Raw genomic sequence first — 66,395 nt, forward strand, 5'->3', positions numbered from 1 at the left:
GCAGCCCGCTTGCCCACAGTGCTGGCTGCTGCCTGCCTTCCAGTGCGCTGCCCCTGGCAGAGGGCAGCTCCCATGGCCAGCCCAGTGCATGCATCTCGTGCGTGCTCTGACGTGGCAGAGCCCCGTGGCCTGAGAGCCGTGGCCTGCCCGGAGAGCGAGCTGCCGGGCTGGGCCACGGGCAGGTTACCGGGGAGAGGGCGGCGTCCAGGCCGCTACAGGCTGGTCCTTAGAACTGGCCAGCAGGGAGCGGCCTTGCAGGGTTTCCCCACCACTGGGCTGGGGCTCCTTCCCACCCTGTTCAGAGAACCGAGCGCCCCTGTGGTGGACCGGGCCGTGTCTGGGCACAGCTTAGGGCGTCCGCTCAGGGCGAATTGCTCAAATCCGGGGCTCTTTACAGTCCCCCTGACTGGCGACCTCTCCAAACAGGTCACAAACCAGTCTCACAGAGCGCTTCAGCAACCTGCCTGAAGCCTCCCGAGCAAAACCCCTCCGACACCCCAGCAATATCCGTGCCCCAGATGGCCCCGGGCCTATACACAGGTGGGGGGTCCTAGCACCCAATCCCACCTACCCCGAACAAGTTCTGTCCGGTTCCAAGAAACCAGCCACAGATCCCTGGTCAATTTACCCTCTGGACCTTACCCACAAATCACGCTGGGCCAATCCTTTAGAATCTATATCTAAAGGTTTATTATTACAGGAAAGAAAAGCCTGAGAGTAAGGTTATTAAAGTACAGTACGTTACATGCACCGAATCTCCCAGTTCTCGATGCAGGCTCTAGCAGAGGTGTTGCAGCTGCTGGTTTAAAAGTTCTTATTGCACATCCTACGATCAGGATGGGTTCACAGGTCTTCCGGGCTCTTCAATCCCTGCAGTGCTGCCTCTGGGATGAAGTGCTGAGCTGAGAACAAAATGGCATCGACTACATGGCCTCTTTATACTCCTTCCTGGCCTCTTCTAGTCTGCAGCAAGTCACCTGGTCAGAGGCCAATCTCTGCTGGCAGCCCTTGGGTCTCCGCCCTCCTGCTTTAGGTGTGTCTTTGGGCCATCAAGGGCCATTGTTCCACAGGGCTTTGCTACCCAGCCTGTCCATAGCAATGCTCAACCACATTCACAGAAATATTCAGCTTCCACACATATTACAGATTCCTACCTACACACATAGACATTATACATTCACATAAATAGCGTACATAAGATCAACAAACAATTCAATCCCCATTCAATCCCCCCATACCAATTTCTGGGGCCAACACCCCCACCCAGGGGTGCAGCAGCGATCTGGCTGCTTCCCTCCAATTCAGCAACGTGACACCCCCAACGCAAAATTGATGCAGGAAGTGATGCCAGTAACATCACTGAGGGCATCACAGGCCTCCCCCAACAAAATGGTGGTGTGCCTCAGTTTCCCTTCTTACACAGGACCTTCTGGCTGGAACCCTTTTTGTACTGTAAGAAGTTCCAAGCCCAGTTACGAGTGTTAACCACGAAATAGCAACATCACAATGTCCCCTTACATACCGTCTGTCGTTTGGTACATCTCCAGACAGATTACATGGTATTTCCATAAGCTCATGCACACTGTATACCGTTACAATTCTCTGCAACAATAATACAGTGGTTACAAGAATTAACATCAGTAACAAGAACAATCCTACATCAGGTGTATACTGAAATTCTCCGTCAGGCCCCTTCTCTGGCCCCACACCATTGCAATTTTGGCCCTTCAGGTTTAAACTGCAAATCTTCTTGGCCAAAACAAGTCCTGCCCCTCCCCCTTGTCCTCTGGGCTCCAGGCCTGAAACCTCTGGCCTGCCCAAGACAAAGGGCTGGCTGGGCGTGACTCCCTGGCTCACAATGGCCCTGGAATTCTCCCCCTTCCCCCACTCAGTGGGGTAACAGCAGTGAGCTGTAGACTCCCAAGTCTCTCCTCTGTCCCTCTCTAACCTCTGTTTCCACATGGAACCAGATATCAACCTCCCTGATTGATTATGAGTGTCCACCGTGTCCAGAGATGGGAGCTTAATTGCCATCTCCTGCATCCTAGGGAGAGTGACCACACAGCCGTTCTGCTCTGCATACTTAGCTACCCAGCCCTTCTCCTGAATCTGAGACACAAACTTCCCACTCTCCTCATTCACCTGGGAACAATCCTGTTCCACACACACTGACTTCCCAGCAAGCTGGTCACCCACAGTCACTGGGTTAGCAGCCTGCTCCAGTTCTCTGGATGTTCCTGCCTCATCTGGAACAACCCTCAGTCCCTCCGAGACTTCTCCACCACCATCCACCCTGGGTTTCCCTAAACCCAAGTCAGTGGAGTCACTGTTAACAGACCAGTTCTGTCTGTCAGGCACCAAAACAAGTGCCTCACACAAGAAGCTGCTGCCGTTTACAGGCAGAGCTTTCTCCTGAATGCCTTCTCCAAGCCAGGCATCGTCACCTCTCTCAGTTACTGCAAACTGCTTGCTACAAGCACTGCCAGGACTCTCCTCCCTATGAGCTTCCTTAAGCAGCAGTTCACCCTTCCCGGACTCTGCAGTAGCATTGCCCTGCTGAGCCCCAACCAATTCCTCCTGCACTTCCCTTACTCCCTGGGTTATCTCTGGCCCCTCAGGTGGATTCACAGATAATCCCCTCTCAGGCACACAGACAGACCCACAAGAGACAGGGTCAGAGGCATCTTCACTCCCTGTGCAGCTCTCTAGATGGCTGTAAACGTCCACACCATCATTAGGCACCAGAGTTAACACACCCTCATTCTCTCCTTGTGCCCGGGCTAAGGGGTCTCCCTGCTCCCACCGAGCAGCTCCCCCCTCTGCCAGCAACACAGCAGCATCAGGCACAATATCAGGGTCACCACTGTCTGGTCTCTGGGGTTCTGGTAAAACACTGACTGACTCTACCTGAGTCACCTCATCCCTCTCCCCAGCAGACACAAACCTTGGGCCACCCCCTTCCTGGGCCTTAGCCATATCCAGACCCAACTCTGGGACAACCACACTGCTCTCAGCCTTCACAGGCTGTGGGGCACCTTCCGCAGACACAGGAAGAAACTCTTCCCCACACACAGCCAGACAACCAGAGACAGCTTCTCCCTTGTCCCAACACCCCTGGCTAATCTCAGTCATACAGCTAGCCACTGGGACAGCTTCCTTTACTGCCCCACTGCTACTTCCACCAGCCAAATTGCCAGCTTGCACACACTGTGCTTCTTCACACAAATCACTTTCAGCTTGTGCAGGTTCAATTCCACAAACCTCACCAGCCACCTCCTCAACTAAAACTTCACTCTGGCCAGCCACTCTAGGCTGCCCCAGAGAAACATTTCCCTGACTTCTGGGCTCTTCCTGCCCTGGTTCTGATTCCAGCCTCACCTCTGAGGCATCAGACGGGCCCTCACCCACAGGCTCACTGCCCCCCTGCACAGACACACAGGCATCTGCCACAGGCACACATGTAGAAACACTTTCCCCTTGGTTACAGGGAGACTGACCAGCTCCAGGAAACTTTCCATACCCACATGCACCCCCTTCCCAAACCTCCCTGTTAGCTACAGGTAACACAAAAGGTTTGCATTCACCCATGCTTTGGGGTTGGGTCATCACATCAGCTGGGTAAAATACATCTGCCATATCATAAGCACACCGCATACCCACAGAGTTATACATTGAACCTCCAGGAGAATACAGTCTCTCTTGTTCTTTTAGTCTCTTAAGCTGGAGGTCAAGTCTAGCATTTTCCTCCTTGGCTAGGGCCATCTTCTTTGCATGCTCTGCCATTCTCTCTGCATGTTCTGCTTTTCTCATCTCAAGTTCCAGATCCATCTCCTGCTTTCTCTTAGCAATTTCTTCATCTGCCTTCCGCCTTCTTTCAGCAGCCTCCTTGGCTTGCTTCTGCTCCTTTTCATCCACATCTCTGGTTAATAACAGCACTACCAGATCTAGTTTAGAGGCCCTTTTCCTAAAGGCAATGCCTCTCCCCAAGCACAAATCCTTCAGAGCACTTTTGCTCAGACTCTCATATAATTCCGGGATCATCGCAGCGACTCTTTAATCAACCAAACTCTCAACACCAAAAATCAAATTTAGACAGCGTGGGGTCCTGATCCCAAAGCTCAATTGACCAAGATCTGTGGATCCTGCCGACTACGCCACTGTGGTGGACCGGGCCGTGTCTGGGCACAGCTTAGGGCGTCCGCTCAGGGCGAATTGCTCAAATCCGGGGCTCTTTACAGTCCCCCTGACTGGCGACCTCTCCAAACAGGCCACAAACCAGTCTCACAGAGCGCTTCAGCTGCCTGCCTGAAGCCTCCCGAGCAAAACCCCTCCGACACCCCAGCAATATCCGTGCCCCAGATGGCCCCGGGCCTATACACAGGTGGGGGGTCCTAGCACCCAATCCCACCTACCCCGAACAAGTTCTGTCCGGTTCCAAGAAACCAGCCACAGATCCCTGGTCAATTTACCCTCTGGACCTTACCCACAAATCACGCTGGGCCAATCCTTTAGAATCTATATCTAAAGGTTTATTATTACAGGAAAGAAAAGCATGAGAGTAAGGTTATTAAAGTACAGTACGTTACATGCACCGAATCTCCCAGTTCTCGATGCAGGCTCTAGCAGAGGTGTTGCAGCTGCTGGTTTAAAAGTCCTTATTGCACATCCTACGATCAGGATGGGTTCACAGGTCTTCCGGGCTCTTCAATCCCTGCAGTGCTGCCTCTGGGATGAAGTGCTGAGCTGAGAACAAAATGGCATCGACCGCATGGCCTCTTTATACTCCTTCCTGGCCTCTTCTAGTCTGCAGCAAGTCACCTGGTCAGAGGCCAATCTCTGCTGGCAGCCCTTGGGTCTCCGCCCTCCTGCTTTAGGTGTGTCTTTGGGCCATCAAGGGCCATTGTTCCACAGGGCTTTGCTACCCAGCCTGTCCATAGCAATGCTCAACCACATTCACAGAAATATTCAGCTTCCACACATATTACAGATTCCTACCTACACACATAGACATTATACACTCACATAAATAGCGTACATAAGATCAACAAACAATTCAATCCCCATTCAATCCCCCCACACCAATTTCTGGGGCCAACACCCCCACCCAGGGGTGCAGCAGCGATCTGGCTGCTTCCCTCCAATTCAGCAACGTGACAGCCCCCCCCCCCAGGCCCTTGGGTGAGTCCGGCGCTGGCCCGTGGGGAGGGTGCAAACCGGTCTCCATCAGAGCCCCTGGCCCATGTCCACATAGTCACCTGGCGCCTAGGAGCCCCGCCCGGACCAGGCCCCTCCCAGGGGGTGAACCCCTCGCGCTGGGTGGCCGTGGTCCCCGCTGGCTGGGGCAGAGGCCCGTTGGCCGGACTGGGCAGGGAGTTTGTGGCCGTCCGTGCTGCAGCTGCGATCGGGGGGAGGGCGGCAGAGTCTCTGGGTACCCAGCGACATCCGTGGCTTCAGGAGACGGCCCCGTGAGACCAAAGGGCCCCTTGCCAGCAGGCCCCCGCTGGGGCTGAGGCCGGGCTCTGACCCCTGCGTCTGCTGCAGGGTTGTGGAACCTCCACACGCAGGTGGCTCTGTGACATGACGACAGGCCAAACGGGACTGGGCAAACCCCTCGTCCCGCTGTGCCCCCTGCGGCCGCCTCCAGCTTGTCGGGCTGGGCTCCCCCGGGACACTCATCCACGGGCCGGATGGCTTGTTCCAGCCACGGGCACGTCCACGCCTCCCCTGCTGGCCGTATCTCTGCAGAAAGGGTCTGCAAGCTCCAGAGGGAGCCCCTCTGGCCACCAGTGTATCAGCCACTAGCCCAGTCTCCCCAGTGTGGATTGCCCCTGCCCAGCCGGGGTGAACCCCTCCTCCTGCTTGCCCCTTCCCTGACGGGTGGGGCTGGCCCCACAGCGGGGAGGGGCCGGGCTGGGAAAGGAGAGGGGGAGGGTCCTACCAGTGCAGGCGAGCAAACCCTCCCAGCAAAGCGCACTTGCTGCGGACTGGGCTAGGCCCCGCACTCCACGGAGAGAGGGGCCCGCAAGCTGAGCAGGAGTCGGCTCCGTGCCCCCACCGCACGGAAAGCAAACCTGCTTCTGGCCGCGTTCACGGGCGCGTGGGGAGCTTCTCCCGCTGCGCTCTGCGCCGACACGGCCTCAGCCGGAGACGCGTGTCCAGGTCTGGGCCCCGCCCTTCAGGAACCGTGGGGAACTGGAGAAGCAGCCACAGAACGGGTGAAGGGCCTAGAAGACAGGAGCTAGGAGGGGAGGCTGAAAGAACCGGGCTTAGTTTGGAAAAGAGCAGCCTGAGCGGGGACAGGAGCGCGGCTTTCAAGCACCTAAAAGGGGGTCACGAGGGGGAGGGAGAGAAATTGTTCCCCTTGGCCTCTGAGGACAGGACAAGCAGCAATGGGCTTAAACTGCAGCAAGGGAGGTGCAGGTTGGACATTAGGAAAAAGTTCCCAACTGTCAGGATAGTGATAGAAATGTAGGTGGTGAAACACTGGAATAAGTTGCCGAGGGAGGTTGTGGAATCTCCATCGCTGGGGATATTCAAGAGCAGGTTGGACAGACGCCTGTCAGGGAGGGTCTAGATGGTGCTTGGTCCTGCCGTGAGGGCAGGGGACTGGACTCGATGACCCCGCGAGGTTCCTTCCCGTTCTAGGGGTCTGTGGTTGGTAGCTAGGGAGGTGGTGGCAGCCAAGGCCCCCCAGGAGCCACCCCTGGCTGGAGCGGGAGGGAATGAGGCCGTGAGGCTCAGTTTACAGATGGCACCTGGTCAGCCCAGAGAGCCTGCGGGAGCGCTTAATGAACACTGCCAGGATTGCATGAAACACCCCTGCAATGCAGCCAGCTCTGGGGTGCAACCAGGCCCAGCAGCATGACCCAGCCTGAGCACAGTCCTTGATGGCTGGAAGGGAGGCCTGTGGCATGGGATGTCCAGATAGAGATTTGCAGGCCCCCTCTTCACCGGACGTGCCCCGAGCTCTTGATTCCGTCCTCAGGCCAGGCCTCAGTTTCCATCAGACCCAGAGGCTGGTGCGTTTGCAGTTTGGAAAACCAACCACGCGATTTTTACGGGAAACCAGCTCTCTGCCCCGCAGCCAGGCAGCTTGTGCCCCGGAAAGGCCAGGCGAGCGCGACCCCACAGCCCTGCCGCCGCCCTCTCAGCCTGATGCCAGCGCCGCAAAGGGCCACGGCGCCCGAAGAGACGCCCTTAGCATAGCGCCGCTGCAAATTCATCCTCCTCTGCTGCCTCCGGCCATTCGGGTGCCAGGCATCCCCGCCCGCCTCCTGCCTGACGGGATCTGCAGAGGACCAGCCCCTGCCTCCCGCAGGAAAACGCATCTGCCTACGTTTATTTCGGAGTCTGGGACCACCTGGCACGTCTGGATTCTGGCCGGTCTGGATTCCTCCAAGCCGTCGACGGAAGTCTGGGAGTGACTTACGGCATCTTTCCATTCCTCTTCCCCACGTGGCCCAGACGCTGGCAGGGGAGGCTCAGAGAAAGGCGCCAGGAAGTGAACGTGCTGCACTTGTGCTGACGTCGCCTTATAAAAGTCTGGCAGGGTGCTGGGCTGAGAACTGGGAATGAAGCTTCGGAGCCCTGCGAGAGCGAGAGACACACACGCTGTCCCCTCTCCCCACCCGTGCTGGCCCCTGCTCTCCCGGCAGGACGGGCTATGCTGTAAACTTGCTCCAGATTCTTACTCCTTTTACTAGCCCCTAAATTGTGTCCACACTGTAAGCTGCTGCCAGACTGTTACACCGTTTTTCAGCCCAACCCCCTCTCTGCCCCCGCCAGTCTCCACGCACAAACCTTCTCCGGGCTGGGAGCGGAGAGCTCCCGCTGGCTGGGCAAGCCCAGGTAAGTGCGCCAAAGCACAGGTGGGTCTCTTTAAAGGGCATCTGCACTGCGGCGATCTTATCATGGCGCATGGGGTACGTACGCGGCACCCTTCCCCGGCGCGGGCATCGAGAGCCGTGCAGAGGGGGCGTGGCTTAGGTGGGCAGAGGGGAGATGCGCCTGAACCCCGTGGGTGCGACCCGGCACGGATCTCTGGGGGCCAAGCAGCGCCTGCCCCAGATGCTGCCGGTTTGGCAGCGTCGCGCCCCTCAACCTCCCGGTGCAGCATGGACAGGACCTGTGCGCACGTCCCCTGCGGGCTGCCCCCAGCGCTGTGCGGGGAGAACGGCGGCACCACGCCCAGGCGCTTCCACAGAGCCACGCGGGGTGCCCAGCGCCAACCATGCCCGCTTGCTGGATAGACACAGGTCACGCACCCGGCTCCCCTACGACTGACACACACACACACACACCAACCACACACTGTGCTACCAGAGGGCAGGTCACACACCCAGCTCTCCTGTGGCTGGCAGACACACACACACACACACACACACACACACTGTGCCACCAGAAGGCAGGTCACACACCCAGCTCCCCTGTGGCTGGCAGACACACACACACACTATGTGCCACCAAAGGTCAGGTCACACAACCAGCTCCCCTGTGGCTGGCAGACACACACACACCATGTGCCACCAGAAGGCAGGTCACACACCCAGCTCCCCTGTGACTGGCAGACACACACACACACACACACACACACACCATGTGCCACCAGAAGGCAGGTCACACACCCAGCTCCCCTGTGACTGGCAGACATGCACACACACACACACACACCATGTGCCACCAGAAGGCAGGTCACACACCCAGCTCCCCTGTGACTGGCAGACACACACACACACACACACACACACACTGTGCCACCAGAGGGCGACTGAGCCCAGCAAAGCCCAGCCCAGCTGCGTGTGCGCTCCTGTGTCGACAGCGCGTGTGCTGCGGTTGTTGTGTACAGTTGAACGATCTCCAGGGGACCCGGCGAGATCCTGCAGGCGGCACTGCCCAGTCAGCTGGCGAGAGGCAGCCGGGGCCTCTCTGCCCCCCGCCCCTTTGTGGCTCTGCAGCCTCCAGGGGGGCAGAGAGGACAACAGGCTCTGAGCCCCTGGATGAGACGGGGCACCCCCGGCTGGAGCCTCCCTCCCTGGGAGGATTAGCCCGTTGTTTAGGAAACAGCTGATGCCAGTGCCAGGGCGGAGGAGGGGGAGCTCCTGAGAGCCATGCCTGGGGCCGCTGCTGGCCCTCCCCGCTAGCCCCTCTGTGCACCTGCCGGGACCATGAAGGAGGCGAGGGAGCCCAGAGACCAGCAACTGACTGTAAGTTCTTCTTTGGGGCGAGGGGGGACTGGCAGGGACTCGCTGCCAAGTGCCCAGTGGCGCCTGCCTCCCTGCCTAGCGGGTTCATGATGCCGGTGCCCGGTGTGAATGGGGGCAGACGCCGGAGTTGGGACGTCGGCCCGGGAGACGGGGGTCGGGGAGGTGGGTGCCCGTCGCGTCGCGGCCCTTGCTCCCTGCTCAGCCCGGACATGCCCCGGATCCGTTGGCTCACGTCCCTGGCCGTGTCGGGAGCTGCATGTGGGCAGAGGGACGGGGCTGCAGCCGGGCTCTGGCCCCACGCTTGGTGCAAGCAGCTGGGCAAATTCTCTGCAAACTGTACACGTCGTGGCTTGACTGGTGTGGCACGCAGCGACTACCTGGGGCGAGGGGGAGGGGTGCCAGCCCCGGGCGCGTGGCATATGGGCAGCCCCACCCCTGGGCGCGCGCGGCACAGGAGCGGCGCCAGCCCCAGGAGTGTGGTGCATGGGTGGCGCCGGCACCGGGCATGTGGTGTATGGGTGGTTCCACCCCTGGGCGCATGAGTGGCCCCTCCCCCAGGCACCCAGCAGCTCCAAACGGTTGGGGACCACTGTATTAGTGTGTGCATCAAAGTCCCTGCCAAAGCCTCCTCGGGGTGGATTTTGCAGCCTTTTTCCTCCTGCAGTTTGCTCTCAGGACTTGCAGCTACATCTCTCACACACAGCCCAGAGGAGGCCAGTACTTTTAAAGGAGCCGCTTGCAGGAGAGCAGTCCGACTGTCGCCTGCAAAACCCCCAGATTTCCTGCAGGCGGAGAAAGATTCTGCAGGGCATAGAACAGCAGCAGGCCAGGCAGGGCCCGATCCTGGACAACACAGCGTGTCCTCACTTTCTTTTATGGGATCGGAGGCTGAGCAGTGCCCCCGGGTGTGCGAGCGTGAGCGTGCGGAGGGTGGGTGTGCGGCATGTACCCGGGCACACCGCAGAGTGTATTCTCCCAAAGTGCCTCCTCTCTGTGCTGCTCAGCTTGGCTGACATGGTGCCCCCAGTCCTTCTGTGGGGAGAGGCAGGCCCCCGGGGGCACAGACTCAGCTGAGTGAGCGGGAGGGGTCAGGGTCAGCGACCCTTGGGTCCCTGTGCATGGGGGGGTCATGCTGTGGCCACCCCACAGGGCCCGGGTGATGCCCCACACGCTAGTCCCCCCCGTGCCCATGGGCGATAGTGGCTGGACCGATTCGCTAGCCGCTCACGCAAGAGACGCTGGCCAGCGAGGTGGCCCCCGCCTCCTGCTCATTAATGCTGGACAGTTTGTAAGTGCCCAGCTCAGCTCGGCCTTGGCTGGGAAGGCGGATGCGGGTAACGCTCAGAGGTGAGAGGCAGCGGGGACACCGCAGGCTGCCGCTCCAGCAAGAGCGGGCTGAGCCACGGCAAAAGCCGGCAGGGAGCTCGTTCAAGAGCTGGCAGGCGTGCCAAGGGTGGGTGCAACAGGCCAGTGCCCAAAAGAAATGTTAAGTGACATGTCTCTGGGGCTGCAGTGTTTGCTCCGCATGAGTCCAAAGACCTTGGTTTCAGCTCTGGCTACTCACCAGGCTTCCGCCGAGGGTTGGGTTCTGCCGGGTTTTACAGCACGGTGCCTACAGGGTGCAGGTGAGGATCGGAGACTAACTCAGCCACAGTGCGGAGGAGACTGGGAAACGGGACGTCTCAGGGGGTCGCTGTGTGAGTCTGTTTCCACAAAACAGCGGGTCCATCTGGGGCATTGAGCGATGAGGGGAGGCTGAAAGAACTGGGCTTGTTTAGTTTGGAAAGGAGAAGACCGAGAGGGGTCCTGCAAGTGGTTTTCAGGAATCTAAAAGGGTGTCAGGGTGGGGGGGAGGAAATTGTGCTCCTTGGCCTCTGAGGATAGGCCAAGAAGCGATGGGCTTACATTGCAGTGAGGGAGGTTTCGGTTGGACATTAGAAAAAACTTTCTAACTGCCAGGGTGGTGAAACACTGGAATAAATTGCCCAGGGAGGTTGTGGAATCTCCATCCCTGGAGATATTGACGAGCAGGTTGGACAGACACCTGTCAGGGATGGGCTAGTTGGTGCTTGGTCCTGCCATGAGGGCAGGGGGCTGGACTCGATGACCCCGCGAGGTCCCTTCCCGTTCTCGTGCTCCAGGATTCTGTGATTGTAGTTGTTCCTGTGGGAGAATTAAAGATAAGCTGGAGGCCGAGTGCTACGGGAAGGGATGCATGAGCCAGGCTGCCTGCGGGCTGGGTTCCTGGCCTACGAGTTGGTTCCAGCGAGGTCTTTAACCAGGGGGGCTGAGGATTGTGAATTTGGTTCGGATGCGTCGGTCCTGGCAGCGTGGGAAGGACGTGGGGGAAGATGTGCGTCTAAATGGCGCGCGGGGGAGGGAGCCAAGATGGCGGCGGTGGGACAGGAACGATGTCTCAGGACAGATGAATCGTAATTTGCGTTATCGTAGATGCGCATGAGAGGCTATTTCCTCAGCGAGTGGACACCCAGCGGTGGCGTCCCGTGATCATTTTTCTTTTAAACCCTGTTATAGTCCTAGCCTTCGCAGCCTCCTCAGGCAAGGAGTTCCACAGATTAACTATGCGCTGTGTGAAGAAGAACTTCCTTTTATTTGTTTTAAACCTGCGGTCCATTCATTTCATTTGGTGTCCTCTAGTTCTTATATTATGAATAAGGAAAAGTTATTTACTTATTCCCACTTTCTCCACACCACTCATGATTTTATAGACCTCGATCCTATCCCCCCTTCATCTCCTCTTTTCCATGCTGAAAAGTCCCAGTCTCTTTAATTTCTCCTCAAAAGCATCCTCCCAGCCATGCCCAGCACCCCGCTCAGCTGTGAAATACGCCCTAGGGATGTTAAATTGCAAGTAATTGACTAATCGAACAGTCGATAGGGCACCTCTGTCTTTGACGTGTAGCCATTGCTACACTTTAAAGACAAAAGCTCCGCGGGGAGCCCGGGGTGAGCTGGGGACTGATCCTGAGCTCCATGCTGCACTGCCTCTTTGAAACGCCGCAGGGAGTCCCCAGCGGATCCTGGGCTCCACACGACACTGCCACTTTGAAACACCATGTGCAGCCTGGGCACACCCCAGCTGGCTCCAGGCTGCATGCGGCATTTCAAAGCGGCAGCACCACATGGAGCCCAGGGTCTGGCCCCAAGCTCCACCTGGCACTGCCGCGTTGAAGTACCCTGATAGAGGCAGCAGGTTGGGGGGAGGCGGCACGTCGACTACCCTGTCGACTCACCGATAGGCATTTGCTTATCCGATAGTCGACTAGTCCTTCCCATCCCTGATGAGTGAGGCACAGGAAGGCACCGATGTCTGGGGAGTTGTGGGGGGCACGGCTGGATTGCTTGGCTGCACCGGGAATCACAAGCCATCAGCACCCTTGCGGTCACAGCCCAAACCTTTCTGCACACCCCACGTGCACTGGGGGGTCCAAACCGCGGGTGGGGGCTTCACTAATTGCTGGGTTTGAGAAGCTTTCTGCAGCCCAGACCCTCCGGCAGCTGGCCGGGAGGTGAAGCGCTCAGGGATAGAGGCATGGGCAAGCCCGTTTGCGGGCAGACTGGCTGGAGCTGTCCCTTTAAACTCTGCGACAGGGCTGGCGTGTGCAGCCCGAGCTGCTCCCAGCGGTGTTTTCTTTCTTCCAGGAAAAAGCCGCAATTGGTGCGTGCGTGTCCATCGGGGAGGGCGTGTCAGGGCTGCCTCGCTGGAGAGGCGATGCCTCCGGCGAGGCTGGGGTGGGGAATGGCCGTCGGCAGCAAAGTCGCTGCACCAGGTGGGCAGCCCTCGCCCTCCGCCACCTTCCCAAGGGCCAGGAACTTTCGGAGACTCCCTGTGCCTGGCGGGCACCATGGCTCACATGCAGGTGCCGAGTTCCCTTCCCGTCTGCCGTCGCTCCGCCGGCTCGGCTCCGTTCCCGCCGCCCGCGTCGCTCACCCTCTTCGCTCTCTTCCAGGTGGCCCTTCGCATCCGGCCGATCAGCATGGCGGAGCTGGAGGAAGGAGCGACTCTCATTGCTCATAAGGTGGATGACCAGGTACGGCCGGAGGGTTCGGGGCAGGCGGGCGAGCGGGGGGCTGGCTGGGCCCCGTGTGCCAGGGAAATCCACCCTCTGCCCCAGCCTCATGTCAGAGCAGTGACTGATTTTGGGGGTGCGCCCGGTGGCCGGAGGAAAGAGAAAGGAACGTGCCAGGGGGTCCGGCGGGGCAGGGGGGCGGCGGCGCAGGGTTATGGGGCTCTGACAGAGCTGCGTGCAGAGAGCACAGGGCTGGGCTAGCCCGGAGGGGCCTGCACGCTACGATCGGGAAGCCTTGGCAGAGCGGTGCCCGGAGGAAGCACACGCTGCCCTTTCCCACGTTAAGGAGGGAAAACACTCGGCTGCGTCTCCAAACCCTCCAGCCGACGGCTGCCCTTTGGTGCTCGTCTCGCGTGGAGTCGCCTGCTTCCCAAGGGGCTGGGGGAGTCCAGGCAGAAGTGTACCCCGTGGCCCACAAGGAGAGCAGCTGGGTGTGGATCCGGCTGAGCTGCCCAGCCCGCCTGCCGTGGCCCCCAAAGGGGCCACGGGCTTTCATTGGGGGCTAGTCTGGCGTTCCTTCCAAATCCAAGCCCACCAGCTGCCCAAGAATAAGCATTTTTCAGGGCACACCTGGGCCCCTCCTCCCGGCTTCAGGGCCGGGCGTGTCCGTGCCATGCCCCACAGGGTGGGTCCGTGACCTCAGGTTCAGGCTGGGGGTCACACCCGGGGGAAAAAGGCTGCAAGCGGTACCGGGGAATGTTCCAGGCTCGGTTCGGCGAGGAGTCGTCTCCCGAACCTGGCCGAGCCAGTTACATGCTAACGAGCAGCCCGTCGCTCGCCCTGACCGGCCGCAATTCGGAGCAGCCTCCTGCCCTTGTGTAAACCCCTAGGAGGAGGAGAACCAGAACCAGAACCAGAACCTCGCGTCAGTGGGTACGAGCGGGTTAACTGTGGCCTAGTGTTCCCCGTGTCCTGAGCCAATAGCCCTGGGCAGCCCCCGGGACACCAGGTGTTCTCTGGTTTGTTGCTGTAGGGTTCGCCATAAACACCAGGCTGCCCCTCAGGCCTACCCACGCGGGCGTGTAAATGGCAGGTTGAAGCAGCTGTTCAGAATGAGAACAAAGGCCCGTGGCAGAGGGTCTGAGCCTCACAACCGTTCCCGTGTCCCCGGGCGCTGCCTGACCCTGGCCCCCCTCTCCCGGCCGCGTTATCGACCCGGCTCTGTTCGCCACTCCGGAGCTCTGGGCCCGGTTACCACTCGCCAGCCCCAGGGCGGCCGCCCGTCAGGAGGAAATTCAGCTGTGTTTATTAGCAGGATATTTTTACTCCCCTCAAGCAATTACGGGAAGAGCAGGCGGCCGGGTGCGCCTCTGCCATCTGTGTTTACCTGGGCCGAGCGCGGCGCCAGGGGACTCGCCAGTCAGATGATAGCTGGCTGAGCTAGGAGTTTGCACTCGTGCTCCGGTGTGGTCCCTAGGGCGGCTGGGCAAAGCAGGGTAGCCCCTTCGAGACGGGCCAGGAGTTCACGGGTGGGAGGGGGTGTCGGTCAGAGCCAGCAGGGGACAAGGGAAGTCTGAGTCACAAAGGGTCGGGAAGTTTTGACTTCCGCCTTCATCCTGCAGCAGAGCGACCCCGCTTCGCCCCGCCCCGTTCCGAACGTCGGGAACATCTTCTGGGGTGATGGTCACGCCCAGTCGTTTCAAAGGATAGAACCCTACAAGTCTAGGATGGGAAGGGACCTCGCGAGGTCATCAACTCCAGCCCCCTCCTCTCACGGCAGGGCCCGGCCCCATCTCGAGCTGGGCTGCTCAGCCCGCAGCCTGTTCGCTTGCGGCCCGCGGGGCGGTTTGGGCTGATACGTGGTTTAATAGTTCCATTCCTGGGCTGTCGTGAAGCCAGAACAAAACAGGAGTCAATATGACGGTCTTCTGTTGAGACGGACGGTCGTCGCTCGTTCAGCGTGCCGCCATGTGGGTGGAGATTGGGGCACTATGGCATGTTATTAATCTCAGCAGAACGGACTTAAACGGGGCCTGCGTGTTGTGCCGTCTCGCCTTCATCTTTGTATTCATGCCCGTCCCTGGGAAAGAAGCTGTTTGCATATATTTGCATGTACATTAAGTTGTGGCCCGTGGCGTGGGCTGTATCCTTGTGGCCCCCGGGGCTTCCAAAGTCGAGTCGCCCTGATCTAGATCATCCCTGACAGGCGTCTGTCCAACCTGCTTTTAAATATCTCCAGCGATGGAGATTCCACAACCTCCCTGGGCAACTTATTCCAGTGTTTAACCCCCCCTGGCAGTTGGGAAGTTTTTCCTAATGTCCGAGCTACGCCTCCCTTGCTGCAATTTAACCCCACTGCTGCTTGGCCTATTCTCAGAGGCCACGGAGATTATTTTTTCTCCCCCCTGCCAACTTGGTAGCAGCGTTTGGTTTTGCTTTTGGCTTTAAAAAGACAAAACCCTGTTGCCTTCCCCTTTGTCACGCGCGTTGCATTTCAACTGCGGGACGCCCTGTTCCACAACTCTTGCAGGGCGAGATTTCAGGGGCCTCCCGCCCCTACCCACACGCCTGCTGCCAAATGAAATTCCAGCCAATAGACCTGAGCTCCCAAGCGTTTTTGCTTGCGATGGAGCAGGTCCGGTGGCATCCCCCCTCCGGCTCGGTGGTCTGCGTCTGCGTGCCCAGCACTTGCAGGGCCTGGCAGCTCTCGTGGAGACCGGGGGAAGGGCTGTAACGCAGTTCGGCGAGAGGTCGGCCGGTCTGAGAGGCAATGCCCCGCTGGGGTGCAGGGTCGCCTCCTCTCGAAGCGACTCCCTGCGGGCGTCATCGTGTGGGTTACACCCTGGGCACGTTTTCACAAGCGCGGGCAACTTCCTGGTGCCCTGCTGTGATCACGAGGCTCTGGCAGCTGCCACCCTCGGCCTGCCCCGGGTGTCAGCTGAGACCTGGACACGGGGCAGGTGGCTCGGGGCTGTGCTGGGGGGAGCGTGTTCCCTCTCTCCTGCCCACCTTCCTCTCTAGGATTCAGGTGCCCCCCCCCTTCCCTCCCTTCTTCATGGCACCGGGAGGCAGGAATGCCCCCAAGGCCTCTCCTCCCCCAGCGCCCAGGCAGGGCAGGGTGGCTCCGTATGGCACAAGCTCTCTCATGTAGACAGTCTCCGGCCTGTTCCTCCACACGCGGGCACCAGGCAGGACAGGAGTGGGCACTGCCCTAGGCAGCTCCAGAGCGGGACATGCTGCCTTGGCCAAGCCACGTGGGGGGCCGCTGTGTTAACGGGGGGAACCCAGAGCTAAAGGGGGGGCCAGGCCTGGCGTAGCAGCGGCTGTGTTAACGGGGGGAACCCAGAGCTAAAGGGGGGGCCAGGCCTGGCGTAGCAGCGGCTGTGTTAACGGGGGGAACCCATAAGAACATAAGAACGGCCGTACTGGGTCAGACCAAAGGTCCATCTAGCCCAGTGTCCTGTCTGCCGACAGTGGCCAGCACCAGGTGCCCCAGAGAGGGTGGACCGAAGACAATGATCAAGCGATTTGTCTCCTGCCATCCCTCTCCAGCCTCTGACAAACAGAGGCCAAGGACACCATTTTATCCCCTGGCTAATAGCCTTTTATGGACCTAACCTCCATGAAATTATCTAACTTCTCTTTAAACTCTATTATAGTCCTAGCCTTCACAGCCTCCTCTGGCAAGGAGTTCCACAGGTTGACAACACGCTGTGTGAAGAAGAACTTCCTTTTATTAGTTTTAAACCTGCTACCCATTAATTTCATTTGGTGAAACCCAGAGCTAAAGGGGGGGCCCAGGCCTGGCGTAGCAGCGGCTGTGTTAACGGGGGGAACCCAGAGCTAAAGGGGGGGCCAGGCCTGGCGTAGCAGCGGCTGTGTTAACGGGGGGAACCCAGAGCTAAAGGGGGGCCCAGGCCTGGCGTAGCAGCGGCTGTGTTAACGGGGGGAACCCAGAGCTAAAGGGGGGGCCAGGCCTGGCGTAGCAGCGGCTGTGTTAACGGGGGGAACCCAGAGCTAAAGGGGGGGCCCAGGCCTGGCTAGGAGGGCGCTAAGGCGGGTCGGGGGCCGAGATGCGAGACCAGTCTCGTTCGGGAGGATAAAGGGCTCCGCATGGGTTTCCAAGAAGAGCCGGCCCCTGCTTCTCTGGGGTGCCAGATCCAAAGGGAGCCCCGGGTAAAGCGGCCACGGGAAGCAGCCCCCCGCCCCCCAGGCCTGTGCCCACGGCGGGCGGGGGGGCTGGCCAGGGCTGAGCGCGCGTGTGGCGCTGGCAGGTCAGACGCAAGCGGCTTCCCCGGGTTGTCTGGCTAGGACGGGCACCCTCCCCCGGCGGCCGGCCGGGCCCTGCTCCGGCCAATGGACAATGCTTTCGCAGACGTGCACTGGCATGGTTCATCGGTGCACCTAGTCACCGTGGCAACAATGGGGCCGGCGAGGATGGGGGACGCCGGCGCCGATAACGTCTGCAGACGACAGCGCTGCCACGTCAGGGTGGGGGCAGGGACGCCAGGGCCTGGGGGGCTGGGCAGGGTCTCTCCGGATCCCAGCACTTGGGCACGGGGCCTATGGGGGCTTCCTTGTGGCCTCTCTGGTCCTGCCCCCTCCCTCCCCATTCCCATGGTGACAGGACTCTGCCCTGCCCAGCTCTGGCCTTGCTCATCTTGGGTCCCTCCTGTCTGGGAGCTGGCAAGCGGGGCCCTGTCCCAGCCCTGTGCTCAAGGGGTGGGGGAGCAGGGTTGCTTTTTGAGCTTCATATTTATCATTCAAACATGGATTTTATCTAACAAAAACCAGCGCCAGCAGCCCTGGGAGACCCTACAGTGACAAACCATGCCCTGGGAGCCCTGCCCTTACTCTACCATAACAAACCAGCGTTCGTTCCCCTGTCCTTACGGGAGACCCTACAATAACAAACCATGCCCTGGGAGCTCTGCCCTTACTCTACCATAACAAACCAGCGTTCGTTCCCCTGTCCTTACGGGAGACCCTACAATAACAAACCATGCCCTTGGTGCCCTGCCCTTACTCTACCATAACAAACCAGCATTCGTTCCCCTGTCCTTACGGGAGACCCTACAATAACAAACCATGCCCTTGGTGCCCTGCCCTTACTCTACCATAACAAACCAGCGTTCGTTCCCCTGTCCTTACGGGAGACCCTACAATAACAAACCATGCCCTGGGAGCTCTGCCCTTACTCTACCATAACAAACCAGCGTTCGTTCCCCTGTCCTTACGGGAGACCCTACAATAACAAACCATGCCCTGGGAGCTCTGCCCTTACTCTACCATAACAAACCAGCGTTCGTTCCCCTGTCCTTATGGGAGACCCTACAATAACAAACCATGCCCTGGTAGCCCTGCCCTTACTCTACCATAACAAACCAGCGTTCGTAACCCTGCCCTTACGGGAGACCCTACAATAACAAACCATGCCCTGGGAGCTCTGCCCTTACTCTACCATAACAAACCAGCGTTCGTTCCCCTGTCCTTATGGGAGACCCTACAATAACAAACCATGCCCTGGGAGCTCTGCCCTTACTCTACCATAACAAACCAGCGTTCGTTCCCCTGTCCTTACGGGAGACCCTACAATAACAAACCATGCCCTGGGAGCTCTGCCCTTACTCTACCATAACAAACCAGCGTTCGTAACCCTGCCCTTACGGGAGACCCTACAATAACAAACCATGCCCTGGTAGCCCTGCCCTTACTCTACCATAACAAACCAGCGTTCGTAACCCTGCCCTTACGGGAGACCCTACAATAACAAACCATGCCCTGGTAGCCCTGCCCTTACTCTACCATAACAAACCAGCGTTCGTAACCCTGCCCTTACGGGAGACCCTATGGTTCCAAAGCAGAGCAGGATGCTATGGGACCCCTAGAAGACTTGAGCCAGAGGGAATACCGGGGAATGTTATCCTTGTCTTGTGGGCTGGCACCCCTTTAATTGTCTCGGGCCTGGGGGGTGCCTGCAGCCTGGGGGGGCCTCTCCCTCACCTAGGAGATGCTGATGAGGCTAGAAGTAGGGCAGGTGGGGGTGGAGGGACGCTGCCCGCTCGCCCCCCCCCCCCCCCCCCCCCCCGGGTAGTGTTACACACAGATACCAGCCTGTGAGCCAGGCACTCGGGAAAGGTCAAAATCTGCATTGAAATGGGAGCCGGGGCGAGGCAGGGGAGGTGTTGGATGCGCTGGCTGTACCCCCCCCCCCCATATCCTCACTGGGGGGAAGGGGCTGAGGCAGGACGGGGAAGGGGCAGCTACCGGCTGGGAGTTGAGTGGGGCAGGGGGTGAGCAGCGCCCCCCCCCCCCCCCAACACTCCAGCAAGGGCAGCGAGAGTGCCCCCTGCTGGGCCGCTGCCCACGTTATGAGGGAGCAGCCGTGTGTCCCCCCCCCATGGAGGGCACCTTGGTGGTGCTGCCCGGCACAGAGCCGCTTTTGTGCCTCGCGAGGATGCGATCAAAGGGCCGGATCGGGGCAGTTGAAGTCTCCTGGCACCGCGCACAAAGCGCTCGTTAAGGGCCGGGCCTGGCCCTGGGAACAATGCCCCAATTCAGGAGAGCCGCCAGTTCTGCTGGGCCGCTGTCCCTCGGCTGGCCTGCAAGTGCACCCCGGGAGAAATTTGGCCCAAAGCATTTCATCCTGAGCTGCACTGGTCCTTCCCCCCACACACACTGTATGTACTGCCCCCCTCACCTCCCGAATTCATGGGCTAGATGGGCCTGAGGGCAACGGACTCACCTGAACCCCGTATCTTCTGCTGCCATCGCGTGGTTGCCTTGGCAACAGTCTCCATGTGGATACAGCGAGCCCTTTGTACAAATGAGCCATGGCTGCTTAGAGCCGGGGGTTCACCCAATGGGTTGTATGTCAGGGTTCACTTTGTATGCAGAAGGATGTTAATCTGTGGAACTTGCTGCTGCAGGATTATTTGGAAAGCTGAGGGAGGCTCGAGTGGCTAGAATGTTGAGCTGAGACTTAGGAGACTGGGAGTTCTAGTCCTGCTTTGAGTACCTGCCTGCCAGGTGACCTGGGGCCCGTCCTTGCCTCTCTCTGTGCCTCAGTTTCTATCTGTAAAATGTAATATTGGTCTCCTTTGTAAGGTAGCCAGTGCTAGGTAAGAGCTAGGGAGTGTGTATTTCAGTGGCACATGCCAGGGTGCTGGTGAGGACGCCAGTGCCAGCTTGAGGCATGGACAGAGCAGCCGCCAGGGTCCTAGAGCCGTCCCCGTCCTCTGTGCAGCACGGCTGAGCTGGGGGTGTGATCTGAGATATCCTGCACCAAGACTGGAATGGCGAGGGCGTGAGCTGCCAGGCTGCTGGCCCGTCGGCCGGGCCCCTTCCCTGCAGCGCAGGCACCTCGCTCGGCTGGGTGGGTGGCAGCTGATCGTGTTACGCTGAGTCCTGGCCAGGAGGCGCTGAGGCCGGTCTTGTTCCCTCCTGGCTCTGAAACCCAACCTGAGCCTCCTTCCCACCGGCTCAAAGAGGAACCCGATGCCAGACGGCCGCTCACAGGGCCGGGGGCTGGGCTCGCGGGCACTGCCGCTGGCTGCAGCTCGTCCTGGTGCCCCCCACGCCCCTCTGGCTGGGCTGCCTGGCCTGAGCTGCCCCACAATTCGGGGTCCTGCTGATGATGTGCCAACGAGCTCCCCAGCCCCACTCCCCTCAGCTCGGTGGGCCAAGCACAGCGCTGGGGGTGGGCTGCATTTTGGGACCTGCGGCGGGACCCCCGCAGCTCGCCTGCCCCTGGGCCTCCAGCCTCTCCCAGCTGCCGCCAGCCCTGCCCATGCAAGTGGAGGGACCCTGAGCGACAGCAGGGAGCTACGCCAGGGGATCCCCCTATCCAGAGGAGGATCCCCCATCCCACTGCATTTCCTCCAATTTCTGGTGCTGTAAGAGGCCTGCCTCGTGGCGTTCCCACAGTGCACACGGTCTCAGTCCTCCAAGCCCCTCGTCCCCGGAGCCAGCCTCCCCCCTCCCAGCCTGGCGGAAGCCCAGCTTCTCTCCTCCGGCAAGCAGGCAGGTGCTTGGTGAACGGCCCCACAGCGAGTACGGGCCTGTCCTCCCCACCCCAGCCCTGGGCTGCGCCCGGAGCCGAAGCCGGGAGCAGCAGACAAAGGAAGATAAATGTTCCCGGGCAGGAGCTGGGTGCGGAGCACTGGGGAACGCACGGGGCCTGCCGGCACAGCCACCTGGGCCCGGCTGGCGTCTGCGTGGTGTGATGCGGGCTGTGCCAGCGAGCCCAGCACGGTGCCCCTGGCCCTGCCCGCTCACACCCCTCGCTGGTGCCCCTCCGGCCTGACCTCACACCCTGCCGGGGCCGGGGCTGGGGGTGTACCTGTCATTCAAACCGGTTCACCGTTGATGTGCCGGTGCGGGGCAGCCGGGGCGGGCGTCTCCCGGGGTGTGGGCAGGCCTAGTACGGCCGCTGGACCATGGCCGGGGTCCTACCTGCCCTCCCAGGGCTGCTGCAGCGTGGCCAGAGCCCATTGGCTTACCCGGTTACCTAGTTACCGCCCCGGTAACCCTCGTGCTTTCGGGGTAACCGGGTAACCAGTGAGCTCTTCCCATCCCTCTTCGGCAGCCCCTGGCAAGCCCCACCCTGGCGCGCCCGTGGCCATCTGGAAATCGGAGGGCTGGCTCCCTTTCACCACCCAGCTGGGCGCCTCTCCCCAGCCGACACCTGAGACCCAGCTGGTCTTTAAATAAAGGCCACTCCGGCAAAGCGACTCTCCCCGGAGAGAGCAGCCGGGCTGTTCGCCGCGGGCCCCTCCCCGGCGCGCTGGCCCTGCTCGCCGACGGGCCGGCCGGGAGGTCGCTGGCTCATGTTCCCTGGGGCCTGCGTTTGCCTCTGCGGCTCCCTCTGAGCCACCTTCTCCATTTCTCCAGGGGGCGGGGGGGTGTCAGAGCTCGCTCCCTGCTAGGCAGTCTGCCTGGTACAAGGCTGCAGCCATCTCGCTGCCCGGAGCGCCACCCAGCTCCAGGTTAGCGCTAATTGCCAGCTGAGCCCCCAGGGGCCAGCATCTCGCCCAGCGCTGAGTCAGATCAGCCCCAAACCTTGGGCCCCGGGGGAAGATGAAGGCAAACAAGGAGACTGAGACAGGGAAGGGCAGTAGTCATGCCAGAGCTGGGGCAGGACAGATCCAGGAGCTGTTCCAAGGTGGGGGGCATGATGGAGCTGGGAGTTGTGCCTGGCAGGGGGCATGATAGAGCCATGCCAGGGTGGGAGCCAGGAACCCACAGCCCACGGCAGAGGGCATGATGGAGCCATGATAGGGTGGGAGGCATGATGGATTTGTGCCAGGGTGACAGCCATGATGGAGCCAGGGAGCCATGATGGAGACAGGAACCCACAACCCAGGGCAGAGGGCATGACGGAGCTGTGCTAGGGTAGAGGGCATGATGGAGCCATGCCGGGGTGGGAGCCATGATGGAGCCAGGAACCTACAGCCCAAGGCAGAGGGCATGATGGAGCCATGCCAGGATGGGAGGCATGATAGAGCCGGGTGTCAGATGGCACCGCCCTGAAGTCTGCAGTAAAGCTGGCTGAGAACAGACCAAACCCCTTCCCTCCCCGGAAACATTTTTTGACTAAACTGATTTTTTTTAATCTCACTTCTGGTTCAATGTAAATTTCATTTAGCAAAAAGGGGAGCAGGGGCAGCCAAGCACCGTGCCCCGCCTGGCCAGGGCCGGGACGCGGGGGCCACGGTGGCTTGCAACAGGCCCGGTTCATTTCGGAAGTGGCTTTGGGTTGCGTGTAAACAGAATGAAACGCAAAGCGCCCCAGACGGAAGCCGGCCGGGCCCCCTGGCTGGGGCAGAGCCACTCCCCGGCCACGGAGCTGCCAGCTGGCGCCAAGTGTCCGTGCCCCCCGCGCCTTCCAGGGGTGCTGCCTCGGGGTGTCGCGGCCTTTTGGGGAGCCCCGGGAGGCGCTGGGTCACACGGCCGTGCTTACCCCTCGGAGAGCGGAGCAGCCGCCTGCCCTAGCCGGGCCCCGGGAGATGGCTCATCCCTGCCCGGCCGTCCGGGGGGGGCCTGGGACCGGATGCAGGCGCCCGGCCGTGGCCTCGTGACCCCGGTGTCCCGGCAGGTGGTGGTGCTCATGGACCCCCTGGAAGACCCTGAGGACATCCTGCGAGCCAACCGCTCCCGCGAGAAATCCTACGTGTTCGACGTGGCGTTCGACTTCACGGCAACTCAGGTGAGGCACTCAGCCCCGCGGAGCCTGGGGGCTCCCCCCCCGAAGGGGCCGGATTGGGGGCCCCCTCAGTCGGGAGTGGGGGGGGCTTGCTAGCCCAGCATCCCTGCCCCCGCCCCACCTGCACGACCCAAAGGCAGCTGGACAGCAGGGCTAGGCCAGGCCAGGCCCTGACCCAGTCTCAGTAGCTCCATTTCCAGAGCAGCTGCCCCCATCGAATGCCCCCTCCTGACAGCCAAAACTAGGGGTGGCAGGGGACGGTGGGGGGGGGCACTGGGCATCCCCTCTCCTCCAATGCCCAGAGACCCTCCCTTCAGCCGCTTTCTCAGCCCCTCGATGGCTCCAGGGGAAGGGAGAATGCAACTCAAGCTGCCATCTAATGGATGGAATCAGAGCTGCCCAGGTGTGTCAGCAGCCCTATACTGCTCCCCAGTAGCGGTGATTCTCCTGCACCTTGGGTGGCAGGAATCAGGGCATGGGGCACAGAAGGGTCTGAGCTCTGTCCCTGTGCCCCGAGTGAGCATGGGTCCGTGCCAGCACGCGGGGGCATGTGCCTCTTTGTGGGGCAAGCCGGGAGAATTAGGGCAGTGGCCACGTGCCAGACAAGGTCCATCGTCAATTGGCTGGGGAGGGGTCCAGGGGGAGGCTGGATGGTGCACACGTGTCAGTCGGGGGGGTGACGGGGTGAATCCCAGCATCTGTGGGGAGCTCTGCCCGGCCTCCCCCCCAGGGTGTGACCTCCCGTGCTCTCCGGCTGCAGGAGACGGTCTATCGCGCCACCACCAAGGGGCTGATCGAGGGCGTCATCTCCGGGTACAACGCCACCGTCTTCGCCTACGGCCCCACCGGTGAGGACTGCGTGGTCCTGGGAGCGCTGGATGGGGGGGCAGGGAACCGTGGGGCCCAGCCGCCACCTGCTCCCCTGGCCAGGATGGCGGCACCCGGGGGAGGGCGGAAGGCAGGGACTGGGCGGGACCCAGGGTCTGCAGGCCTGGCACTTCGGGGGAGGCATGGGGCAGGGGTTCACAGATGCCATGTGGCCCAGGCCCCATTCCCTCCACCCCCAGTACAGATCCCTGGGACCCCCTGCCCCACAGAGCCCTGACTGCCTGCCCCCCATGGCCCCCCAGGCTGCGGGAAGACATACACCATGCTGGGCACCGACCACGAACCCGGGATCTACGCACGCACCCTCCACGACCTGTTCCGAGCCATCGAGGAGACCAGCGACGCCATGGAGTACGAGGTGTCCATGTCCTACCTGGAGGTACGGCCGGGCCGGGCACAGCCAGGCAGCCGGATCCACACGGGGTCTGTGGCCGGGAGCAGGGCGCTGTCTGGGGACTGGGCTGACTGTAACTGACACCCCCTCTGCGGCACCCTGCAGCGAGCCGGCCTGGAGGGTCTGACTTTCCTTTTAGACCCCTTTCTGTACCCATAACTGGCATGGCCTGGGGGGGCGGGTAATGGAGGGGCACAGGATGGACAAAGGGTCTAGGGGTGTCCAGGTAGGGGGTGTCTGTATCAGGTGCATTCTTGTGGATGGTATGTTGATGTAGCAGGGTGTGCGGTGTGCAATGGGATGTGAGTACTTGTGTGTGTGTGTGTGTGTGTGTGTGTGTGTGTATACAGGTGGGTGGGGCCCATAGAGGGTGGGTGTGTGTGCGTGAAAGAGAGAGAGGACAGGTGTGGGGGAGAGGCAGGTGTGTTTCTGGTGTGTGTGGTGCCCATGGGGGGCGTGTGTAAGTGCGAGTGCACATGTGCGTACTGACAGTGGGCGGGGATGGTTATGGGCCCCAGAGGGACTTGGCTTCCCCCAGCTCCTGCAGAGCCCCCCCCCCCTCGCCCATCTCGGGTGCCCGACTCTGGTCCAGCGGACCGCTCTGCGCCCAGCGCAGATAATCGCCGTGGTAACGCTCGGGGACGCGCCACCAGCCCGCTGCCTGCTCGGGCTCGTACAATATTGACACACGCAGCCGGGCGCCGCCCCCAGACCGCTTGGGAGCCAGGCAACGGGGCCGGGAGGACACACAGCCGGGGGCGGGCCCAGCCGGCGCCTCGCTCGGAGGGCAGGGGCAGCGGGCTGGCTCCAGGAGCCCCGTGCCGGGGCTGCCATGGGGCAGGGTGGGGAGCAGGCGTGGGGTCGGAGGGAGCTCGCGGGTGCCCAATTCCCGAGTGCGCTCCTGTTCCTTCTCGGCTCCTCAGCCTCACCCCCGGGGTGCTTTGCCCTGGCGCCTCAAACCCATCCTCCGGCAGCACCCAGCGGGCCCGGGCACCGACCCCCAGCCCCCACCAGCCACACACGGGGCCCTGGCCAGACTCTGCCCGGGGTCAGGGCAGGAGCCTGACGCCCAGCGGAGGGGAACTTGGCCCTTCCCAGCAGCTGCCCAGAGCTCTGGGGGGTGCCCTGGCTTGTGGGGAGGGCGGGTCTGTGTCTGGCACTGTCCCACGTTGGCTCCGGGTGGGCCTCACCCTGCCAGGATGTGATCCCAAGAACCCAGCAGCTGGGGCATGGTCACAGCCAGGCATGGGGAGGCCCCGGGGGGACGGGTGCCTGCAGCCGGCTGGCCCCCGGCATGGCCCAGGGCTGGGTCCCTGCAGCCGGCTGGCCCCCGGCATGGCCCAGGGCTGGGTCCCTGCAGCTGGCTGGCCCCCGGCATGGCCAAGGCCCAGTGCAGGGCTGGCTTGGCTGCAGTTCTCCCTCCCTCGCCAACCATGCCCGCTCTGAGCAGATCTACAACGAGATGATCCGGGACCTGCTCAACCCCTCGCTGGGCTTCCTGGAGCTGCGGGAAGACGCCAAGGGCGTGATCCAGGTGGCGGGGATCACGGAAGTCTCCACCATCAACGCCAAGGAGGTGAGGCGGGGCCAGGTCCCCGCGCCACGTGGTGGCCTGCCGCCCTGCCCCGCCCCCCAGCCCTGAGCATAGGAGCCTGGGGACTCGCCCTGTGCCCGAGGGCCAGGCCAGCCGAGCTGGGTCGGGAACAGCCGCGGCTCCGCTGGTGGCCGTGGGCATCCAGACGTCAGCCCCTCCTCCCCGAGTCGTGTGAGTGCCCTGGCCTGGCCTGGCCCCACAGCCTGCCCCTCGCCTGTTGCGGTGCCAGCTGCATCCATGCCCAGCCCGGCCCCACAGCCCGCCCCTCACCTGGCGCGGTGCCAGCCAATGTTCCCTCTAACTTTTTCCATCCATGTGCAGAATAAATTTTGTTCTGGGCACCAAAGCATGTGCGGATGTGCACCACCCCAGGAACACATGGCCGAGGGTGGCTGTGGGCGCTCTGCTAATCAGCTGGGCAGCATTGGAATCTCTCCTGGGCAACCGCTCAAGCACTCAGCTTACAGGGAACGCTGGTGCCAGCTGTCTCCATGGCCAGCCCAGCCCCACGGCCCCCCCCCAGCCATGTTGTGGGGAAACAAACCCCAGGGAGGCTCCAGCGGGGCCTGTACCATCCTGGCGCTGCGGGGAGGGGGGGTGAAAATCCAGGGGTGCAGGCTGCACGTGCTGCAGCGGTGCCCAGCAGTGGGGAGCTGGGGGGGACTGCGTGGCAGAGCGACTGGCTGGTGTGGGAAGGGGAGCAGCCCCCCCATCTCCTCTGGCCCCCTCCGCCCCCTGCAGATCATGCAGCTGCTGCTGAAGGGGAACAAACAGAGGATGCAGGAGCCCACGGCCGCCAACCAGACGTCGTCGCGCTCCCACGCCGTGCTGCAGGTCACCGTGCGCCAGAAGAGCCGCCTCAAGGACGTCCTGCAGGAGGTGCGGCTGGGCCGGCTCTTCATGATCGACCTGGCCGGCTCCGAGAGGGCGTCTCAGGTAGGAGGGGGGGGTGGGGGGAGCCGGAGGGCGGGGGCAGCAGGATTGGTCCCGGGGACGTGGCTGGGCCCGGCAGCCAGGACGGCGGGTTCTAGCCCCAGGGTTGCTGGGGCCTGGCGGCACCGCTGTGGGCGAGCCGGGCACCCCAGCTGCGTCTGTGAGGCAGGGCCGGGGGCCCGGACCTGGGCAGAGCTCAGCCAGGGGTCACTGAGGCTGGGGATGGACTCTGCTTCCCACGGAAAGGAGGGTTGGGGGGCCCTGCTGCCCGAGCCCCCCATGGCTGCGGGGTTGGGCTGGCCCCTGAACGGAGAGAGGAGGGGCCCTGGAAGCTGGGCATGCCCGATGCACCCCCCCAGGCGCAGGCCGGACATGCCCCGTGTGGGTGCTGGGACCCAGGTGCCCGTTGCTGGGCACAGGCGAGCCAGGGCTGGACGAGCAAGGCCAGTGGGTGGGGGTGGAGAGGCAGGCTCCAGCAGCCGGCCCCTCCTAAGCAGTGACTGGCGCTTGCAGGGGCGGCGGGTCAGGACTCTGAGGGGGGTACCAGCGGAGCCCGGCATGTGCCCCTCGGGGCTGGATCAGGCCCGGGGCATAGGCCCCTCGTGTGTCCCTGTGAGAGGCGGGTCGAGCCGCCAGCCGGCTCAGCGACCTGGGCTGCAGGGAGCAGACGGGATCGGAGTCCTCGCTCCCGGCTCCGCTCTGGTGCTCCGGTGCCAGGCAGAACGATGAACTTGGCCAGCTGGTGCTGCCCGGGTTTAGCCAAGCTCGCAGCACCCCCTAGTGCCCAGGCTTGGGATCAGCCTTCTGGCCACGCCCCCTTTCCCGCTCCATGTTCTGGGCAGAGCATGAGTTTGGGGGCTCTAGCGGTGTCCCCGAGGAGGGGGCCAGGTCGGATGACCTCGGCTGTCCCTTCCGCATTTCGGAATAGCCAGTTATTGCAAAATTGGGCGCTGTGTGGACCGTGGCAAAGTACGAAATAAGCTATTTCGAAATATCGTCGAAAGAAGTGACACAGGTTGTGTGATGCAAAGAATGCAAATTGCGTAGCTTATTTCGAGCTAAGGGTGCTGTGTAACGCACCTCTGATGTCCAGCCTAAACCTCCCTCACTGCAGTTTAAGCTCTTTGCTGCTTGTCCGATCCTCAGGGGCCAAGGAGAACAAGTTTTCTCCCTCCTCCTTGTAACACCCTTGTAGATACCGCAAAGCAGCTCTCACGTCCCCTCTCCGGCTTCTCGTTTCCAAACTAAAGCCCGATTCTTTCAGCCTTCCCTCCTAGCTCGTGTCTCCTGGCCCTTTCATCATTCTTGTTGCTCTTCTCTGGACCCTCTCCGGCTTCTCCACATCTGTCTGGAAATGTGGGGCCCAGAACTGGACACAGTCCTCCAACCAAGGCCTGAGCCATGCAGAGTAGAGCAGAAGAATGACTGCTCGTGTCTTGCTCACCACACTCCTGTTGTGGGGTTGTTTGTGTGTACGGGTTGGTTATTATATAGTGTCATTTGTGGGCAGCGCAGTACACGCTGGTTTGTTATTGTAGGGTTGCTTGTGTGGACTGGTGTGTTATTGTAGGGTTGCTTGTGTGGACTGGATTGCTAGTGTGGATTGGTGTGTTATTGTAGGGTTGCTTGTGTGGACTGGTGTGTTATTGTAGGGTTGCTTGTGTGGACTGGATTGCTAGTGTGGATTGGTGTGTTATTGTAGGGTTGCTTGTGTGGACTGGTGTGTTATTGTAGGGTTGCTTGTGTGGACTGGATTGCTAGTGTGGATTGGTGTGTTATTGTAGGGTTGCTTGTGTGGACTGGTGGTTGTTGCTCAGAGCTGGGCTGTTGCCTTGGATTTTTTCTCCTTTTAAAAGCAAAAGGCCACGTAAGCAGGAAGGGGCGGACGTGTCCAGTGCAGCCGAGCACCCCTGGTTGTGAGCGCGTGGCAAGCGGAGGAGGGTGACCCTTGGCCACGCCCTGCCCTGCCAGGGGAGCTGGCGAGGCTGCTGCCTGGGCAGCAGGGCAGGTCCAGGCCCCCTGCCCTGGCCTGGGCTGGCCCAGACTCCTGCTGCCGGGCGCTGTCCGGTTCCAGCCGACGCCTCCGTGTGCTGCTAGGAGCCTGCAAGCCGTGCCCTCCCCCCGGGGCTGGCACCGGGCCCTCCCCCCGGGGCTGGCACCGGGCCCCTGCCTCACGCCCTCGCCCTGCCCCCCAGACCCAGAACCGCGGGCAGAGGATGAAGGAGGGAGCCCACATCAACCGCTCGCTGCTGGCGCTGGGGAACTGCATCAACGCCCTGAGCGACAAGGGAGGCCCCAAGTACGTCAACTACCGGGACAGCAAGCTCACCCGCCTCCTCAAGGTACGGTGGGGCCGGCCGCCTGCTCCTGGCCAGGGCCGGGCGGTGGGCAGGCTTGGGGGCAGGCACGGGCCCCGGGCTGGAGCGCCCCGGCTGGAATCGCCTGGCGCCATGTTGGGCCCCGTCCGCGGTAGCCAGTGTGCCCCGAGCACCCGGCGGGGGGTGGGGAGACAAGCTGGGGCCCAGCTCCTGGTAGGGCTGCACTTCAGCCCCCTGGCGCGCGCCCAGCCCCACGATCCTCTGTCGCCAGGACTCCCTCGGGGGCAACAGCCGCACGGTCATGATCGCGCACATCAGCCCGGCCAGCAGCGCCTTCGAGGAGTCGCGCAGCACCCTGACCTACGCCGACCGCGCCAAGAGCATCAAAACCACGGTACGGCGGGGACCCGGCCTGGCGCCCAGGGCCCTGCCCGCCACAGCACAAGCACTAGGGGGCGCCAAAGGAAATGAATAGGCAGCAGGTTTAACACAAACCAGTGGAGGTTTTTCTTCACTCCATGCACAGCCAACCTGTGGAACTCCTCGCCAGAGGATGGTGTGAAGACCAGGATTTGAACAGGGTTCAGAAAAGAGCTAGATAAATGCATGGAGGTTAGGTCCAGCAATGGCTGTTAGCCTGGATGGGTAGGAATGTTGTCCCTGGCCTCTGTTTGTCAGAAGCTGGGAATGGGCAACAGGGGAGGGGTCATTGGATGATTCCCTGCTCTGTTCACTCCCTCTGGCCACTGTCAGAGACAGGAGACTGGGCTAGATGGGCCTTTGGGCTACCCAGTGTGGCTCTTATATTATGACCCACCCAGCACTACAGCCTGAGCACCCTTCCCCCCGCCTTCTCCGCAGCCTGGGCACCAGCACCCCCCTCTCTTCCCCCACCTAGGGCACCCTGCATCCCGAGCCTTCCCCAGCCGGTGTGCCAGCCCCCCACCCCTCCTGCCATCTAGGCGAGAGCCCTCCGCCCCAGACACAGTCCTTGGGGGTGCACCCGCCCCTGCCGTGCTGACGCCCCCCCGCCCGTGTCTGCAGGTGAAGCGGAACCTGCTCAACGTCTCGTACCACATCGCCCAGTACACCAGCATCATCTCGGACCTGCGCAGCGAGATCCAGCGCCTCAAGAGCAAGATCGACGCGCAGCAGCTGGGCCCGGCCCGGGGCGAGCGGGGCAGCATCCGCCACATCCAAGGTAACGCCCGTGGGCCGGCCCTCCCCCGGCACGGCCGCCACGGCCCACGGGGCACCGGCCTGCCAGCCCCGCCCTCTCCCCGAGGCACCGCGCCGGGACCACCCAGCCGCCACGGCCCACGGGGCACCGGCCTGCCAGCCCCGCCCTCTCCATGGGGCACCGCGCCGGGACCACCCAGCCGCCACGGCCCACGGGGCACCGGCCTGCCAGCCCCGCCCTCTCCATGGGGCACCGCGCCGGGACCACCCAGCCGCCACGGCCCACGGGGCACCGGCCTGCCAGCCCCGCCCTCTCCCTGAGGCACCGCGCCGGGACCACCCAGCCGCCACGGCCCACGGGGCACCGGCCTGCCAGCCCCGCCCTCTCCATGGGGCACCGTGCTGGGACCACCCAGCCGCCACGGCCCACGGGGCACCGGCCTGCCAGCCCCGCCCTCTCCCTGGGGCACCGCTCCGGGACCACCCAGCCGCCACAGCCCACGGGGCACCGGCCTGCCAGCCCCGCCCTCTCCCTGAGGCACCGCGCCGGGACCACCCAGCCGCCACAGCCCACGGGGCACCGGCCTGCCAGCCCCGCCCTCTCCCTGAGGCACCGCGCCGGGACCACCCAGCCGCCACAGCCCACGGGGCACCGGCCTGCCAGCCCCGCCCTCTCCCTGAGGCACCGCGCCGGGACCACCCAGCCGCCACGGCCCACGGGGCACCGGCCTGCCAGCCCCGCCCTCTCCCTGAGGCACCGCGCCGGGACCACCCAGCCGCCACGGCCCACGGGGCACCGGCCTGCCAGCCCCGCCCTCTCCCTGAGGCACCGCGCCGGGACCACCCAGCCGCCACGGCCCACGGGGCACCGGCCTGCCAGCCCCGCCCTCTCCCTGAGGCACCGCGCCGGGACCACGCAGCCGCCACGGCCCACGGGACACCGGCCTGCCTGCCCCGCCCTCTCCCTGAGGCACCGCGCCGGGACCACGCAGCCGCCACGGCCCACGGGACACCGGCCTGCCTGCACTGCCCCCGCCCTGACAGACCACGCTGGGACCACCCAGCCGCCACGGCCCACGGGGCACCGGCCTGCCAGCCCCGCCCTCTCCCTGAGGCACCGCGCCGGGACCACCCAGCCGCCACAGCCCACGGGGCACCGGCCTGCCAGCCCCACCCTCTCCCTGGGGCACCGCGCCAGGACCACCCAGCCGCCACGGCCCACGGGACACCGGCCTGCCAGCCCCGCCCTCTCCCTGAGGCACCGCGCCGGGACCACCCAGCCGCCACGGCCCACGGGGCACCGGCCTGCCTGCACTGCCCCTGCCCTGACAGACCACGCTGGGACCACCCAGCCGCCACGGCCCACGGGGCACCGGCCTGCCAGCCCCGCCCTCTCCCTGAGGCACCATGCCGGGACCACCCAGCCGCCACGGCCCACGGGGCACCAGCCCGACAGCACTCCCTGGCAGGGGCGGCTGGGCGGCCGTGGTCCCTCCCTGGCAGGGGGCGGCTGGGCGGCCGTGGTCCCTCACTGGCAGGGGGCGGCTGGGCGGCCGTGGTCCCTCCCTGGCAGGGGGCGGCTGGGCGGCCGTGGTCCCTCCCTGGCAGGGGGCGGCTGGGCGGCCGTGGTCCCTCCCTGGCAGGGGGCGGCTGGGCGTCTGTGCCCTGCCCATGTGGAGGCTGGTTTTCACGATCCTCGTGGGACCCCTGCCTGCCCCCCTGTGTGCAGCGCCCCGGGGCCGGCGGCCGCTCTGCTCGTGCCCGATCCGGCTGGCGCCCGATCCCCGCTCGTGTGTTCCAGCCGAGGTGCAGCTCCACGGCACCCTCTGCGACCGGCAGGAGATGGACCGGCTGCGGGAACAGCTGATCGGCGCCTTCCAGGAGCAGATGGACGTGCGGCGCCAGCTGATGGAGCTGGAGAACAGCTACATGGAGATCCAACTGGAGAGCACCCGGCACCTGCTGACCATTGCCGAGTAAGCCCGGCCCTGCCCCCCGAGAGCGGGTTGTCACTGGGGCTGCAGGAATCACCCCGACCTGGGCGTTACGGGGAGAGCCCGGGCTCAGCAGCGGGCGGGGCTGGTCAGTATAGCCAGATATCGCCCAGCCAGGAGTCAGTGTGCCAGGAGCACCATGCATCAGCCCTTGGGCACAGCCGGGTCCCCGGGGCCGGCCCTCGGTCAGCAGCTGACACCTGCTCTCTCCGGGGGCTCCAGCTGGGACCAGGAGAGGAGGCGCCGCGCCCAGAGGAGCAGGGAGCAGCCGCCGAAGGAGCCGCTCAGCAGGGCCGGGAGCGAGAAGGACTCGGACACCGGGGACGAGCTGCCGGACAGGCCGGAGCCGCAGGACGTCACCTCGGCCAGGGAGAACATCGCGGCCCTCGTGGGCGAGCAGAAGAAGCTGCACCGGCAGAAGGTTCCAGAGCGGGCAGGAGGGGTCGGGGGTCGGGGCTGTGGGGCTGGGCCTCCGCCTGATGGAGGGAGATGAGTTTAGTGGGTCTTGGCCCCATGCTGGGTGTGGTCCCCCCCCCCCCCCCCCGACAGCTTGATCGGCATCAGCTGCTGTGAGTGCCAGATTCTGGGCAATGCTGCTCTGGGCTGGGCTTTGGGGGCTGCAGATGGGGAGTGAGGGGCCCCGGCAGAGCAGGGGGAGCCCAGGGCGGGGCTGGCAGGGGCTGTGGGTCGGGTCGGGAGTGAGGGGGAGCCCAGGGCGGGGCTGGCAGGGGCTGTGGGTCGGGTCAGGAGTGAGGGGGAGCCCAGGGCGGGGCTGGCAGGGGCTGTGGGTCGGGTCGGGAGTGAGGGGCCCTGGCAGAGGTGCGGGGAGCCCAGGGCGGGGCTGGCAGGGGCTGTGGGTCGGGTCGGGAGTGAGGGGGAGCCCAGGGCGGGGCTGGCGGGGGCTGTGGGTCGGGTCGGGAGTGAGGGGCCCCGGCAGAGCAGGGGGAGCCCAGGGCAGGGCTGGCAGGGGCTGTGGGTCGGGTCGGGAGTGAGGGGCCCCGGCAGAGCAGGGGGAGCCCAGGGCAGGGCTGGCAGGGGCTGTGGGTCGGGTCGGGAGTGAGGGGCCCCAGCAGAGCAGGGGGAGCCCAGGGCAGGGCTGGCAGGGGCTGTGGGTCGGGTCGGGAGTGAGGGGCCCCAGCAGAGCAGGGGGAGCCCAGGGCAGGGCTGGCAGGGTCCCCAGGGCGGGGCTGGCAGGATCCCCAGGGCAGGGCTGGCCGGGTCCCCCTGGCCGGAGGCCCAGTCCGTTCCACGGTGACCCTGCGTGGGCCGGTGACGCGAGGCCCCGGCTGCTCTGCGCCCGCAGGCGGAGCTGGAGAAGCGGTTCCGGGAGACCCGGCGCCGGGGGCGGCGGCTGGAGGAGGTCCTCCCGCGGCGCATCAGCTCGGAGGAGCAGCGGGAGGTGCTGAGCCTGCTCTGCAAGGTGCACGAGCTGGAGCTGGAGAACACGGAGATGCAGTCCAGCGCCCTGCTGAAGGACAACGCCCTGCGCCACAAGAGCTACGTGGTGCAGCGCTTCGAGCAGCACCGCGGCCTCTGCCACCGCATCATCCAGCAGCAGCGGCAGCTCATCCACGGTAGGGGCGCCGGGCGGCTCCGCGGGGCTCCGGCGCGATGCCACGGCGGTGCCGCGGGAGGCAGCCACAGCGCAGTGGCCGGCACGGCAGCGCCAGTCCGCGGGCGCCGTGCTGAGCCCGGGCCTGGCTGTCCTGTCGCCACATGAGCGTGTCCTCTCGGCCCCTCCGGGCCTGGCACGAGCCCCTCCCCCCGGCTCACCCTGGCCCAAGGAGCTGTGTCAGGAGCCGTGGGGTGCTCTGTGGGGTGCCCCCCCTCTCTAACCCCCCTCCCTGGCAGAGTACCACCTCTCCGTGCCGCACCACCTGGAGGAGCTGTACGAGATCTACGTGCGCGAGCTGGAGGAAGGGAGCCTGGACCGTGTGGCCAGCCTGGACCGCGTGGCTGCCAAAGCCCTGAAGGTACCTGCTGGTCCCTCCTGCTCTGCTCGGACTCACACCTCATGGGGCCAGGACATTGCTCAGCCCCCTGGGCACAGGGTAGTAGGTTTAAAACAAAGCAAAGGAAGTTTTTCTTCACCCGGTGCACTGCCAATCTGCGGAACTCCTCGCCAGGGGATGTGGTGATAGCCAGGACTTCAACAAGGCTCAAAAAAGAGCTAGATACATTCAGGGGGACAGGTCCAGCAAGGGCTATTAGCGAGGTGGGGCAGGGAGGGTGTCCCTAGCCTCTGCGGGTCAGAAGCCAGGAATGGGCAACGGGCAGGATCACTGGATGGTTCCCTGTTCGGTTCACTCCCTCTGGGGCACCTGGCGTTGGCCACTGTGGGCAGCCAGGATGCTGGGCTGGAGGGACCGTCGGTCTGACCCAGCCTGGCCAGTCTGATGTCCCTGGGTGCTGTCTGGGCCCTCGCGTACCCTGGCACAGGAGGGGTGCCCAGGCAAAGGGAGCGCTGCGTCCAGCCCCAGATGTGGCCCCCGGGGGTCAGTGGTGTGCACAGGGGGGAGCTGGGTGTTGAGAGGGGCAATCGGAGAACCAGGTAATTTCCCAGGGGAGGGGGGCCGGGGCCAATCCACTGGCGAGTGGGGGGGAGAGGCAGCAGCCGGTGCAGCGCCCCCAGGACACCCCTCGGAAACTGCAGGGCAGCTGGGCTGGGCCTAACAGCAGCTGATTCCCCCACAGGACACGTCTCTGCCCAGGATTCCCCAGCTCCCGGCTGCCGAGAGCGCCCCCGACTCCGACCAGGAGAGCGTGCGGACGCTGAGCTCGGAGCACCCGCTGCCGCAGCGCGACTCGGACAGGCACGCCCTGCCGCCCCTGGTGCCGGAGGCAGAGAGGTAGGGGCGCGCCCGCGGGGCAGAAGGGCTGGGCACCACACGCCCTGCCGTCCCTGGTGCCGGAGGCAGAGAGGTAGGGGCACGCCCGCGGGGCAGGAGGGCTGGGCACCACACGCCCTGCTGTCCCTGGTGCCGGAGGCAGAGAGGTAGGGGTGCGCCCGCGGGGCAGGAGGGGCCGGGCACCACACGCCCTGCTGCCCCTGGTGCCAGAGGCAGAGAGGTAGGGGCGCGCCCGCAGGGCAGGAGCAGTGTTCCCTGCAAACTGAACACTTGTGTGGCCACTCAGGAGAGAATCCAGTGCTGCCCGGCCATTTACCAGCCACCCACAGCTGGGTTTGTGTTTTGATGGGTGGTGCACATCCACACATGCCTGGGTGCACATAGAAAAATTTATTCTGCACATGGATGGAAAAGATTTGAGGGAACATTGGCGAAGAGGGGCCAAGCACCATGCACCCTGCACCCCTGGGACCAGAGGCAGAGCCCTAGGGCAGGAGAAGCCACATGTCCAGAACACATGGGTGTCTGTGTGGAAGACCCAGCACCAGGCTCTGGTCGCCTGCAGATCCCGGGGGAGGAAGACGCCCGGCTCCCCGCTCAGTTGTGCCCAGAGGGGAAAAGCTGGGGGGTATTAAAGGGCCATGTTCAGAGCAAAGGACACCTCCTTGCTGCCCCTGCAGCCACAGCGGCTCGCTGAGCGTGGGGCTGGGAGCTCCAGGCCTGGCTTTGGATCGGAGCCAGGAGCAGCTCTCGGCCCAGCCCGTGCGTGTGAATTCGGCGCTCTCTCTCCTCTGCGCCGGTGTGACCGGCACCTTTCCCCCTCCGGCAGCGACCTGGCCCAGCTGTTCCGGACCAGCCCACAGGTGCGGCACATCAAGAGCTTGGCCGTGCTGACCCCGCCCCCGATCCACGTGAACGGCCTGGTGACCCAAGAGGTGCGCATGGGGGAGGGGCCAGGGCACGGATGTGCCTCGGTGAGAGGCAGCGTTGCCTAGTAGCTGGAGCACTGCACAGCACGTGGAGTCCTGGGGGCTACTCCCAGCTCTGCCACTGGCCTGCTTGGGTGACCTTCGGCGCGTGTAGGTGCCTCAGTTTCCCCTCGGTCAGCCTGAGCTGTTCTTGCTGTGCCGCGTCCGGCCGCCCGGGGCTTGGCGCTCGGTGGTGGTCACTGGCCGGGGGCGATTCAGAACCTGAAACTCAAATGGAAACTGGGCCAGGTTCTGCTCCCGCCGCCTGGCGTCACCCTGGGTTGCTCTAGTTTGCCCTGGGCTTGGGGCTTGGTGCCACCTCTCGGGCTGGGCCCTGCCCTCGCCGGTCCTACCGGGCAGGCAGCAAGTGCAGGGCAGGCGTGCTCACCCCCTCCCCTCGCCCCCAGCACCCGCACCGGGGCAGCCTGGCCAGTGTGCAGAGCCACCCCAACTCCTCCCCGGAGAGCGTGGAGAGCGGCGCGGACCCCACCCCAACGCACACAGGTGAGGCGCTTCCCCGCAGGGCCAGGCCCCATCTAGAGCAGCCCTGACAGGGGTGTGTCCACCCTGCTCCGAAATATCCCCAGTGGTGGAGATTCCACAACCTATTCCCGTGTTTAACCCCCTGACAGGAAGTTTTTCCTAACGTCCAACCTAAACCTCCCTTGCTGCCGTTTAAGCCCATTGCTTCTTGTTCTATCCTCAGAGGCCAAGGGGAACAATTTCCCTCCCACCTCCTTGTGACACCCTTTTAGAGACCTGAAAACCGCTCTCCTGTCCCCTCTCGGTCTTCTCCTTCCCAAACTAAACAAGCCCGGTTCTTTCGGCCTTCCCTCCTAGCTCCTGACTTCTAGGCCGTTCATCCTTTCCGTTGCTCTTCTCTGGACCCCCTCCAGCTTCCCCAAAATGTTCCTGAACGGGGGGCCCAGACCTGGCCACGATACTCCCGCTGAGGCCGGGTCAGCGCCAGGGCCGGCCCACCACAGTTTGGCACCTGAGGCGGGGAGCTCAAATGACGCCCCCCATGTCCCCTCGCTTGGGCCAAAACTTTGAAACATCTCGAGTCTGCCTCCTTCCTCCAGCCCAGCACGCCTCCATCTCGGTGCATCTAGAGCAGAGAGAATCCATCTGCACCAGCAGCAGACACAACTTTCTACCCTCTGGGTCCTAGGGGCGCCCCCCTCCCCCCCTACAGTCTGGCACCTGAGGCGGCTGCCTCAGTTTGCCTCGTGGCAGGGCCGGCCCTGGTTAGCGCAGAGCAGAGGGAAGAATGATGCCTCGCGTCTTGCTCCCCGCGAATACGCCCCAGACTCCTGTTTGCTGCTTTGGCAGCCGTGTCCCACTGACTCGTATTTGGTGTGTGGCCGGCTCTGCCCCCCAGGCTGCTCCCTGAAACGCTCCTGCCAGGCCCAGCTGCTGAGTGTGGCCCAAGCTGTAGCGACTGGCCATCTCCCCACCCCACATGCGTCCCTCTGGGGGCCCTGATCAGAGCCACCGAGCCAACACAGGACAGGGCAGCCGGTGCCCCCCCCCCCCCCCAAACGCTGCCGCAGCTCACAGAGCCCTTGGGGGGCTGCCCGCTTAGGGCCCAGTAAAGGGGAAACTGAGGGCACAGAGTTCCCAGTTTGCAGTTCCAGATGGGGAGAGGGTGAGGGGGTCAGGGAGGGGCCCAACCTCCCCCCGACTGGACCCTAGGACTGGGGGGCCCCCCTCTCTCACACCCCCCCCCCTGCAGAGCGCAGCGAGATCCTGAGCAGCCTCAAGAGCATCGCGGTGAAGGCGGCCCGGCGCCGCTCCCGGGTGCTGGAGGCCGACCGGCTGCACCTGCTGGCGCCCATGAAGGAGCAGAGCAGCCTGTCGCTGCGCTCGCTGAGCGAGACCGACGAGCCCCTGCTGCCGGACACCCCCGCGGCCCGGCGCCCGCCCGGCCCCGGCCTGCAGCACGCCGCCAGCGACGGCAACCTGGCCAGCAGCGCCGGGCGGCCCCGCCCCGCCCACTCGCCCGGGCCCTGGCTCCGGGGCCACCGGAAGGACGGGAAGAAGCTGGAGAAGAGGGAGGGCTCGCAGGACGGCAGGAGGCGGAAGCGACGGTCCAGGTCCTTCGAGGTCACCGGCCACGGGGTACGTGCTGGCCCCCAAGAGGCCGAGCATGACTCGGTGGGGGAGGGGCTGGGGCTGTGCATTGGGGGCGGGTCCTCTGCGGAGGTGGGAGGAGCTTCCAGGACACCCACAATGCACTGGGGGGTGCCCCACCTGGCATTGCATGCACTGGGCCGTCTCCCCCCTCGTCTCCCGTTGGCTTGGGGGGTTCCCAGATGTAACCCTGGATCCGGGGCTCCGGCTACTCCGCGCTGCCCCCTCGGCTGAGTCTTGCCCTCCGCCCCTCCGAGCCACCGTGACCGTGTCTGCCCCTCCCCCCGCAGCTCTCCGGACCGAGGAGCAACGCAACCCGGGGCCGCGCCCTGGAGAGCACGTCCGAGCACAGGTTCCCGCCGGGGGGGCCGCTGGCGCCGCCCCACCGGGCGCCTGGCAAAGCCGCCCTGCATCTCGCCAAGGGGAGGCTCCCGCACAGCCAGCATGCAGGTGGGTGAGCTCGGCGCCCGGCCACGGCTGCCCACACGCGCCCTGGGCCAGACCGAGCGTGCCCCGGCCACCGCAGGGGACCACTGAGTATCTCCTGCCGGGGCACCCCCCGATGCCAGCACGTGGACATGGGATCCCGCCTCCCCTCGTGCCTTGGGGGACCCTGTGTTGTTGGATCAGGGCTCGGTGTGCCAGGCTGGGCACAAACCCCTCCCGCATCGGCCACCGGAGCGCACCTGGGCGTGATGGCTGCCAAGCCCTCGCTCCGCTCATTCACCGGGCACTGCCCAGCCCACAGCAGGGCCGGCTGCGCCACGCCGCCCCCCTAGTGTCCTGCCACCCGCCACGGGGGCCCTCTGCCAGCCGTGCCACCCCCAGATGGTGCCCCCAGACCAGCCGGCAGTAAACGCCCCCGTCCCGCCTGCCCGATCCCTTCCCAGGACAAGCCGTGTCACCAGCTGGTTCCCTGCTCCTCCCTCCACGCCGGAAGGAGAGGGCGGAAGCCAGGGGCCATTGGCAGGGCAGAACTGGGGGCTGCGCCAAGTGCCCTTCCCTGGTGCCCTCTGGGCCCTGCTAAGTCGCCCCAGCCCAGCACAGCCGGCTTTTCGCCATCCCGACCCGGGAGGCACGGGACTTGAACCCAGGGCCCTTTCTCTAGCAGCTGTTTTTTCCCAGCATGCCTTGCTGGCCCTTTATCTGTGGCTGCTCCCGCCCTAGTGGCCGCTTTGCCCAGGGCGCCTCCCCCTGGTCCATGGTGGGGCCCAGCTGGAGGCTGCTTTGCAACCCTCCCCTCTTTGTGTCCATCCCCCCCAGGTCTGGGGGACCCGGCGTCTCTCCCGCTGCCCCTCGCCCAGCCCAGCAGCGTGAAGAGAGGCCCCCAGCCCGGCCAGCGCCCCCGGCTCGGCTACATCGCGCTGAAGGGCGCCAGCGCCTGCGCCAAGGATGGCAGGAGCCAGCGGTATTGACAGGCCGCCAGCAGCGAGCGCAGGACCGCAAGCGCCCGGCCCTCGGGGCCAGGGGAGACAGTGGCCAGAAGCCGGGGCCTGGCAGGACCGTGGGGGCTCAGCAGGGGCCCGTGGGTGGGGCCAGCGCAGGGCCTGGGGCCTGCAGGAGGAAAGGGGCTGGCCGGCGAGGCTCCTAGGGGCGGATGATTGTCTCCCCGTTGGCCGCGGGGGTCTGGCCCTTCCGCCGCGGCGCGGACACGCTCCCTCTCCCGCTCCAGGCGGGAGCTGGCCCAGGGTGCAGCGAGCTCTCTGCAGAGTCGCTCGGCCGGCAGTAGGGGGCAGTGAAGTGCTGAGCCAGTGGCCGTGGCCGCCCAGCCCCCTTGCACCCTCCGGACCGCTGGCCCCGTCTGCCCCGCTCCCCAGCCTCTGGGCATGGGCTGGGTGTGGGGTGCCTGCTCCCTAGAACCCCGAGTTCCAGTGCCGGCTGCCGCCCCCTATGCCTGCCTCGTGCCAGCCGACTCCCCCCGGGGCTCGTCCCCTGGGGGTCAGTGCTGCAGCTCCAGGGATGGGTGCCCGGCCACCGGCCTCCCTGGTCCTGCCTGCGGGATGCTCCCCAGGGGCAGCTGATCCCAGTCCCTGGAGGGCGGGTCTCTCAGCAGCACCCCCTGCTGGCCGAGTCGCAGCAGGCCTGGCCGGCTACAAAGCAGGGGCTGAGAATCCAGCTGGGGGCACCCCAGGCCGTCCCCATTGAAGGGGATCCCCACAGGGCACTGTCACCAGGGAGCTCGGGGCCTCCCGGCTCTGCTCCCCTGGGGCTCTGGGGCTGAGGCTTGCTGGGGGGCCAGGCGCGCCCCAGAGTGGTCTCCTGGGGTGGGCGGAGCCCGGGAGGGGATCTCCGTGGCATGGGCAGCGGGCAGCAGGCGCCCGGCCCTCGTGCGGGCTTGGTCACGCTGTCGCTAAATCGTGTTGCCAAACCCTTCACCTGGCGCGGCCAGCGGGACCTGCGGCGCTCGGGGTCAGGCCCTTGTGTTGCAGCGGGGGTGACCCGGGGGCTCACGGCTGGGCCCGATCCAGGTGCGCTCAGCACCTGCCCAGCCCCCTGGCCCTTGAGCTGCCAGGGCTGCCCTGGTCTCTGGGTGGGTGCGGGGGATTGAACCAGGGAACCTTGTTTTTTATTCCTCTTGGGAAGACTCAATTAAAATGCGATTTGTTGATATTCGGCGGCTTTGGGGCAGTGGCCGCGCCGCGCAGTCGCCGGCTGCCTTCCCCGGCTGTGTGCGACTACCCGCCTTGGGCACGGCCGTGCGCTCTGCCCCGGCTCTGCCACCGACTCCCCGGGTGCCTTGGGCAAGTCATTCCATCCTGCCGTCTGGGACCGCCCCTCCTGCCTGAGGGGACGAGGGTGGCACGGTTCTGGGTCTTGCGGGCCCGTAGCCGGTCGGCCTGGGGGAAGCGCATTGCAGCCCTGGCCAGCATGGTGGGGAGAGCACTGGGAATGCAGCGGGGGAAGGCGGGACACATGGTTATAAGCAGCCCGAGGCCCTGCCGATGGACGGGGCGTTTGCTGAACCGTCTGGCCATCGTTTCGTTACCCCCCTGCAAACGAGCCCGGCCTCCAGGCAGGCCCATTCCCAGCTGCGCGGGCCGAGGGGCGTCCGCCCAGTGTTTGCGTGCGCCGAGCTTCCGGCTGGTCAGCACCTGCTCCCCGGCATCGTGAGAACCAGAGGGGCGGGCGGGGCGCCAGGCAGGAGGCCCCGAGCCAGGGGCGAAGGCCTGGGCTAGGCAGCTCTCGTCATAGCCCCGTGTGAGGCCCGGGGGACCAAGGCCGGAGGTCGCCTCCTGCCTGGCGCGAGCCACGTTTCAGGCCCCGTCCCGCCAGCCCCCCGAAAGCAGCACCCCAGGCGCCTGTTCTGCTTTTTATTCGGAAGATGGTGCCAGTGGCTTGTCCCGGGGCAGCCAGTTTCCGTGCGGCAGGTCCCAGGAAGGAGGCGAACACGGGACGGGGGGGGGGCCACCCCCGATGCAGCATGGGGGGCTCGCAGGGGGCAGCAGAGCCGGGGAGCCGCGGGCGGGCAGCTACAGTGTGCTCTGTAGGGGCGAATCCCTCCACGCACACCCTGACCCCCCAGCACGCCCTGCCAGGCTGGGGCTCCCAGGAGCTGGGGCGCCTGGCTGCCGGGACGCCCACAGAGCCAGGGTGGGGGGCGTGTGTGTGAGTGGGGAGGGGACCCTGCCTGGCGGGAGGTGGAGGAGCCGGGGGGTGGGCACGGAACTGGCTTTACAAAGGGGGGGGCAGGGGCCTTGCCATGGGTGGGCCTGAGGGGGCTGGGGCCACCCACTTCGCAGCCGAGCGCAGGACCCGACCCTGTTCTGCCTGGAGCTCCAGCCGGGGAGCAGCGCTCGGGCGCGGGGGCTTAACCCCCATCCCCGTCATTGCCCCCCCCTCCGAAGTCAGAGCCCACCCACGTGGGCCCCTCTGGCTGCACCACTGGGAGGGGGAGGTTGGCTCTCAAAGGGGCCTGTGTGTCAGTGTCCTGCCCTGGCACAGGGCCGGTATCCGTGGGCCCCCCCAGGCGCCCGCGAGCCCAGCCTGGGGGAGACAGGGCGTCCCGGTCGTCCCCCGCCCGGCCCAGAGGGGCCCCGAAGTCAGAAGAGGCAGAGCTGCCCTGGCAGGTCCATCTGCTTGATCCCACGGCCACCTAGCGGCCCCCCCCCTCCGTGCGCGGCGCGGCCCTCCATGTCCCTGCTCCCCGCCCGGCTACTTCCGGACCCTGATGAGCGAGTGGTAGACGGGCTTGACGATGAGGTGCAGGTGCAGGGCGTTGTCGATCAGGTACTCGGAGGCCCGCTTCTGCAGGTCGGCGTGGGCCAGGAAATCGGCCAGCTCGTCCGTGCTCTGGTGGAAGCTGTAGGCGTGTCTCACCAAGATCCGGCCCTGCTGCCGCACCCCCACCAGGACGGTCTTCTGGAAGCTGACGCCGGCGAAGTCGGAGCTGGTCATGGCCGGGGTGATCACCAGCCGGGGCCGCCCGTCCTCCAGGCGCACGGACTGGATGGCGCCGGAGACGGAGTCGGAGTAGACGGGGCGCAGGCTGACGGGCAGCCAGCGGGGGGAGAAGAGGACGTTCCAGGTCACCCGCTTGCTGGCGTCGTGGTTGCTGGGGCCCAGCTGGGTCTGGAAGCTGGTGCTGCGGTCGTCGCGGGCCGGGTTGCTGAGGACCCAGGGCGAGCCCCAGGCGCCGGCGAGGTAGTTGCGGGGCAGGAACATGCTGCAGTTGAGGTCGAAGTACTTGGCGAAGTGGACGGGGGAGGCGGCGTGGAACTGGAAGGCCTGGAAGAGCAGGTCCTGGATGGCGCCGTGGTGCCGCGCCAGCACGGCCGACTGCGTCTGCAGCTGGAAGAGGTGGCCGGGCGGGATCATGGGGTAGCGGATGGCGCGCAGCAGCTTCTCCGCCACGGGGCCCTCGGGCTGCCGGCGGCCCACCCAGGCCTCCACGGCCGTCAGCAGCTCCAGCTCGCTCTGCAGCACCAGGTCGGAGCGCGCCAGCAGCAGGGCCAGCAGCTCGGCGCTCACCGTGGCCCACTCCGCGCTGCCCATCACGGCCGAGAGGTTCCAGGCCAGGAACTGCAGGCAGCTCTCCTGCAGGCCCGCGTCGCCGATCTGCACCGCGTAGTGGTACCAGCCCACCACGTGGCCCTGGCTGGACTCGCTGGCCAGGTGGCTCTTCATGTACTCGGCCACCCCGCGCTGCAGCGTGGCCACGCGGTATTTGCTAGCCAGCCGGTGCATCGGGATGGCTTGGTGCAGCAGGATGGAGATCTCCCCGCAGTACAGGTACCTGGACACACAGTCACAGTGCCTCCGGCATGAGCTCTGCCGGGGCCCCTCAGTCCTGACCCGCAGCCCCCGCCTGCCAGCCCTGCCGGGGCCCCTCAGTCCTGACCCGCAGCCCCCGCCTGCCAGCCCTGCCGGGGCCCCTCAGTCCTGACCCGCAGCCCCCAGCCCTGCCGGGGCCCCTCAGTCCTGACCCGCAGCCCCCGCCCCCCAGCCCTGCCGGGGCCCCTCAGTCCTGACCCGCAGCCCCCAGCCCTGCCGGGGCCCCTCAGTCCTGACCCGCAGCCCCTGCCCCCCAGCCCTGCCAGGGCCCCTCAGTCCTGACCCGCAGCCCCCAGCCCTGCCGGGGCCCCTCAGTCCTGACCCGCAGCCCCTGCCCCCCAGCCCTGCCGGGGCCCCTCAGTCCTGACCCGCAGCCCCCGCCCCCCAGCCCTGCCGGGGCCCCTCAGTCCTGACCCGCAGCCCCCAGCCCTGCCGGGGCCCCTCAGTCCTGACCCGCAGCCCCCGCCCGCCAGCCCTGCCAGGGCCCCTCAGTCCTGACCCGCAGCCCCCAGCCCTGCCGGGGCCCCTCAGTCCTGACCCGCAGCCCCCAGCCCTGCCGGGGCCCCTCAGTCCTGACCCGCAGCCCCCAGCCCTGCCGGGGCCCCTCAGTCCTGACCCGCAGCCCCCGCCCCCCAGCCCTGCCAGGGCCCCTCAGTCCTGACCCGCAGCCCCCAGCCCTGCCGGGGCCCCTCAGTCCTGACCCGCAGCCCCTGCCCCCCAGCCCTGCCGGGGCCCCTCAGTCCTGACCCGCAGCCCCCGCCCCCCAGCCCTGCCGGGGCCCCTCAGTCCTGACCCGCAGCCCCCGCCCCCCAGCCCTGCCGGGGCCCCTCAGTCCAGACCCGCAGCCCCTGCCAGTCCAGCCCTGGGTCTCTCATTGGCGTCGTCTCCACCCTTTTCCCTAAGCTGGCAGAGTGGTTTGTGAGGTGCACGAATGGGGCAGACTGGGCCACGGCTGTGCAGCTCCCCCCAGAGGGTGTGCTCCCGGCTCCCTGGTGGTGGGTGCTCTACAGTCCTGGCCCCCCAGCCCCTTTCTTCCCTCAGCCCTTCGGCTGGTATTTCCCTGCCTCGCTTCCCTGCCTGGCTGTCCCCGGGGCCCGCCTCTCTCCCGGTGGGGACGTGGAGGCCAGGGGCCCTGGGTGCGGAGGGTCCCCCCCCCCCCCCGCCCCGCACACCTGATGAATTTCTCGAAGAGCGCGGCGCTGTCGGCCGGCTCGTGCAGCGTCACCACGCTCTCGTTGCGCAGGAGGCTCTGGAAGGCTTCGCTCTGCAGGGCCAGGAGCAGCTGGTGGGCGTGGAAGACCTTGACCTCGTCGGAGCCGGCGGTGCGCACCCGCAGCGTGGTGTCGCTGGCGTTGCCGTGGTGCAGCAGCTCCTGCAGCCGGTGGAGCAGCGCCAGCGAGTGGTTAATGGTGGCCCCGGCGGCCTCGCCGCTGAGATCCGCTCTCTGGGCTGTGCGGGGGGGACAGTCAGCTGAGCGGCGGCAAGTTCTCCAGTCCGTGGGCAGGGTGTGGGCAGGACACGGGGGGGGCGCCTTGGAGAGTGGGTGCCAGGCCAACCCATGGTGATGGGGCTGCGATCAGGGCACATGGAGGGAGCTGGGGAACGGCCCTTGAGGCTGGGACGCTGCAGAGCCTGGGCAGTGGGAGGAGGGTGGGCATGAGGCGGGGTGATGGGCACAGCGTCACGGATGATGGGCAGGCACAGGAAGCCCAGAGGCAAGTGCTGTCACCCAGTGGCTCTCAGCCAGGGGTCTGAAGATCCCCAGGCGCACCCAGCGCTCCCCCTGATCCCCCCCCGTCAGCACTAACCCACATTTCGACTTGTCTGGGCTGCCCCAGACACCCCCTGCCTGGAAGGACCTTGGATTCCCAGGGGCTGGTTTTAGGGTTCCGTGGTGCAAAGCAGAGAGGCGGCGATTTGTCCGTCGCAGCAGGCTAGGACGCTGGCGCACTTGTCTGCCCTGGGAAGCCAGGCGCTTCTAAGGAGGGGAAACTTGGCGAGAGAAATCCACCTCCTGGAAGCAGGGCAGGCTCTGGCCGGTTGAGAGTCACCTGGCACGGCTCCCAGCTCCCTCGGAGGAGCTAAAACTTCCCCCCGTCGGGGCGGGGAGAGAGCAGGGAGTTCGTCCAGCCGTTCCCCTGCCCCAGAGGACTCAGATGTGCCCCCCTCCTCCTCCTGAACAGCAGCAGCGCCCGTGTGACCCCTTCCATTGCTGGGCTTGGCCCGGGTCCCAGCGGGGGGCTCTGACGCAGGTGCCAATCGGGGTCTCTCCGGGGCAGTGGGAGGACAAACCCGCCCTTAGACGTTTCCCCCGCTGGCTCAAGGGCCCCTGGCTCCCAAACAGCCCCGGGAGGAACGGGTGCAGCAGGGTTGGGTCCTCGCCCGCAGGAGCTGGGCCGGGCTGGGGACATGCTGCTCCCAATCCCCGCGAGGCTGGCAGCTGGCCAGGAAAGCACCAGCCGGCCTCCGCTTCCCGTGCCAACTCCGGGAGCCAGAGGCTACTTGACTCTGGGGCTTCGGCAACAGCCCGAGCCGGGAGCCGTCAGGAAACCCCTTGCAAGAAGCTCTGTCTAGTTCCCAGAGCACCCGGCCTCCTGCGTTGGGCCAGGGGCTCGCAGGCCGCCCGCCCCACGGCGCGATGGGCACCCTGGCTCTCACTGCTGCTGCCCCCCGGCGCCGGCTGCCAGGGGCAGAGATTCCAGCGAGTGGGGAATTTGGGATCTGGCTCCCAGCCGAGCCAGCTGCTTCCCAGCCCGTCATTAACTCAATGCCAGCCCTGCTGCTTCGCTAAGGGGGTGAATCCAGCACAGCTGCCAAGTTTCACTTCCCAGCAGCTTCCTGCTCCTGCTGTCAGCCAGCCCCCCCGCCCCCGGCCCTCTCAGCTGTCATCCCCCCAGGGGGAAACCCACAGACAAATCTGCGGAGCTGCTGGGGGTGGAGGGCCAGCGCCCAAGTCGCCCCGTCTGTGCCAGCGGCGGCTGGGTTTGGAGCTGTTCTCCGGGGAGCAGGAAACACCGTCGGTCCGCACCGGCCTCGACTTTCCTGGAGCCGGAGCTGCTTGTGCCCTGGTGAATTTGGCCCCCTATTATAGCCCTAAATCCGCGCCCGCAGGTTAGCCGGCGGATTACCAGCTCCCCGCATGGACCGGCTCCCCGCTAAGCCCCATGGAGCCGGGATTAGCAACGCGCATCCAAGCCGGGGCGGGGGCTGGGTGCCGTCCCACCGCAGCACGGAGCCTGGCGTGGATTCCCTGCACCCAAAGAGCTGAGGGGCCCAAGGTAGGTGCCCCTCATGAGAGGGGAGAGCTGGCTGCCTGTGGTCCGGACCCAGAGCCAGCTTGGCCATGCCAGCCTGCCCAGGCAGCCCCCTTCCCGGCCCTGCCCGGAACTTTGTCTGGCTCGCGGTGCCCCTTCCCCAGAGCGATCGGCTTTGCCCCACCCGGCCCCCAAGCTAGGAGTGGCCGTGACCCCCAAAACACAGACCCCCCCATCAGTCCCTGGCGACGCCCCTTACCTGCTTGGACGGGGAGTAAGAGCAGCAGCAGGGTGGCCCAGCCGCAGCCCCCTCGCCGAGCCCCGGCCGGCCTGCCCCCCGCCAGCCCAGCCATGGCTCCGCCAGCACCCGGCTCTGAGCTGGGGATGTGCCTCCCTGACTCTTTATGTAGGACACTGACCCTCCCAGCCCCGCGCCATTGATTGGTGGAAACGGACAACGGCTGTTACCAAGGAAACCTCTTCGGATGGTGAATTGATTCCCTTTCCCCACCGAGCCTGGCGGCTTCTCCCCGGGGCGGCTGAGCCGTCCGGAGCATCCCCTGCCCCGCCAGCCTGCGCCACGGGTACCTGGGCCCCGCGTGGCCCCGCCTGCCTCCACGCTGCTCCCGACAGGCACGGGCCCCGCTCACCCACCGCCCCGCAGGCTTGGGCGGGCCAGTGCCCGTGTGCACCAGGCAGCCGAGTCGCTCCGGATTGACACCGCGTCACGGCACAGCCACCCATGGGAGTCAGCCGAGTCGCTCCGGATTGACACCGCGTCACGGCACAGCCACCCATGGGAGTCAGCCGTCGCTCCGGATTGACACCGCGTCACGGCACAGCCGCCCATGGGAGTCAGCCGAGTCACTCCGGATTGACACCGCGTCATGGCACAGCCACCCATGGGAGTCAGCCGTCGCTCCGGATTGACACCGAGTCACGGCACAGCCACCCATGGGAGTCAGCCCAGTCGCTCCGGATTGACACCGCGTCATGGCACAGCCGTCCATGGGAGTCAGCCGAGTCGCTCCGGATTGACACCGCGTCATGGCACAGCCGCCCATGGGAGTCAGCCGAGTCGCTCCGGATTGACACCGAGTCACGGCACAGCCGCCTATGGGAGTCAGCCGAGTCGCTCCGGATTGACACCGAGTCACGGCACAGCCACCCATGGGAGTCAGCCGAGTCGCTCCGGATTGACACCGAGTCACGGCACAGCCACCCATGGGAGTCAGCCGAGTCGCTCCGGATTGACACCGAGTCACGGCACAGCCACCCATGGGAGTCAGCCCAGTCGCTCCGGATTGACACCGAGTCACGGCACAGCCGCCCATGGGAGTCAGCCCAGTCGCTCCGGATTGACACCGCGTCACGGCACAGCTGCCCATGGGAGTCAGCCCAGTCGCTCCGGATTGACACCGCGTCACGGCACAGCCGCCCATGGGAGTCAGCCCAGTCGCTCCGGATTGACACCGAGTCACGGCACAGCCGCCCATGGGAGTCAGCCCAGTCGCTCCGGATTGACACCGAGTCACGGCACAGCCGCCCATGGGAGTCAGCCGTCGCTCCGGATTGACACCGAGTCACGGCACAGCCGCCCATGGGAGTCAGCCGTCGCTCCGGATTGACACCGAGTCACGGCACAGCCACCCATGGGAGTCAGCCCAGTCACTCTGGATTGACACCGAGTCACGGCACAGCCACCCGTGGGAGTCAGCCGTTGCTCCGGATTGACACTGGGGAATTGGTCCCTGCCCGCAGGCCTCCTGGTTGCGCCCCGGGACAGGGGCGTGCTGCGGGGCGCCATGGTGGCCTGGTGCCTGCCTGCCTGGGGGACGGGTGCCCACTCCGGCTGACACGAGGGGCTTTGACCTTCCTGGGAGCGGCCCTGCTGCAGCTGGGGCTGCTGGCAGAGCACTGGGGCCAAGACAGCCATCGGGTGTCTGCCTGCCCCGTGGGATTGCAGAGCTGGTATTGGCAGCTGGGCTGGGGCTGCTTTCTCCCTGGCATTGGGGTGGCTCTTTGGGGGGCCATCTGCAAATCCGGTTCTCTTGGCCTAGCTCAAACAGCCAGTGCCCACAAGCCCCCACCTCCCCCAGCTCCTGCCCCGCCCGCAGCCCCTCCCTGCTAACTGTCCCCAACTTCTCCCCCGCCAGCCAGGCGCCCAGGCCTGACTCGTCTGCCCTCCTGCAGCGCACGGGCCAGGACCCCGCCCCACACTAACCCCCGCGCAGAGCTTTTCCCAACCCGCCGGCGATGACGAGTCCCCTGCGCCCCTTGGAGGACGGGTCCGATGGCGAGTTGCTCCCACCGTGAACCATTCACGCCTCGGCCTCCAGCCACGGGCCGTGCGAGACCTTCCTCTGCTGCCCCAAAGCGCCACTGGGCAATATCCCGCCCCACGTTGGTCCTTACAGCCGGGGCCACGGCCCCCGGAGCCGTCTCTGCTCTGCTCCCGGCATGTTCTGAGCCCTTGAGCCCCCCGACTCGCCTCCGATTGATTTATCGACCTCCCCCTTGAGTTGTGGTCTCAGGACTGGACCCAGGAGCCCCGCCGGGTGGCCCCAGAGCCCAGGGAGGGGTGCAAGAACCTCTTGGCTCCTGCTCCAGATCCCCGTGGGCGTCCCAGGGCCCCACCGGCTCTGCTGGCCGCGTTGCACCGGGAGCTCGCGTTCGGCTGATTCCCACCGCCACCCCCAAGCCTTGTCCGGTGTTGCTGCTCCCCTGGGCCGCGCCCCAGCCTGGCCGCATGGCTGCCGCCTCTGCTCCTGCCCTGCAGGGTCACGTCTGTCCTTATCGAAACACCTGTTTGCCTGTGCCCCGTTTACCGCGCGACACGAGCCGGCTCCGTGCTGGTGGCCTGTTCCCTGCTATTCCCCACCCCCCCAGTTCCTGCAAAAACATCATCTGTGAAGTTTGGTGAAAATGGTAAATTGCAAGTGGCCAAGCACCAATCCCTGTAGGTCCCCACCAGACTCACGCCCACTCCCTGGCGATTCCCAGGGACATTCGGAGCCCTGTCCGGCTGTTACTCTGGGTCCTGGATGTCCTTATTCTAGTTCTTTAATACAAACGGTTTTGCCCATTTTACAGCTGGGGAACTGAGGCCCGGGGTGCTGTAGTCATGAGCCAAGGTCCCATGGGGATGCAGGTGCCTTGCCCGGTACCTCACCAAAAAGGCCAGCCTGGCACAAGGGGCCTCATGTCCCGTCCGTCCCCCCGCCAGCCTGGCCAGCAGAATGTGCCTTTGCTGGCCGTCACGTGGCACTGGGGGATGGGCGATGGACCGGGTGGCCCAGCAGTTTCGATGCTTCACTACGTCCCCCACGGCCCCCGGGCGCTGCTCAACCAGTCGCAGTGACCTTCACGGCTCCTGAGCAGCCCGCTCGGGCCGGGGCGGCAGTGGGACGATTAGCCCGTTCCCATGTATCGAGTAGCTGTCGGGCTGATGGGATTAGAGCTGGCAGCTGCTTTCGTGCGGCTTTTGTGCGGCGCTGCCGAGGGACGTGAAAGCGCTGCCCGGCTGCTGTGCACTTCACGCCTGGCTCCGCCGCCCGCTCTCCCCCCCCCCCCCCGCCCTCCCCGCGCTGGCGGCCGGCCAGCGGCTCGCCGGCTCGGTGACAGAGGACAAAAGAACCCTGGGCCAGCCCCTGCCCTGCTCAGCCTCCACGCAGAGCAGCACAATGGCTCTGCCAGGCCTGCCCTGATTTCCCCGCCCCGAGAGCCAGCCGGTCGCTTTCCCTCGGCCCTGACTTTTGGGGCGTCCCTGATCCTGCGCGGCTATTGAGACACGTGTGATGGACCGGGCCAGTCTGGGCACAGCTGAGGGCGTCCGCTCAGGGCAAATTGCTCAAATCCGGGGCTCCTTACAGCCCCCAGACTGGTGACCTCTCCAAACAGGCCACAAACCAGTCCCACAGAGCGCTCCAGCCGCCTGCCTGAAGCCTCACGAGCAAAACCCCTCCGACACCCCAGCAATAACCATGCCCCAGATGGCCCCGGGCCTCATACACCAGTGGGGGGGGGTGTCTTAGAACCCAATCCCACCTACCCCGAATGAGTTCTGTCTGGTTCCAAGAAACCAGCCACAGATCCCTGGTCAATTTACACTTTGGACCTTACCCACAAATCACGCTGAGCCAATCCTTTAGCATCTAACAACTAAAGGTTTATTACTACAAGAAAGAAAAGCCTGAGAGTGAGGTTGTTAAGGTATCCTACATTACATGCCTCGAATCTCCCAGTTCTTGATGCAGGCTCTAGCAGAGATGTAATAGCTGCTGGCTTAGAAGTCTTTGGTGAACATCCTACATCAGGATGGGTCCACAGTTCTTTTTGGCTCTTCGATCCCTGCACGGCTGCCTCTGGGATGAAGGGCTGAGCTGAGAACCAAGATGGAGTCGGCCACTTGGTCTGTTTATCCCTCCTTCCTGGTCTCTTCTTGGCTGCAGCAGGTCACCTGGCCAGCGGCCTATCCCTGTGTTCCCTGCTGGTAGCCCTTAGGTGTCTGTCCCCATCCTTGAGGTGTGTCCTTGGCCTATTGAGAGCTATTGTTCCACAGAGCCTCACTAATTAGCATGTCCATAGGCCGAGCTCTGCCCATTGCTCAACCACATACAGAGAAACATTCAGTGCTCATACAGAGTCCATGCTTATAACTTCACACACAGACATTCTACAATTACATGAATAGCATATACAGAATCAGCAGACACTAAGCTTCTATTCGACACCTCACATGGCCCCCTTTGTACCATTTTTGGGGCCAACACCCCCCCATGGGTGCAGCAGTGATCTGGCTGCTCTCCTCAAAATCCAGTAATGTGACAACGCGTGTGGCGGGTGAAGCCGCCGGGCCCCAGCCTCGCTCCATGCTGGAGCTATGTGTCTGCTCGCCGCAGGCCACCGGGCAACTGTTCTCTGGGATCCATCCAAAGTGACCGGGTCCTGCTGAGGGGGCTGCGCTCCTCCCCAGAGGCGGCCGAGTGTGCGGGCAGGGGAGCTGCTCCGGGATATGCTGCAGGCCCGAGTCCTTGTTGCGTGAACGCGGCGCACCCCCCACGTTGAGGGGAGTTAGCTCGCTGCCAGGGTGCCAGGTGCTTGGTTTTCTATCTGAAAGTTGGGTCTAAGTAGGACCTGTCTGGCGTCCAGGCAGAAGTACTGACAGGACACCCAAGGTCTGGTTACCGCCTGCGGGGGGGGTGCTGCCGCCTGATCCACCAGCCTCCCACCCCCCCCCCCCACCCCCCCGCCAGCCTGGTCAGGGGCGTGGGGATTGGGAGAGGCCAAAGCGGGGGGCGGAGCCAACAATCCATGCCGCTGCCAGCCTCTTCTCAGGTGGGGTCGCCGCCCCCCTGTGTCCTGCACGTCAGCTCGCAGCCTGCTCCTGCACATGGCAGGTGAGTCCCAGGGCGGGGAGAGGGGAGCAAGCAGCCAGGGCAGGGGCCTGTCCTGTCCACGTTTAGGCAACTGGAAAACTGGCGACCCTGCCACGGCCTGGCAGCTGCTCCCCACGGGCTCTGTTCCCTGTAAGCGGAGCGCTTGGGTGGCCCCCTGTGATGGCACGTTGGGGTTTTCCCATCTCCTGCACCCCCGGAATGGCACGGACAGACTCCACCAGCCGGTAGAACAGAGGGAGTTTATTGCTTCTCCAGGATACAGCACAGCACAGATGTAATCTGGTTCCAGGGCAGGGCTAGGATGCCTCAGCCCCCCTTGAGATGGGGGAGCCTGGGCCCCGAAATCCCAGCTCGTTGCCTAGGCTGCTTCCTCCATGATCCCAGCCAGAAACCTAACTCCCTCACTTCCAGCCCTGCCCCCAGCCAGGGCTCCACTCCCCTTCTTCCCATTGTTCCGCTCCCTGGGAGATCACTGGTCGGACAGGTTCTTAGCCCCCTTGCATAATGACTCATCCCCTGCCCTGCTGAGCCGTGCTGCAGCCAGCAGCCAGTGGAGGTCACTCACAACCCAAGCCTAGCAGCCAGCAAGGTACCCACACTATGTCACACCCATCCAGGAGAAATTCAGGTGCCGCCCAGCTGACAGGCAGAGTGCCTGCAGCCTGTGTTCCTACTTGTGGTGCACATCTGCACACCGCTCAGTGCGCATCACAAAATTTATTCTGCACCTGAACGGAAAAAAACTAGAGAGGACATTGGTCAGCAGAGGCTGGCGGCCCAGACATGCCCGGGAAATCCGTCGGAGCCACGCTAGAGTGGGGGTCCCCTCAGTGTAGAACTCAGGGACGATTGGGGGAGTCCCAGAAGCCAGCACGCTCCCCCGCGGCCTAGGCTGAGGTAGGCAGGTCCCCGCTTTGTGCTGCCTGTGGCCGGCTCTGCTTGCGGGTGGGCAAAGCCCCAGCTGGCCACTTGCGCACTGGGTCCCAACCAGCCTGGCTCGGTTGGCTCTAGACAGGTTCCTCGTTAGCTCGACACACTGCCTGCTCGTCTCTGAACTCAGCCCGTCCCCCGAGGCCTGGCTGCTGGCATCTAACCCAGATTCCAGTCGCTGCTTCCGGGCTCCGGCAGCAGCTTTGTGCGGTAGACCAGGCCGGGGGCAATCCGGATTCTGTAGCCTGGCTCCTGACCGCAGCACCAGCCCCAGAGAGCAATGCTGTGTCCGGCCTCGGCTGCTGCTCTCCCAGGGGTGCCAGGCAGGTGGGAACACATCTTGGGGTGCACGGGCTGAGCTCCCCGTGGCAGCATGAATTCCCCTCTTTCGCCCCGCGTTATCCCCCCAAGACCTGTCAGTGCTGGGCATCCCTGGAGGCTTTCAGCACCAGACTGCCGGAGGTTTGCTGGCGCAGACGGTGACACTGTTCCTGAGCAGCTGGCTGCCCTGGGGTGGGGCGGGCGAGGGGAGGGGACCCCACCAAGCGGCCGCAGGAGGACGGATTGTCAGCTGCTATTGGGTGAGGGAGGGGGATGAAATACACAGGCTCTGGCCCAGGGTGGCGTTAGCCAAGTCAGCCAGCCTGCACCTGACCCACCATGGGGTGCAGCGCACACATCTGCCCACCAGAGGGCACCTTGGCACCAGAACTCCTGCCCACCTGGGCTCTGCAGGTACGTGGCCGGGGAGGTGTTGGGGGGCCGGGATGCTGGGGCTGCTCTCTGCCTGCCAGCGCTCACCCGGCAGGGAAGCCAGGGAGTCCAGCCGGGCCGGCCATGCAGGATCTGCCAGCCAGGCTGACCCGGGCTGTGCGGGGAAAGCACCGGTGGGGGGCTCCCTGGGCCGGGGGTGGCTAATATTCCAGGTTCTGTCCTGCAACCAGACCACGGTTTGGGGCTGTGGCCGCCCCCGCCCTGTCCTCCACGCTCCCAACAAATCTTCAGTCGCTGCAGCAGGACTGTGGGAGAAACCCCCTTCTGGCACAGGCTGTGGGGCCTGAGGGTGAATCCACGGCTTGGTTAGGGGAGTGCAGAGCATGAGAACGGCCCCCGAGAGTGGTGCCAGGTGCCCCAGAGGGAAGGAACAGAACCGGGCAATGTACCGCGCGTGCCGCCCCCTGCCGCCGGGCTTGTGACCCTCGGCGCCTTGGACCCCGTTGGGTGTTAACCCGGTTAGAGAACAGCTCCCAGCACCCCCCTAGCGGCACGGGGGGGCTGCCCGGTGTGTGCAGAAAACAGCTTCCTTGGTGGGCTTTGAAATCTGCTGCCTGTTCGCTTCCTTGGGGCACCCCGGTGTGTGTGTTGTGGGGAGGGGGAAGGGCACTTCCTTCCTCGCTGGCGCCACCCCAGCGATGGCACGGCTCTCCCATGCCCCTCGGGCCTCCCCTTTCCAAGGTGAACCTCCCGGGCTTTTTAATCTTGCTTCGTCTGCCATCCCCCTCCTGGTCTGCGCTGGCTTCTCTGTGCCCTGTGCAATTCTACTATAGCTTTCAGGGGGCTGGGCGTGCCAGGGGCGTCAATAGCAGCACTGGGGTATTCACTGGTGCCACGTTGTGGGGCGGGAATAGGAACATTCAGCGTAGGGGAGAACCCCCTGTTGCGTGGTTGCCCCCGATTCTGTGGGCGGCGTCTAATGGAAGCGGCTGCGCGGCTGATGCTGTCTGCGCGGCTCGGGTACGGGGACGCTGCTTGTCTGTCAAGTTACGGGTCGGGGCTCTGCGCTTGGGCCGGAAATGGTTTCCGTCTGGGAGACGGTGGCAGGCGTCGCCCACCGATTGGGAGGCCCAGCGAATGCCGCAGGGACGATGGCTCCTCAGGGTTCCCAGCTGACCCCAGAGGAGCACGCAATGACCCATTGGCTCAGGACGGACCTGGGTACCCCCTGGCTCCTTGCCTCAGGAGGACACGGTGATCATGTGATCAGCTCCATTTTGGGAGGCGCCATCACACGGGAGCACAACGGATCTCCCTCCACCTGGGCACGGGGCTACAAGGATCCTCCCTCTTGGTCCTCCCGCCTGCCCTCCTCTCCAGAAGCACCTTGGCTAGGGACAGAGGGCCCGGAAGGAGCGTCGGCCCACCCAGCCATAGCACGTGCTCCGGTGAGTTTGTTCCCTCTCTGCTAAGAGCCTGCACCAAGAACTAAGGGACTGACGTGTGTGATGGGCCTTCTGTGACCAGCCTGCTCTCGGCCTTTGCTTTTTATTAATAAACCATCTGATGTTACATGCTAAAGGATCGGCCCAGCTTGCTCTTTGGGGTGAGATCCAAGGTATCAATTGATCTGGGATTGTGGTTGGTCCTTTGGGACTGGGAGAACCTCTTCAAGGTCGGTGAGATGGGTTATAACCTCTCCCCTGTGTAAGGGGGGCTGGGGGGCACAGGGAGCACTGGGGTGTGTGAGGGGAGGTGGGGGGATGGGTTATAACCTCTCCCCTGTGTAGGGGGGGGGCTGGGGGGCACAGGGAGCACTGGGGTGTGTGAGGGGAGGTGGGGGATGGGTTATAACCTCTCCCCTGTGTAAGGGGGGCTGGGTGGGGCACAGGGAGCACTGGGGTGTGTGAGGGGAGGTGGGGGATGGGTTATAACCTCTCCCCTGTGTACGGGGGGGCTGGGGGGCACAGGGAGCACTGGGGTGTGTGAGGGGAGGTGGGGGATGGGTTATAACCTCTCCCCTGTGTAAGGGGGGCTGGGGGGCACAGGGAACACTGGGGTGTGTGAGGGGAGGTGGGGGATGGGTTATAACCTCTCCCCTGTGTAAGGTGGCCTGGGGGGGCACAGGGAGCACTGGGGTGTGTGAGGGGAGGTGGGGGATGGGTTATAACCTCTCCCCTGTGTAAGGGGGGCTGGGGGGCACAGGGAGCACTGGGGTGTGTGAGGGGAGGTGGGGGATGGGTTATCACCTCTCCCCTGTGTGAGGGGGCTGGGGGGCACAGGGAGCACTGGGGTGTCTGAGGGGAGGTGGGGGATGGGTTATAACCTCTCCCCTGTGTAAGGGGGGCTGGGGGGCACAGGGAGCACTGGGGTGTGTGAGGGGAGGTGGGGGGATGGGTTATAACCTCTCCCCTGTGTAAGGGGGGGCTGGGGGGCACAGGGAGCACTGGGGTGTCTGAGGGGAGGTGGGGGATGGGTTATAACCTCTCCCCTGTGTGAGGAGGGTTGGGGGGGCACAGGGAGCACTGGGGTGTGTGAGGGGAGGTGGGGGATGGGTTATAACCTCTCCCCTGTGTGAGGAGGGTTGGGGGGGCACAGGGAGCACTGGGGTGTGTGAGGGGAGGTGGGGGATGGGTTATAACCTCTCCCCTGTGTGAGGAGGGTTGGGGGGGCACAGGGAGCACTGGGGTGTGTGAGGGGAGGTGGGGGATGGGTTATAACCTCTCCCCTGTGTGAGGAGGGTTGGGGGGGCACAGGGAGTTCTGGGGTCTGTGAGGGGAGGTGGGGGATGGGTTGTAACCTCTCCCCTGTGTAAGGGGGCCTGGGGGGGCACAGGGAACACTGGGGTGTGTGAGGGGAGGTGGGGGATGGGTTGTAACCTCTCCCCTGTGTAGGGGGGGCTGGGTGGGGCACAGGGAGTTCTGGGGTGTCTGAGGGGAGGTGGGGGATGGGTTGTAACCTCTCCCCTGTGTAGGGGGGGGCTGGGTGGGGCACAGGGAGTTCTGGGGTGTCTGAGGGGAGGTGGGGGATGGGTTGTAACCTCTCCCCTGTGTGGGGGGGGCTGGGTGGGGCACAGGGAGTTCTGGGGTGTCTGAGGGGATTTGCTTATGAGACTTCTTGCTGGCCAGAGTGGCGGCTGGAGCGCTGTGGGGCTGGTTTGTGCCTCACAGAGGAGGCCCCCCAGTCTTGGGCTGTAGGTAGCCCTTGTCCTAGGCAATTGGCCCCAATTTGACCCTCTCCGCGGTGCCCCAGGCCCCTGTTATATTACAGCTTCCATATTAACGATCCCTTTTCTCATGGCCCTTCAATGCGGTTGGGTTTCTGACGGTCGCTGGGCCTGTTTTCAGAGCATTCTCCACGGTGACGCCAAGATCTCTCTTGAGTGGTAACAGCTAATTCAGACCCATCCCTTGGCGTCTCGCTGGGAAGCTGTTTTCCAATGGGCATCACTTTGCATTTATCGCAGTCACCTGTGGCTTTAATCATCTGGCGGAGTTCTGTGTCACCTGCAAACTCTCTGTTTATCCCTTTGGCCATAATATTTAGGGATCTGCTGACCAGCCCTGGTCCCAACACAGATCCCGGGGGAACCTCGCTATCTACGCCTTTCCATTGTGAAAACTGACTCTTTATTTCCTGTTTTTTATCTAACCCAGGAGGGGACCTCCCCATGATACAAGAACTAGGGGGGGTCACCAAATGAAATGAACAAGCAGCAGGTTTAAAATAAACCAAAGGAAATTTTTCTTCATGCAACGCACAATCAACCTGCGGAACTCCTTGCCACAGGATGTTGTGAAGACCAGGACTTTAACAAGGTGAAAAAAAGAGGTTATGGCTATGAGCCAGGATGGGCAGGGAGGGTGTCCCTGGCCTCTGTTTGCCAGTGGCTGGAAATGGGTGACAGGGGAGGGATCACGTGATGATTCCCTGTTCTGTTTCCTCCCTCTGATGTTCTTATAAGTGAGACAAAAGCCCTGACAGCCCGAGAGCCCTGAGCTCTGGGTGTCCCTGATGGAATCCAGTGCTTTAGAGGTCCAAGGCAAGCAGCCGAGGAGCAGAGCTTTACTGCCCCTTTGTCTGTGTTCCTCTCCAGAGCGGCTCCTAGTAGACATATGCCCACATTGCAAGCCCAGCCCCCCTCCTGACACACTGCCACCCCCTTGCTCGCAGCCTGGGGTGGAGGAGCTGGTCTGATGGGACTGGGAAGCTGAATGCCCCTCTCCTTCCAGGGGGGTCCTTGCAGGGGCCAGAGGCGTGGAGGGAGGGGAGCTGATGGGAGGCCGTACCGGGTATATCAGCCCTACATGAGCTGACAGCACAGTCTGAAGGAGAAGCTCCACTAGTTGGCAGCTGTAGTAGACTCTTATCCTCTTCTAGGACATAGCATTGGTCGCTCCCCTCATGTGGGTTCCAGGTTCCTAGAGGAGGCTTGGCTCTGGCTGCCCTGTGCTGTAGGGTGTGTCCCCCCCCCCCCACACACACACGTATTGGCCTTTGGTGTTGAAAGCTGAGCTGACCGGTGCCTCCTCTCCTGATCTGCTGCACCCCGAGCCCGGCCTCCTCCCGGGAGCTGGGGGACCCAGGCCCAGCGAGAGGGGGTGTCACGGCTCACAGGTGGTACCCACACTTGGCCCCTCAATCCCCAGGCAGGACCCCCCTCTCCAGTGCTTCAGCCCCTTCTCGGGGAGCCCCCTCCTGTCCAGCAGCAGTGAGACTGGGGGGGCCACTCCAGTGCAGCGACCTTCTCTTGGGGGGCCCACTCTCACTGGGGGGGTCTGCCCCTCTGCCCCCAGGACGGCGCCTCTCAGGGCCGTCAGCCGCCTGCCTCTGCTGTGAGTCCCCTGGAGGGGTCCCCTCCCTCTGGCCGCCCCGGGGCCTCCACCCCCAGAGGGAACAGCGCAGCCCTGCTCTCTAGACCAGAGCGACCCCCAGCCAGCCCCCAAACAGAAGAGCTTTGAACACAGCAACGGATCCCCCATGTCCGTCTCCCCTGCAGCCAGCGGAGTCCTGCCGGCTCTGCTCTCGGCCCCCCCAAAAACAACCCCCGTCTCCCAGCAGGGCCTCCAATATCCCCTGCAACAGCCCCTCCCCCGGCCATTGTCTTCTCCCCAGGTAAGAGGGTCACCTGGCCCCTCTCTTCTCTGCCTCCCTCCCCGGCCAATGTTCCCCCCTCGCTGGGATCGGCTGGGTCGGTCCTTGTCTGGCTGGAACCGGCCGTGTCCTCTGAGCCGGGCCGGGGTCACCAGGGCACCAGACACGTTGGCTCCAGTTCTGGGCTGGTCTCGGAAACAACAAACTCCCCCCCTTTGTCACATGAAACCAGTCACATCCGGCACCGAGCGCCCCTGTATGCAACCCCCCTTTGAGCCCCCAAAACCCCCCCTTCCTCACAAGGGGACAAAAGGCTTGCGAGGGCTTTGCTGACCCTGGGCTCTCCAGATGGCTTCGCCGCCCAGAGAGCAAACAGGGCCGAGCCGGATTCCTGCATTGCCTGGGAGTGGGGGGAGAGGGGCGCAGGGGGGGCAACGCCCTCCCCACCTGCTCTTTGCAGCTTAATGGCCCAGGCTGCATTTGCTGACGGCTCATTTCACCGCCTGCCTGGAAAACAACAGCTTGCAGGGTGGGGCGGCACCAGCTGGCTCACTGCCAGCCATGGGGTGAGCGAGCCCAGTGCCCACTGGGGGGCTGGGAACCGGGGGGTGCATCCCCCAACTGAGACCTCGGCAGCGGCCCCCTGTGGACACCAGCCCTAGCCAAGCAGAGAGTCTTTGAGGCCAGTTGGCGTGGGAGTCGCCTCCCCCAGGCCATGCCGGGCTGGGGGGGGGGGCGGAGCCCCTCAGCATTCGGCATCCTACAGAGTACGCCAGTCGCTGGGGGCGCACCCCGTGCGGTGGGGCTGGATTGCACGGGGTGTGGGGTGTCACTGGGGCAGCGAGGGGAACCCGGGGACAAGAAAACGCCAGAAGCCTTGCTCTGGCAGCCGGCAGCCATGGCCAACGTGGCACATGCTACTCTCTGCCCTACCTGCCCCATGCCCCCCACCCCCCATTGGGGGTGGCCCATGGCCTATCCCTGGGAGACACCAGTCCTGCCTGCCCAGCCTGGAAGTGCTGGGAGGGGACAGGCTGAGGGCCTGAATCTTCTGCCCAGCCATGAGGGGGGATGTCCCCAGGGCTGCCCCTCGACCCCAGGATCTGAGGGCCCCTGGGGATGCTGCTACCTGCATCCAGCATCTCCTGTTCCTATGGCAACAGCCTCCAGACTGGCCCACCCCTGCAGCAGCCGGTCCTGACCCCAGGGTTCTGCTCCCCTGGAAAATGACTGTCCGGCGAGGGAGGGGCAGTGCCAGGCCTGGGGGCAGAACTGGCAGCCGGGGTTGCAAGGACACTGTGTTCCTAGCTGGGATCCAAGGCCCGTCCCCCTGAGGGAATGGCCCAAGCTGTCGGAAAGGGACAGCAGGCCCCTCAGGCCACGCAATTAATTCGCCCTTCTAGAATGGCAGAGCAAGCAGCCAGCATGATCGCTCCCCGCCCCCAGCCCTGCCCCCTTGGTGGGGCCATCCCGTTAGCCCCATTGCACAGCTGGGGAAACTGAGGCACGGGGCGAGGCAGCTGCATGCCCCAGGCCCCCGGAGCGGGCAATGGGTTTGGAGCCCCGGCTTGCCCTCCCTGCCCCCGGGATGAGACAGCCTCCCTGGCTGCGCACCTGCCACCCGGGCCTGACTGGGCACGTCGCTGCCCCTTGCCAAAGGTCAGTGCAGCCGGGGACTGGCAGGCGGAGATTGTCGGCAATAAACGCCCGATTGATTAACCAGCCATTTCCTCCTGGGCCCACGCGGCGCTAATGGGCTCCGAACCTCCCCTGCTCCCGCCAGCCTCTGCCCCAGTGCTGGGAGCCCAGCGAGACCTGGCTGCCGGGCTGCCGAGCCCAGAGATGCTCTCGGGTAGGGGGGCCGGGCTGGTGAGGGGAAGCAGGTGCCAGGCACGGCCCTTGGGACTCCAGAGTCCGCCAGGCAGCCGGTGCCTGGTACAGCTCCCTGGAGGTTCTGCTCCCCCCACTGGCCTGCACCAAGATGGGGCAATGTGGCTGCCCCTGGGCACCCCCCAGGCCACGTGGCGGGGACGAGAGCAGGTCGGTGCCTGAGCCCCGGGCGTTCTGACGCACCACTGGGTGCCCAGCTCACTCGGGGGGTGGCAGCAGGGGAGGGAGCCGTCAGGGACAGGGAGGACTCTGGGGAAGCAGGCTTGGGATGGACGGTTCCTCTCCCCAGCACTAGCCCAGACGAATGAGGTGCAGAGGGGGGGAGCTGGCACATGAGGCCCCTGTGCCAGGTGTATGAAGGGGGCAAGCCCCATCTCCCAAGGGGGTCCTGGCTCCTCTAGGGCCCCTATCGGTCCCCATCAAACCGGGGGGGGGGGGGGGCTGACCTGGATAAATGGACTGTAAGGTGGATAGAAAGCTGGCGAGACTGTCGGGCCCAATGGGGAGTGATCAACGGCTCCATGTCAGGCGGGCGGTCGGTTTCTAGCGGAGTGCCCCAAGGGTCAGTTCTAGGGCCGGTTTTGTTCAACATCTTTATGAATGACCTGGCTGAGGGGATGGATTGCACCCTCAGCGCGTTCGCAGATGACACTTAGCTAGGGGGAGAGGTAGAGACGCTGGAGGACAGGGAACGGTCCAGAGGGACCTGGACAGATTAGAGGATTGGGCCACAAGAAACCTGATGAGGTTCAACAAGGACAAGTGCAGAGTCCTGCCCTTGGGACGGAAGGATCCCAAACATCGTTACAGGCTGGGGACCGACTGGCTAAATAGCAGGTCTGCAGAAAAGGCCCCGGGGATTATAGTGGATGAGAAGCTGGAGATGAGGCAATAGGGCGCCCTTGTAGCCAAGAAGGCTGATGGCATATTGGGGGGCATTAGGAGGGGCATTGCCAGCAGATCTAGAAGTGATGATTCCCCTTTATTCAGCACTGGGGAGGCCACATCTGGAGTATTGTGTCCAGTTCTGGGCCCCCCACTATGGAAAGGATGTGGACACATTGGAGAGGGGCCAGCGGAGGGCAACCAAAATGCTGAGGGGGCTGGAGCACATGACCTATGAGGAGAGGCTGAGGGATTTGGGTCTGTTTAGTCTGCAGAAGAGAAGAGCGAGGGGGGATTTGAGAGCAGCCTGCAACTTCCTGCAGGGGGGTTCCAGAGAGGCTGGAGAGAGGCTGGTCTCAGGGGGGCAGAACAAGGAGCAATGGGCTCAAGTCACAGTGGGGAAGGTCTAAGTTGAATATTAGGAAAAACTGTTTCCCGAGGCGGGTGGGGAAGCGCTGGGTTGGGTTCCCTAGGGAGGGGTGGAGTCTCCATCCCGAGGGGTGTTTACGTCTCGGCTTGACCAAGCCCTGGCTGGGTTGATCTAGTTGGGTTGGTCCTGCCTTGGGCCGGGGGCTGGACTCGGTGCCTCCTGGGGTCTCTCCCAGCCCCGGGGCTCTACGATGCAGCCCTGCTCCCCCGCCCTCTGGGCCCGTCTTCCTGGCCGTGGGCCCGCCCGCCAGCAGGCAATGCCCAGAGCTCTCCCAGATGGGGTGACAGCTGCTTTCTCGCCCGGCAGCGCCCTTCAGGCTCTGGGTGTCCGGCAGGGGCAGGGAGCCTCTCTTGGGTTGGGGCCAGCGGCCCACAGGAAAATCAGCCGGGAGCCACACGAAAGTGAGAAGCACAACCCCCCCCCCCCCCCCCGTTCTCCTCACACACCAGAGCCTGGGGGGCGCAGGGGCAGACATTTTTGTGCCCCCTCATGCTCTGGGGGAGGGGCCAAACATGAGAGGTTCAGTGTGTCTGAGGGGGCTGCTGGGAAGTGGGCTTGGGGTGGAGTGTCTGGGAGGGAGGGAGGGTGCAGGGGCGGAGTGGGGGTGGGCGGGAGAGAGGGAGGGTACAGGATTGGAGGGGGGGGTGCAGGATCGGAGGGGGGGTCTGGGTGGGAGGGAGGGTGCAGGGGCAGAGTGGGGGTGTGGGCTCTGGGCGGGAGGGAGGGAGGGTGCAGGATCAGAGGGGGGAGGGTGCAGGGGCAGAGTGGGGGTGTGGGCTCTGGGCGGGAGGGAGGGAGGGTGCAGGATCAGAGGGGGGAGGGTGCAGAGGCAGAGTGGGGGTGTGGGCTCTGGGCGGGAGGGAGGGAGGGTGCAGGGGCGGAGTGGGGGTGTGGGCTCTGGGCGGGAGGGAGGGAGGGTGCAGGGGCGGAGTGGGGGTGTGGGCTCTGGGCGGGAGGGAGGGAGGGTGCAGGGGCGGAGTGGGGGTGTGGGCTCTGGGCGGGAGGGAGGGAGGGTGCAGGATCGGAGGGGGGAGGGTGCAGGGGCAGAGTGGGGGTGTGGAGTCTGGGCGGGAGGGAGGGAGGGTGCAGGATCGGAGGGGGGAGGGTGCAGGGGCAGAGTGGGGGTGTGGGCTCTGGGCGGGAGGGAGGGAGGGTGCAGGGGCGGAGTGGGGGTGTGGGCTCTGGGCGGGAGGGAGGGAGGGTGCAGGATCAGAGGGGGGAGGGTGCAGGGGCAGAGTGGGGGTGTGGGCTCTGGGCGGGAGGGAGGGAGGGTGCAGGGGCGGAGGGGGGAGGGTGCAGGATCAGAGGGGGGAGGGTGCAGGGGCAGAGTGGGGGTGTGGGCTCTGGGCGGGAGGGAGGGAGGGTGCAGGGGCGGAGTGGGGGTGTGGGCTCTGGGCGGGAGGGAGGGAGGGTGCAGGGGCGGAGTGGGGGTGTGGGCTCTGGGCGGGAGGGAGGGAGGGTGCAGGGGCGGAGTGGGGGTGTGGGCTCTGGGCGGGAGGGAGGGAGGGTGCAGGATCGGAGGGGGGAGGGTGCAGGGGCAGAGTGGGGGTGTGGAGTCTGGGCGGGAGGGAGGGAGGGTGCAGGATCGGAGGGGGGAGGGTGCAGGGGCAGAGTGGGGGTGTGGGCTCTGGGCGGGAGGGAGGGAGGGTGCAGGGGCAGAGTGGGGGTGTGGGGTCTGGGCGGGAGGGAGGGAGGGTGCAGGATCGGAGGGGGAAGGGTGCAGGGGCAGAGTGGGGGTGTGGGCTCTGGGCGGGAGGGAGGGAGGGTGCAGGGGCGGAGTGGGGGTGTGGGGTCTGGGCGGGAGGGAGGGAGGGTGCAGGATCGGAGGGGGAAGGGTGCAGGGGCAGAGTGGGGGTGTGGGCTCTGGGCGGGAGGGAGGGAGGGTTCAGGGGCAGAGTCTGGGTGTGGGCTCTGGGCGGGAGGGAGGGAGGGTGCAGGGGCAGAGTGGGGGTGTGGGCTCTGGGCGGGAGGGAGGGAGGGTGCAGGGGCAGAGTGGGGGTGTGGGGTCTGGGCGGGAGGGAGGGAGGGTGCAGGATCGGAGGGGGAAGTGTGCAGGGGCAGAGTGGGGGTGTGGGCTCTGGGCGGGAGGGAGGGAGGGTGCAGGGGCGGAGTGGGGGTGTGGGCTCTGGGCGGGAGGGAGGGAGGGTGCAGGGGCAGAGTGGGGGTGTGGGCTCTGGGCGGGAGGGAGGGAGGGTGCAGGGGCGGAGTGGGGGTGTGGGGTCTGGGCGGGAGGGAGGGAGGGTGCAGGGGCAGAGTGGGGGTGTGGGCTCTGGGCGGGAGGGAGGGAGGGTGCAGGGGCAGAGTGGGGGTGTGGGCTCTGGGCGGGAGGGAGGGAGGGTGCAGGATCGGAGGGGGAAGGGTGCAGGGGCAGAGTGGGGGTGTGGGCTCTGGGCGGGAGGGAGGGAGGGTGCAGGGGCGGAGTGGGGGTGTGGGCTCTGGGCGGGAGGGAGGGAGGGTGCAGGGGCAGAGTGGGGGTGTGGGCTCTGGGCGGGAGGGAGGGAGGGTGCAGGGGCAGAGTGGGGGTGTGGGCTCTGGGCGGGAGGGAGGGAGGGTGCAGGGGCAGAGTGGGGGTGTGGGCTCTGGGCGGGAGGGAGGGAGGGTGCAGGGGCAGAGTGGGGGTGTGGGCTCTGGGCGGGAGGGAGGGAGGGTGCAGGGGCGGAGTGGGGGTGTGGGCTCTGGGCGGGAGGGAGGGAGGGTGCAGGGGCGGAGTGGGGGTGTGGGCTCTGGGAGGGAGGGAGGGTGCAGGGGCGGAGTGGGGGTGTGGGCTCTGGGAGGGAGGGAGGGTGCAGGGGCGGTGTGGGGTCTGGGCGGGAGGGAGGGAAGGTGCAGGGGCGGAGTGGGGGTGTGGGGTCTGGGCGGGCGGGAGGGAGGGAGGGTGCAGGGGCGGAGGGGGGAGGGTGCAGGGGCGGAGTGGGGGTGTGGGGTCTGGGCGGGAGGGAGGGAGGGTGCAGGGGCGGAGGGGGGAGGGTGCAGGGGCGGAGGGGGGAGGGTGCAGGGGCGGAGTGGGGGTGTGGGGTCTGGGCGGGAGGGAGGGAGGGTGCAGGGGCGGAGGGGGGAGGGTGCAGGATCGGAGGGGGGAGGGTGCAGGGGCAGAGTGGGGGTGTGGGGTCTGGGCGGGAGGGAGGGTACAGGAGCAGAGTGGGGGGGGTCTGGGCGGGAGGGAGGGTGCAGGGGCAGAGTGGGGGTGTGGGGTCTGGGCGGGAGGGAGGGAGGGTGCAGGATCGGAGGGGGGAGGGTGCAGGGGTGGAGGGGGGTTGTGGGGTCTGGGCCTGCCCTGCCTCTGCCCCGAACAGTCCCCATCTCCCCCCAGAGCCTCCAATCTCCCCAGCAACTGCCCCCCCCCAGTGTCTCTCTCCAGGTACGAGGGTCACCTGGCCCCTCTCTTCTCCGCCTCCCTCCCGTCCAATGTTCCCCCCTCGCTGGGACCAGCTGGGCCTGTCTGCAGCCCCTTGTCTCTGGCCGGAACCGGCCGTGTCCCCTGAGCCGGGCCGGGGTCACCAGGGCTCCGGACAGCGCAGCTCCAGTTCTGGGCTGGTCTCTGCAACAATAAACTCCCTCCCCCATGTCACGTTGAACCAGTAGGATCCCGGGGCACTGAGCCCCCCCCCCCCACACCCCTGCATGCAGCCCCCTTTGAGCCCCCCGAACTCCCCACTTCCTCACAGTGATCACAAGGCCAGGGCCCGGGCTGAGGGAGGGGGAGCGCGGCAGGAGCGCCGTGCTGTGATTCATCCCTCCAAGTAGCCACAGTGAGAGCTGCAGCTTTCCGAGTCTCGCACGCTGCGCTCTCTCCGGCACGTGCGACGTCACACCCGGTGCGCTTGCACGGACCAGTTCAAT

General features: G+C 65.0%; 2 protein-coding genes across 6 annotated transcripts; one reads left to right on the plus strand and one right to left on the minus strand.

Moving 5' to 3' along the window:
* The first annotated feature begins 8,809 nt into the window (after positions 1 to 8,809).
* KIF19 (kinesin family member 19) lies at positions 8,810 to 40,239 on the plus strand. 5 transcript variants are annotated; one of them, XM_075904040.1, is made up of 20 exons: positions 8,816 to 9,203; positions 13,175 to 13,255; positions 23,331 to 23,441; positions 24,199 to 24,286; positions 24,569 to 24,705; positions 26,171 to 26,296; positions 27,056 to 27,250; positions 29,443 to 29,589; positions 29,837 to 29,959; positions 30,610 to 30,766; positions 32,474 to 32,720; positions 32,961 to 33,159; positions 34,042 to 34,312; positions 34,590 to 34,711; positions 35,433 to 35,587; positions 36,417 to 36,522; positions 36,963 to 37,059; positions 38,291 to 38,676; positions 38,979 to 39,138; positions 39,952 to 40,239. In XM_075904040.1, exons 1-20 carry the CDS (start codon positions 9,165 to 9,167, stop codon positions 40,101 to 40,103), a joined length of 3,099 nt encoding a protein of 1,032 aa, XP_075760155.1. In that variant the 5' UTR covers positions 8,816 to 9,164; the 3' UTR covers positions 40,104 to 40,239. The 5 variants fall into 5 exon arrangements, with proteins under 5 accessions (XP_075760159.1, XP_075760155.1, XP_075760158.1 ...); XM_075904043.1 differs by having other exon boundaries at positions 8,819 to 9,203; positions 32,546 to 32,720; XM_075904041.1 differs by lacking the exon at positions 8,816 to 9,203 and adding an exon at positions 11,592 to 13,084.
* A 2,324-nt stretch (positions 40,240 to 42,563) lies between these two features.
* On the minus strand, positions 42,564 to 47,579 carry BTBD17 (BTB domain containing 17). The gene is made up of 3 exons (XM_075904045.1): positions 47,473 to 47,579; positions 45,132 to 45,408; positions 42,564 to 43,921 (listed from the first exon to the last, which is right to left on the minus strand). The coding sequence occupies exons 1-3, from the start codon at positions 47,564 to 47,566 to the stop codon at positions 42,841 to 42,843; spliced, it is 1,452 nt and encodes a 483-aa protein (XP_075760160.1). The 5' UTR covers positions 47,567 to 47,579; the 3' UTR covers positions 42,564 to 42,840.
* Between the last annotated feature and the right edge of the window lie 18,816 nt (positions 47,580 to 66,395).

This window comes from Pelodiscus sinensis, chromosome 20, assembly GCF_049634645.1.
Source record: "Pelodiscus sinensis isolate JC-2024 chromosome 20, ASM4963464v1, whole genome shotgun sequence".
Lineage (NCBI taxonomy): Eukaryota > Metazoa > Chordata > Testudines > Trionychidae > Pelodiscus > Pelodiscus sinensis.

Bases quoted from the DNA above. Each gene is read 5' to 3' on its own strand.
- BTBD17 (XM_075904045.1), bottom strand. From the start codon at position 47,566: ATGGCTGGGCTGGCGGGGGGCAGGCCGGCCGGGGCTCGGCGAGGGGGC. The intron at 45,409-47,472 runs GTAAGGGGCGTC...CCCCCCGCACAG, and splicing joins CTTACTCCCCGTCCAAGCAG to CCCAGAGAGCGGATCTCAGC. The intron at 43,922-45,131 runs GTGTGCGGGGCG...CTGTGTGTCCAG, and splicing joins CTCTTCGAGAAATTCATCAG to GTACCTGTACTGCGGGGAGA.
- KIF19 (XM_075904040.1), top strand. From the start codon at position 9,165: ATGAAGGAGGCGAGGGAGCCCAGAGACCAGCAACTGACT. The intron at 23,442-24,198 runs GTGAGGCACTCA...CTCCGGCTGCAG, and splicing joins TCGACTTCACGGCAACTCAG to GAGACGGTCTATCGCGCCAC. The intron at 37,060-38,290 runs GTGAGGCGCTTC...CCCCCCCTGCAG, and splicing joins CCCCACCCCAACGCACACAG to AGCGCAGCGAGATCCTGAGC.